We start from the raw sequence: 72,089 nt of genomic DNA, 5'->3' as shown, positions 1-72,089 counted from the left end.
AAAATTTGCGAAAGCAAATTTACAGATCTAACATTGTTGGGTTGATGTTTAGACGAGTTGTATATACATTATGTACACAGCCATGTATCACCATCATTGATGGCGATCCGATGGATACATCTGTAGTAGGGTTGTCACTGACTCAGACGTACTTATGAATATAATTATTTTCTGTGACTGTATCTTACATTAATTTGTAGGATCCTTTACTATAGATAATTTAGCTGATCTGTAACAATAACATCTTCATGCCTTATATATCATGTACTGTAGTACGCCGCTAGATTAAAACTGACGTGGAAAGGTAACACATGCCCACCGAAAGCTCTTTTTTTGAGAGCCCAGGTGGTCGTGTGGTCTAGCGGGACGGCTGCAGCGCAGGCGATTTGGTGTCACGATATCACAGTAGCATGGGTTCGAGTCCCGGCGAGGGAAGAACCAAAAATTTGCGAAAGCAAATTTACAGATCTAACATTGTTGGGTTGATGTTTAGACGAGTTATATATATATATATATATATATTTATTGACTAAATTCGGAAACGACTTTTGATTTTACAATTCTTTACCAAGTTAAACAATATGACAATTGTTTTCTCTTCGTTAAATGTTGGAGCTTGGTATTTGCTACTTCTTCACAAACAACAAACAAACTACAAATGTACTATACAAACCAAATTCGAAAACACGCTTAAATAACCCGTTATTCTGTTTTATTTTCAACATCTATCAGATAGTAATAATATATATATACAACTCGTCTAAACATCACCCAACAATGTTAGATCTGTAAATTTGCTTTCGCAATTTTTGGTTCTTCCCTCGCCGGGATCGAACCCATGCTACTGTGATATATATAAAGTTCATATTCAGAGTTATGATTGTAAAATTATAGAGAAGTAATGTATTAAAGATAAATGATGTACTAATGATGAACAATGTATTATTGACATATAATATATAAACTTACAAAATTATAAATATACTATCTGAAGATACCCTGGTCTTAAGGTACTAACATACAGTGATCTTTACTGAAATAGCTGTATCAGTGAAGAAATATGTTAACAGCATGTGATATATTGTTGTAGAATACAAAAAATGTACTATAAAGTGCAAATACTTTGCAGATGAAAGCAGGAAGTGTAGCTATCTATCAACTCTTATTAAACTTGTTTATTTAAGTATATAATACATTATTACAACCCTTACCTAAAGCATTCGAGGATATTTTTATAACAGTGTGAATCAATAGTACATGATGGTAGGATAACTTTTCGAATGGCATCAACAGAACCAAATTAATTTTACCAGAAACAAATACAGATTCGGAACAGAAATTAATGAAGAAAGTGTGTATTGGCCACCGTTTGGTTTCATGACTTCTGTGTAATATTAACTAAAAGAGGGAATAGAAACTAAAAATAAAGGATTTTCGTCATTGACGAAGGGGCAGAACTCCACAAATGTAAAAGTGACAGCACCCAGATTCAAATTTAATCTGAGTTTTGTCGTAGTTAACAAAAACAACTTTGAACCTCAAACTTCCACATGTTTGATTTATTACACTTTATAATAAGCTGTTGACTCCTTGTGTAAACTCACAAATGTCAAACACAAGAGCAGTACAAATGCAATTGCTGTCGATATTTTTGTCATTTATGTTTGTTTTTATCTTTATATAAAATATATATGGTACAGAGAACATCGAACTATAATTCAGAACAGACTGTTACTTTTGCAATATTTTACCATGATAGGAATATGACAGTTGATTTAAGTTTGTTCAATGGGTATGTATGGATAATTGTTATCAACTTTGAAAGACATGCGTAGTGAACTTTTTCTATAACTGATATTCAATAACTACTAGACATAAATAACATAAAACTACAGCGCTAGAACATGTGTATTAGAAAAAAATGAAGATCGACAAAAATCATTTAAATGTTAAAAGAAGAATTCCTTTTAAACTTGACTTTGTAAATTTAAAGAGCTTATATTATCATTATATCAGTAAAATAATTCAACCGATGCGCTTTGAAGGACATTAATGTTAAGACAGAGTATCAAATGTCTATCTTAAGTAAACAACAGTGGGTTGCTATGTTATCCACCTTAAAATAGAATGCAAAAAAGAAGTGATTGACAAAAGATGTTATTCAGTCATTTAAACTTCTGAGGACAGTTATAAGGACGAATCCTTTAAAAAGAAAACCTCATATAAAGTATCGGTGAAATATTACATATTTATCTTTACTACATAGTACCTTTGCATTTTATATGTCGATATTAATTCTACAAAAAAATAGTGACTTCAAAAAATAAAATTAGAAATACAACGTGAGTTAAACCAAATAAAAAAAGAATGACGTACATAACAAAGAAAAAACACCAGTTAAAAAACAAGACAAATAAACCAATTTTGGCATAAAAAAAGATAAAACCAAAGTTGCAGCCATTTAAACATTGTTCTGCCATCAATCAAAGGTATAGTTGTTTCATCATTTGCATAAAAAAACATTATCGAGTACCGTAACATCCTTCCTAATTCTTTAAAGTCAATTGATGATTATCAAACTTTTAACAGCTAGTTTGATATTACATCATGAAATACGTTAAAATGTGAATATCTTCTTATAAATAAAAAAAGAGAGGCGAAAGATACCATATCAATATTCAAACATGTAAGGTAAATTTATACAGAAAATGCCAGAGCAAACCGACAAAACGACCAACAACAGCAAACAAAAAAAATGTAGAAGACTATAAACTGAGCACAGGATTATGCTAGCGACAACTGAAACCAATCCGGGACAGCCCTGACGACGACAAATCATCATTACGAAATAACAAAACCAAATCATGTAATGAAACAACTACATTGCGTTAAGTCACATACACATCAAGTAATGGTAAAACCACATTGACTTATGACACAACCATATTGAATAATGGTGAAACCACATCGAGTAATGACCAAACCATATTGAGTAATGACAAAACTATATCAAGTCAATACGAAATCATATCGTGTAATATCGAAATATCATTAAGTAATGACTATTCCATATTGAGTTATATTAAAACATCATTACGTAATGTCAAAACCATATCAAATAAAGACAAACTATTATTAAGTAATGATAAAACAACATAAAGTAATGTCAGAGAGCCACATAAGACAGCTGTGGCGTTCCATACATGTGTATTAGAAAAAAATGAAGATCGACAAAAATCATTTAAATGTTAAAAAGAAGAATTCCCTTTAAACTTGACTTTGTAAATTTAAAGAGCTTATACTATCGTTATATCAGTAAAATAATTCAACCGATGTGCTTTGAAGGACATTAATGTTAAGACAGAGTATCAAATGTCTCTCTTAAATAAACAACAGTGGGTTGCTATGTTATCCACCTTAAAATAGTATGCACAAAAGAAGTGATTGACAAAAGAGGTTATTCAGTCTTTTAAACTTCTGAGGACAGTTATAAGGATAAATCTTTTAAAAAGAAAACCTAATATAAAGTATCGGTGAAATATTACATATTTATCTTTACTACATTGTACCTTTGCATTGTATATGTCGATATAAATTCTACAAAGAAATAGTGACTTCAAAAAATAAAATTAGAAATAAAATGTGAGTTAAACCAAATAAAAAAAGAATGACGTACATAACAAAGAAAAAAACACCAGTAAAAAAACAAGACAAATAAACCAAACTTTGGCATAAAAAAAGATACAACCAAAGTTGCAGCCATTTAAACATTGTTCTGCAATCAATCAAAGGTATAGTTGTTTCATCATTTGCATAAAAAAAACATAATCGAGTACCCTTCCTAATTCTTTAAAGTCAATTGATGATTATCAAACTTTTAACAGCTAGTTTGATATTACATCATGAAATACGTTAAAATGAGAATGTCTTCTTATAAATAAAAAAAGAGAGGCGAAAGATACCATATCAATATTCAAATATGTAAGGTAAAATTAAACTGAAATGCCATAGCAAACCGACAAAACGACAAACAACAGCAAACAAAACAAATGTAGAAGACTATAAACTGAGCACAGGATTAGCGACAACTGAAACCAATCCGTCGTCACCTACTGACAAGATGTTCCATAACAGTCAACAAACTCTTGATAGCGTCCGTTAATATTATAAACGGAGGATTTCAACTCTGGAAAGTCTTGGTTTAAAAGCTGTAGGCAGTAACCTTATACATAAATTAAAACAAAGAAAAATTATCAGTCAAAAAAAGGAAGACCAACATCCGCAGTTTTAGGCAATGCCATAGATACCACACAATTGTAAGACACATCCGTAACTACGAAAGGAGAGAGCTGCACAGACAACAAGCCGATTTACAGAAACAACACAGCTGAACAGACAACAAACCAAACTACAGAAACGAGACAGCTGCACAGGCAACAAGCCAAACTACAGAAACGAGACAGCTGAACAGATAACAGGCCAAACTACAGAGACGAGACAGCTGAACAGACAACAAGCCATACTACAGAAACGACACAGCTGAACAGACAACAAGCCAAAGAAAGTTAAGATATATCAAGATATTAATGAATGTCAACGATGACGAACTAGATCAAGGTCATGTACTGGTTATATATCAATTATCTTTCACCCTACTGTTAAGCTGGAAATATAAACAACTACGTACAAAACGATGATGTACATCATTCATTATGTTGATTAATATAGAACTAAAAGATACACATGATAAAGTACAAATATAAACGTTTAATGAAGACATTGTCGTAGCTTAATGTTTAAGTAACTTACCAATGTCTGCAATGAATAAATATTCACTTCGGAAATAAATTTACTAAGATATTATTTTCCAAAAATAAAGTTATCTTCCTCGCGACGCTTTTAAATGCACAGTGACAACAAAGAAATTATTCTGTCACTCAAACATTGATACACTTCAGTAAATCTAAATACCTAAACAGTTTACGATATTTAAATCACACACGAATCAGGTGGTATATGATATTTGTGATATTTATATATAGAATGATTTTACATAGATAGAAATAAATTATACACCTGTATCGACTGCAATACTTTATTTCTTCAACTCGACACAGTTCAATTTATGATTTTGAAAGAGAGGTGTTTTGTGTTGTGCACAATTAAGAAAATGTATCTGTCAATTTCACGAGATTCGTTGGTAAAATATATTTCACGTTAATGAATTTTACACTATAGGCAGGGAAACCTTATCTTTCCTTTTCAATGATTGCGGAAACGATGTGCAATTCTATTCTCGTTTTATGTACATTCATCATTAATGGCCATCATTTCCATGACATCATAATATCACATTAAGAGGAAAAGAAGAACAATTGACGTCACCAATATGTTTTTTTTTAATTGCAGATCTAAGATCGAAAAAACTAATATATGTGATTTGTCATAAAAATTATCAACATTCCAGGAAAAGTATTACTTTGACATTTGGCAAATTGAACTTAAGAAAATAGCTGACAAAAAAAAACTAATGTGAGTACAGAGAAACAGTAGTACTCAATACATTGTGCTTTCAAATTTTTGAAATTTTCGTCCCTCGAGCCTCCTTAAATACCGTTACCTTATCCCGTCGTCGTTAACCATTAGTAGTATATATCAATTTGGTTAGTACTTGTTAGTTTATTGTATCTGTAATATATACATTTCTAAATTATAGTTTATCCAAATAATACTTTTAAATTATAGTATATCTAAATAATACATTATCAATATAGAATTATCCATTTATTTGAGAGAAAAAAATAAATGAATAAATAAATAATATGTATATCTTTTATATTAAAAATTAAGAACAAATGAAGAAATGGAATCAAAAGGAAAATATTCAAAAAGAAAACACATGTAGATGTGAGAATTGTTCAAACACATGTTCCCATTAACAACTGTAAAGACCTTAAAACAATTTGTTGACGTCGTATGATTCTTAGATTTTTTAATGAACTCATTTCGGGGCCTTTTATAGCTTACTATGCGATATGGGCTTTGATCATTGTTGAAGGCCGTACGGTGACCTGCAGTTGGTAATTTATGTGTCATGTTAGTCTCTTGTGGACAGTTGTCTCATTGGCAATCATACCACATCTTTTTTTTTATATTAACCATGCTGATGACAGTTCATTTTCTTTCAAAAATCTTATACCGAAGAAAAGATTGGCAAAACAGATGTTTTTCTTGCATAAATGATTTGCCATAGCATAAACTGTGATTACAGAATAAAACATTGTGACAATTGATTTGCATTTTTGCTCTTTTAACATTCGACATTGATGTCCTGGATCTCAAAAAGACATGCATTATATAGATTTGAACATTTTTTTCTTTTCAGGTGGGAGTTATCACAAATTTTAATTTTTCATGAAAAATTATGAAATTCAACACTCAAATCTTGAAAAAAATGTTTTTGGGTTGTTCTAAAAAATGAATAAGGTTTTTGATTCAAGATTATTTGACCTGAATGAAAGCCCCATCCCTCTTTTAGCCACACAAACGCAAAGATGAATTATGTGGTCCAAAAGAGACATTTGGTCACATTTGAAAACTGCCTACAAGACACCTATTTTAGTAAAGCATATTTGATTTGCAGTTTTAACTAATGATCCAAGTGAACACAATTAATTAAACATTTCATCAAAATAAATCAAAATTAAAATGGGGGATTATTCAGGATATTTCAACTTAGTTGCACCCACAGGGTTTAGTTTGGCCATAATAAAAAGTATATAACAGCAATTGAAAGTCATAAACAGTGCAAAATAAGTCTGGTCACATATAAGGTAAAATTTAAACTGTTGAGATATATTCAAACAGTTTTATGACTGTCAAGAATGTGTCAAGATGTATTCAGACATTATTTAGAAAGTCAAGAATATGTCAAGACACACTCACACACTAAAAGGAATGTCAAGAATATGTCAAGACTGATCGAGAACAATTTAAGACAGTCAAGAATTGGTCGAGACTAATTCAGACTCTTATCAGATGATACAGGAAGTGTAGAGAAATTTGTAGACAATGTTCAAAAAGTTAGATTCAAAACAAACCGGACATATAATATAGTTAATTGCTACCTTAGTTTGCTATTAATAAGTATTGAAATATACATTGTTATTAAATATAATATCAGTATTTAGTTCAAATATCATCTTAAAGCAATCCTTATTCTATCTTATTCATTTAAATGTGACGTCATTTTTCATTTTTTGATGATCTGTTTTACAATTTCAAATGTGACGTCATTTTTTTGTCATTTTTTACAACACTTGGCGTTGAGGTTTAAATTTATTCGGATGTGCTGCATTTCGTCAGGTCATGAAGTGTATTTCGGTTGTTTCCTGTAATTAGTTAATACTTCAGTTTTATCATATATCTTTTGTATAATCATTTTATCAAATTTACTGTTTGCAAAAGTATAAATTATTCTAAATAATAGGGATGGTCTGGTACCTAACAGAAAACCCTGGCCGTTTTTGGCACAACTTTTTTGAATTTTTAGTCCTCGATGCTGTTCAACTTTCTACTTGTTTCGGCTTTCAAACTTTTGTATCTGGGCGTCACTAGTAAGTCTTGTGTGGACAAAATGCTCTTCTATCGTATTAAAAGTTTAAACGTGTTGCCTTTTGTTAGCTATTATTCGTGTGTTTCTTTGTCAATTATGTTCTCTTATTTATTTATATTGTAGTCCTGTAATGTTGTGTTGTAATTTTAATGTTATATTTCACATGGCCATAACAGAGGGAGGTTTGGCATGCCACAAAACTAGGTTCAACCCACCATTTTTTCCTTTAAGAATGTCCTGTACCAGGTCAGGAATATGGTCATTGTTATATAATAGTTCGTTTCTGTATGTGTTACATTTCAACGTTGTGTTTCCGTTGTGTCGTTTGTTTTCTCTTATTTTCGAGTGTGAACTCACATTACTATAAGACGTGTCAGGGTACTTATCTATCCCAAATTCATGTATTTGGTTTTGATGTTATATTTGTTGTTCTCATAGAATTTTGTCTAATGCTTAGTCCGTTTCTGTGTGTTACATTTTAATGTTGTGTCTTTGTTCTCCTCTTATATTTAATGCGTTTCCCTCAGTTTTAGTTTGTTACTCCGATTTTGTTTTTTGTCCATGGATTTATGAGTTTTGAACAGAGGTATACTACTGTTGCCTTTATTCATTACTGTCAAGACACTTGTCAAGAAAAATCAAGAACCTTACTAGACGGATTCATATTACATTGTATGTCAAGAATTTTAAAAAATATTCAGACAAATTAAGAATGTCGAGTAAAAATTCATGCAAAATCAGACAAAAACCGGTCTTTTTAGACTTTTTGACTTTGTAGTGTATTTCGTTGTCAAGCAAAATCTTCTTTTACATCATATGCTATTATTATAATAATTAAGTATTTCACTGGTTGTACTGGATTTTAATGTTGGTAAGCCAATGATTTTTACTGGTTTAAAATCCTGGTAAGCCATTGATTGCACTGTTTATATCAAGGCAACTCTCTGGCTTTACTGGCTTTTCATCCAGATAACTATGGTTATTAGGGTTTCAATTCCAGACACGTCATTACGTGATACTTGGTATGTATGAACTATACAAATTAATTCATATTAGGAATTTACTGGTTGTACTGGTTTTCTACTTCCTGCAAGTTGGTTGTGATTCATAATATTATTTCAAACATAGCCTTGGTAATACTTGTTCCATGACAGGCAGTTCGTTGATTGTAGTTGTTCCTCTACGAACAGGCCATGGAATACACTTGTTCCATGGTAGGCAGGTCAGACAGGTCATTGATTGAAGTTGTTCCATTACAGACAGACTATTGGATACACATGTTCCATGCCAGACAGGTCATTGATTTAAGTTATTCCATAACAGACAGGCCATGGTAACACGTGTTCCATTACAGACAAGCTATTGGTTACACTTGTTCCATCGTAGGCAGGTCATGACAATTTAGTTCAGTTCAGTTCAAAGTCTATGGCAGTCAGGTCATTGATTGTAGTTGTTCTGTTACAGACAGGCCATTGGTTACACTTGGTTCATGGCAGTCATGTCATTGATTGTAGTTGTTCTGCTACAGACAGGCAATTGGTTACACTTGTTGCATGGCAGACAGGTCATTGATTGAATCGTTCCGTGACGGACATGCCATTGGTTAAACTTGTTACATGGTAGACAGGTCAATATTTGTGAATGTTCTATTACTGAGCGATCATTGATTTTACTTGTCCCATGGCAGTTCATTGATTAAAAATTGTTCCACTATAGACACGCTATTTGTTACGCTTGTTCCGTGCCAGACAGGTCATTTAGCCTAGTTTTTTAATGGGGTTCATGTTGCTTATCCTTTAGTTTTTTATGTTGTGAGTATTATTGTTTGTCTGTTCAATAATTCATTTTGAGCCTTGGCGTTGTCAGTTTTTTTTTCTATTTATGATTTTGACTGTCCCTTTTGTATCTTTCGTCTCTCTTTTGTAAATGTTCCTCACAGACATGCAATTGGTTACACTTTTTACACGGCAGGCATTTATTGATTGAAGTTGGTCCATTACAAAGAGGCTATTGGTTTCGTTTTTTCCATGACAGGCATTGATTGTATTTGTTCCATTTCAGACAGACCATTGGTTACACTGGTTCCACTATAGACAATATAGGACAAATATAACGGAAATGTTTCATACACAGGAACATCTATACCGTTTCCAAATGACTAAGAAGTTCAAACGTATGATTCACCAACATAAAGCTACACACAATCACAATATCTAATTTTTAAAATTCCAACTACTCGAAACTATCCAGAACCAGAAAGGGGAATCGAATAAACAATTTAAAGATTCCAGTAAAATTATCGAAATTTCTTGGATTAAACGACTGCCGACAGCATATTCCCTGGGTCTAAATGACAAAGAATTGGGATCATATTTAAAACTTCTTCTATTGATTTAATGAATATTGTTGAATTAGGGAATAGAATAATAGGTATCGTGGTAAACGTATCATTCGAAATTAGCAAATTAAGCATCGTATGAATTATACACTTGATTTATCTATATTTAAAACCAATGGTAGGCAACAGTTGTTATGATAGATTGATAATTGGTGTTTTGTATCAAGTTTAATGTACACTTATGGCTTTGTTGTGGTGGTCATGTTTTATAGGTAGAGGAAATCGAAATGCCCGGGGAAAACCACAGACATTCGATAGCTAAACCGGCTATTCTTGTCAATTAAAATCGAGTGACCCGCACGAACTGGGTTCGAACTCACAACATTAGTATTGACTGGTTAGTGAATACAGTAGCAGAACTACTTAGACCATTTTGCCACCGAGGACCCTTCAATTGTTATGCATAATGGGTCAAAAACCAATAAGTAAATAACATGATATTATCTTGGAGTGTGAAACAATCTTTGTTCAGGCCACTAGATGAATAATCGCGTATAATTTCAGCTTTTTGTCGCCATAGGCGTATCGATAAACCTGAAGATCATAAACGGCATTTTCTTAAAATTAATTATATTAACAGAGGTATTGATTTCATCAACTTATCGGGTATATCTAATGACACAACCATTCAAACGTTATACCTATCTATTTTAACACAGAACCACCTATTATTTCGTATGCATACAAACGAAAAAAGAGCAACAGTTTATTCATTTTAATTATACATCAGTAACATCAGCCGTCATTCAAGACCGAGAAAAAAAAACTGTCCTCTTTCTATAAATAGATGGGAAAACTCAGGTCATAAATAAAGGCAACAGTAGTATACCGCTGTTCAAAACTCATAAATCCATGGACAAAAACAAAATCGGGGTAACAAACTAAAACTGAGGGAACTACTAGGCGATCATTTTCATTATACACAAGTTCTTTATTACATTACACTAATGACATTGTAGTATGTTCAATTAATTTTGGTCAGCTTCAACGAATGACAATCTTACTAGGTAGAAACAATGAAGAAAGAATAATTAATACATTTTAACTAGATTGTCGCCTACTGTAACAAACAAAACAAAAAGAAAACAAATTTGAAATGTTTTATAATGAAAAATGATCCACGAGAGTTTACCGTCACACGTTTTCGTGAAAGACTCCATATGGTTCAATATGTGTGCATATAACAGTAAAAACTGTTTTGATAATTGATATAAGATAAATAATAATTGTTTTCAAATTGGATATTTTTAACTAACTGGTTACTCCAGTAATCTTTTGACCTACATTTTTTTATTTACAAGTTAGGATATACCTTTTGTAAAAAATAATTTAAATATTATTTTTATGTTCAAATAAAGTTTACTCTGAGGATTAATGGGATAAGCTTATCTTATCACTTCCTTCTTCGTGTGACTTGTAGTAAAACAAAATTTATAACCATTCAAACGGGAAACCGAGGGTCTAATCTATATAAAAAATAAGAAACGAGAAACACTCATGAACCGCACCAACAAAGCCATATAGGTCTGAAACAACCAGTAACTTCTATGATTGCATTTTGCTTGAATAATGACCACGCTTTGAATGTGAATGACTTGCACTTTTACGTTACGTTTACTCAATGTTAAGTTAAACATGATCATTAACTTTGATCAGCTAACAATTGTCTAAACAATTCTTTTATGAAATGTATGTTTTTACGCATCTTTACAAATAGTTTAATTATGTTTACTAAAGATGTTGTCCAAATCTGATTTTATACAAAGTGTGGTCATGCTAATTGATTAAGTTAACATTCGAATGAATTTTTTATTATTTTCTTAATTATGTGTTATAATATTTTTTCATTTGTCTTTGTAGATTATTACAAACCTGCTCGTGCATTTTTCATTGCTATTCAACGCAAAATAATTATCTAAGAAACCTGGGACGATCTCATTTCACAAAAGATTTCTATTGTCTACTTATTGTACCTCAAACTTATTTACCCGATGTAGGTCTTTAAGTTGAGGTTCAATTTACTTAAAGTTATTCGGGCATGACTAATTAGATACGCCCTCTTAAAATTAGGGGGTCCGAAATAGGATCGGGAAAAAACACCCAGCAAAATACCTTAATTAACAATTTAAGAATTTGGTTCAAGGTGCTTTTGGTTGCCTAAATATCTCCGATCAATAATCAGGCGGTATTTTGTAAATAACCAGTCCCGAACCGGGAGATGTTGGCTGCAATAGGAATTTATTTATAAAAAAAAGTCCATATCTCATTTACTTATAGTGGCCGTTATTGATTGTAAATTCATGACGTTTTGTTTATGGCGTTCGTCTACCGTGGAGAAAAAAGTGGGGAGGAGGGCTAATAGCTTAACTTACGAGTTCTATCATTATGGTTCAAATCTATTCTATTACGGCATACGTTTTACCTCTAGCGAATGCTCTGCCTGATTTTAAAAAGAGCCACTCTAAATTTGTAAGCATTTGATTCAGATCGATCCACTTTGAATTTAGTCGTGAATATGCATGACATGTTTTCCACTGGACACAAAGGAGCAATAGATTAATCAGCTTCATTTAGTGTATCACCATTTGTCCTCAGTTGATTATAGTCTCAAACAGTTTTCCAATTTTTATATATTTCATTATTATTTACATTTGAATTTTTAAGCGTAAATCTTAGCATTTCTTCCGTCATTTTTCTCTTTCCATTTAATCTTTTTTTTAACATTAAAAAAAAACGTTGTCGTAGTACACATCAGGGGTTACATTGTATAACTTCCAGCAAAACTAATAGGGGAGGAACTAGAACAGAAAAAGATTCATCATTGAGTGGCAATAACTCATATATTGAAGCGTACAATGACGGCTGTCTTGTCTAGGTGACAACATTTGCTGTTTCAAGTTTATTTATATCTCAGACTTGTATAATAGTTGTCATAAAAGCCAAAAAAAAAATGATAAAAAAAGTTGACAACAATTTATAAAAGTTTCAACTTATTTTGGGCGGTTCATTTTTTTTTATATTGTCTGGTTGATCGGTTTTGTTAAAAAAAATCATTTACTATTGTTCTAGCAATAGTTATCAAAGGTACAAGGATTATAATTAAGTACGTCAGACGCGCGTTTCGTCTACATCAGACTCATCAGTGACGCTCATATCAAAATATTTATAAAGCCAAACAAGAAAAAAGTTGAAGAGCATTGCAGATCCAAAAGTCCAAAAGTTGTGCCAAATACTGCTAAGGTAATCTATGCCTGGGATAAGAAAATCCTTAGTTTTTCGGTAAATTCAAAGTTTTGAAAACAGGAAATTTATAAAATTGACCACATTAATGATATTCATGTCAACACCGAAGTGTTGACTACTGGGCTGGTGATACCCTCGGGGACGAAACGTCCACCAGCAGTGGCATCGACCCAGTGGTGTAAATAGTTATCAAAGGTACCAGGATTATAATTTAGTACGCCAGACGCGCGTTTCGTCTACATCAGACTCATCAGTGACGCTCATATCAAAATATTTATAAAGCCAAACAAGAAAAAAATTGAAGAGCATTGAGGATCCAAAAGTCCAAAAAGTTGTGCCAAATACTGCTAAGGTAATCTATGCCTGGGATAAGAAAATCCTTAGTTTTTCGGTAAATTCAAAGTTTTGAAAACAGGAAATTTATAAAATTGACCACATTAATGATATTCATGTCAACACCGAAGTGTTGAAAGTCACAAAAAATGTTGTTAAAATCAGCCATGCGACTTATTTGAAAAGATTAAGCTTACCTTTCTTGATGTTTACACATTTCAATCATTCAACTCGTGCGTGGATCGTCTTTCCCTCTAATGTTTCAGGTAAAGATAGTGTGAAATTTTCACTGCACCAGACATCGGATATACATTCCTATTATATTTTGATCGGACAAAGCTCCGTATTTATATAACCAATAAGCCAAACGAACGCACCCATTTAGCAAGGGTATACGGTGGGACGGGTGAGGTCCAGAGATGTCAATATTTCTATACCCAAGCGAATCATTTGGTTTTGAAAAAAAAGAGATAAAGGTATACATTAATGCGACAGCAACCCAAAGACACAGATAAATAAAAATATTGAGAGTCAACATTCGGGCTTTTTTTTAAAGAAAGATGCGTATACAGAATAATAAGCTCAAAACCGACCCATGACCAAATAATAGTTATACGGAGTTAATTCAATAATATTTTCCGTCAAATTATATATATATTCGAAAAGGCACATTTGATTTAATATTATTTACCGTCAAAGATATCCCAACAATCACAAGTGTTTGGTAAAAAAATTTCACCTGCCATATTTTAATTTTGATCGGTGAAAATTTAAGAAGTTGTAATATAAACCAGTAAAAGAAAAACGCTTCACTGTATAATAAAACGGTAAAATAAATAATGATAATTGATGACGACCAGCGGCAAATAAAATTAATATTCAGGAAGATTAGATGTAAATATAATAAGAGTATTAACCCCGTTTTTTACCAGACTCACGACTGACAAGCTGAGTCGTTTTTTTTTATCGTGTAAGTTCACAAGATATTAGTTCACAGGAAGGAAAGTCGACCCGGACACATTTCCGACTCTGAGCCGGCCAGTCTTTAACGTCTTTGTTTGATCCGTTCGGGATTCGAACAAATGACCTCCCGCTCTCGAGGCGAACGCCCCCACTCGAGACCAACCAGGAGAGCGGTAGTGATCGGTATTACAGAATATCATACCAAAAACTAAAGTACAATACACAATACAGTTTCACAGATTTCTTACAGTTACTAAAGCGAGCTAAAAGTATCTAACCTAAATTGGATGCGTGAAATGATATTGTAAACTACACGTAAACATGGATGATCGGCTTCAGGGTAGATTTTAAGGATCAACGCTCTCGGTAAATTAAAAACTCTTACACCTATTATTCGATTGGTCCGAATATTGCCAGCTGTTTCAAGTCTTAACTTCTGTCCTTATTCAATATACTTTCATTTTCCAGTGGTATTTTAAAGTTTCACGTACAACCTCACTGTCGACCTCCTATTGTACGACCGACCTTTTGTATTTAAAATGTATGTGTTATAGTCATGAACAGGCATGAAGTATTTGCTACTGGACGTAAAGCAAACAACAATCAATCAACTTAATTGATTTCTCTGTACTAGTACTTAGCACACAAAGACAAGATCTACAATTTCCATTTAAATTTCTATGTATTTTTTTTTCGGGATGGGGGTTATATTTATTTTATCACATAACTAACTGCTTATTTAAAAGTTTTAAATATTTTTTTACTATGGTTCTTTTCTTCTGTTTTTTAAAATACGATTTATAACATATGATTTTTTTTTGTCAGGCAAGGATAAAACTAAGAAAGATTAAAGTTTTTTCAGGTGTTTTTGCTTCATTTAGACATGAAAAGGTAATAACGGACGACTAGGAGTGCATTTCTTTCTAACACAAACGATGCAAACGGCTAAGCGCGCACATGTTTTGATCATTTCTTTCAAACATACGTTTGCAAAGTTTACATAAACTTTGACAAACTATGCAAACGTTAAAGTGCGTCTGCAGTTTGTAGTTTGTCGTTTGTTAGTACGAACGCTACATTTGTTTCTTACTTCAACCTGATTAAACGAAGTATTTGTAAAAAGTCTGTTTACCAACAACAATTGAATGCATTATTGAAAGTTCAAACAGGGTCAGTAAAGACTTATTAAACGATGCATTTGCTTTTCTACTTTTGTAGAGTTTAGAAAACAACAACAAACGCGACACGACGTTAACAAAATTTTGGTTAGAAAGAAATTCGGCCCTAGTTTAATACGGTTTTTTTCGTTGAAGTTTGCATGCATATTTTTTTTTTTTAAACACAAATAAAGCAAGAACAATTAATTAATTGGACTGAATAGACAAAACTAATTAGTTTGCATTCTCATGTAACGTAATGTAGGAAAATTACCAAATCAGAAACAAAAGGAACATTTACCGGATGAATATTGTGAAGGACATTATGCATCTAGGTCTGTCCGATTAGATCTTCTGAAACAAGTTGTTTAAAAAGCTAATTATTGGAAGAGTTTACTTACTGTTTTCTAAGGTCTGATCTTTACGAACCTATTTCATGATAACTGACAGATCAAACACATCAAGTATATAAAGCATGAAGTTGTTGGGCATAATATTCATTGGTCAGTTATAAATGAGGTCTGTATGGGTTTTGATTGCCTGATTTATTAAATGAAAAATCGTTATTTTGAAAAGTTGGATAAAAACATATAAATGTACCGCCTAATTTTGTAAAACTATCTTATTTAGATGCTAATTTTTTTTATCATAAATAAATATTATATGATGTAATGCCATTTAATCGGTCCGTTTGCATTTCGATTAGGTAACTGTTAATTGTATATATCAGTTTGAGTACTGTTTAACTATCATTTAAGTTGAACATACTTAGACTCGTCGAGTTCAGGGGAATTACGTTTCTGCAAGTGCTTTTTATGTACTTTTCTTTTATTTTTGACGGTTTGTAAGTCAGTAAAAATTCAATGATTAAGTAAAAATTGACATTAAAAGACCTCCTCACAAAAAGGGCTGTTCAAATCCCCTCGCACTTCGGGCTCCGGGATCTGAAAACCCCTGTTTGTTCGGATGTCTTTTAATATCAATATTTACTTATCATTGAACTTTTACTATTACTTACTTTTATTATTTAGTCTTTTCTCAATATATAGTAATGTCCATTTAACGTAGCTCTGTGCTTTTAATCCCTTCATTGTGTTGTTTGTATCCGTGTCTGTCGTTTTTGTCAAGGCACTTCACAGATTTGAATTACATACCCAAGATCACCCTATATGTAAATATGACCAGATATTTTTAAAACATTCTATAGAACTGAAAACGGTGGACCCTTATTATGCATATTAATGACCTTGTGATATTAAGAATTTTCATATTGTTATGTTGTGTCACATGTTGTAAAAATATAGTGAGTTGGCTATTCGAATTGAATTGATTATGTGCTTTGTCTATATGTTATTGTGTTTTGCTTTGTTGACGTATTTTTTTCTTTTTTTAGTTTTCAAGATTATAACACAAAGATGACTGTTGTACCCCTACTTTTGACATTTTTATCTATTGTGTCTGTTTGTTTTATTCGTCCATCGTATTCAAAACAATGGAATTGTGTGCGACTTTCATATAGGTATGAGGTTAATCAAGCTATAAATAATTTTGAAAAATATCAGGAAAATGAAAGTTTTTAACCATTTTGATATGTTTGAGCTTTTGGTATTGTCATCTGCTTTGGATCTTTTCATGTTGATTTTTTTTTTATAAGTTTACTTTTTACTGTCAGGAATATTGCAATTAATATCAAATAGTCCGTTTATATGAATACTTGTTCTTGTTGCAGGTCAGTGTTTCTGATGTTCCATGGTTTAGTCTTTGAGTGGATGTGTTTTCCGCAATTTTATTTAGTAACACGGATTCTTTTTCACCTCATATATTGATGACTAATCAACAGCGGAAATATTTATTAGAGTTGATGACCTTCTTTCGTTTCGTCATCGTGCACTAGTGGAACATTACATGAGAACTATTTGTTTTGTCACTGTCTGTTTATTTTCTTAATTTACTGTTTGAGTCATTACATCAATGGACAAGGGATTTAATATTACATTTCTCCGATATATAGTTTAGTCAGTATGATTTGTGATGTAGCTTTTCCCGGTTTTTTTAAACCAGTTAATCGATTCCATTACTTGTTGACAACATAACATTCCTAAAAAATTCTATATTCTTATAAAGGAATCGAAGTTAACAACATGTACACTGATGTAAGCAACTTTCTTCACCTAAAAAAGATAACGTTAAAAATTGACAGTAATTTACAGGCAAGCAAGAACATATAACCTCATATAACCAACGGCAGACCAATGAAGAACTGACACTAAACAAACACAAGACGATAAAAAATATCAGCAACAGGTAAGGAAAAAATACACTGAGTAAGTATAAGATACATTGTTTTCTGCTTTCTTTATTTTAAGGCTGCTGTTGTTCCCTTAGTATCCTCACCGACTACTGTAATAATATCATCATGAATATAAATCAATGTCCGACTACTCTTTTCTTTCTTCTCTCTTCATATTTATAAAGCTCATTTGCTATGTCTTTCAAACTTTATCATTCATAACTGCACACCCATGTGCCATTTGCTAGGATAACATCATTGCATGCACGAAGAAAACAATGTGATTTTATGGTAACTATTTTTGTATCCATGTAACTTATTTATTCAATTAAAGTTGAGGTTAACATGTACACACGGAAGGGTTTAAATCCCATATTTTTCGATAATTGGGGTAATTGCATTGGAAGCTTGAATTTACAGGTTGATGTTGTAGCGTTATAACTTTCGCGAGCGATGTATTTTCGCGACTTTTGTATTATGACGTAAATATTTTACGGAAACCTTTGTGATTGTCAACAGATATTGCTCAGGTGTATTATTTTCATCTAATAAAAAAGTTGTCGAAGTGCTTTATCAAAAGATCTGTGATGTCAGTTTTCTTACGAAAAAATTGATAAAATAGGTCAATAAGAATAATCAACAAAACACTTCAGGAAACTCCTAAAACAATTTAGAAATTTCAATAACGACGTAGTATGAAGTCAAGAAACAATTGTGACCAATGAATTCTACCAAGTATGCAAACTTTTTGGAAAACGGTCTGTATTTTGTTGCTGCTGGTGTGTTGATGAAGGCAAAAAAAAAAGCCATTTATGAGTAAACTAATATTGAAGAATAAAAAAAATCAACCACTTTCATCGGAATTTTTTTTTTATTCTCTAAGAATTATCTGTCAAAGGTTTATAATAATCCATGTCTGAACTGTTCTCTTTGATTCAATCAGTCTGCGATTTAATAAAGTTTACTGCACTAGATACAGTCGTCGTTTTCGATTATTCCTCCATGGCCTTACTTTGTTATGATTGCTTATATGTAGGTTGAGCTGCATAAGGTACTTACTCAGCAATACGTTTTAGGAAGGAGCCGCTATATCAACTATGTCAATAGGAGATTTTATTTCACAAATGCAACGGCATCATCATTGTTTGGTGGTAATGAATTATTTACCAGATTTGTAATAACATTAGCAACACAACGGGTGTCACATGTAGAGCAGGATCTTATTACCCCTTCCGGAGCACCTGAGATCACCCCCAGTTTTTCCCGGGGTTCGTGCTGCTAAGTCTTTAGTTTTATATGTTTTGTCTTCTGTACTATTATTTGTCTTTTTATTTTCAGCCATAACGTTGTCAGTTTGTTTTCGATCTATAAGTTTCACTATCCCTCTGGTATCTTTCGTCCTTCTTTCATACCATATACATACATGTAAGAACAATTGACTGTTCCCTTAACATTTTAAAGGAAAAGAACGGGATATAACTTCTTTTAAATGAAGATTAAATATCCTTATTCTATTCAATGCAGTCCTATTGACTTTAAATAGACCACTAAAAACTATCCATAATTTTATTACAGATTGCATCTGTTGGTCCTTTTGCTCAACAATTAACATAGCATCTTGCCTCCGATGGCTGTTGTATGTTATATATATTAGGTTTATTGCCACTAATGATCACGCGTTTTTATCTTTTTGAATTACAGATTGCCTCTAGTGGTTTGCTTTAGTTGTTGTGTTTTTTTTTATTTCAATCAACGAGTTCTTTTTTTTTATCTTTTGGTCCTCGATGCTGTCCGACTTTGTGCTTGTTTCGGCTTTCAAACGTTTTTATCTGGGCGTCACTGGTGGATCTTGTGTGGATAAAATGCACTTCTGACGTATTAAAAAATTATCAACTTGTTGCCTTTTGTTGGCTGTTGTTCGTGTGTTTCTTTGTCAATTGTATTCTCCAATTTATTTATTTTGTAGTCCTGTGGTGTTGAGTTGTCATTTTAATGTTATATTTCACATGGCTATGAAAGGGGAGGTTTGGCATGCCACAAAACCAGGTTCAACCCGCCATTTTTTTCTTTAAAAATGTCCTGTACCAAGTCAGGAATATGGTCATTGTTATATTATAGTTCGTTTCTGTGTGTGTTACATTTTAACGTTGTGTCGTTGTTCTCCTCTTATATTTAATGCGTTTCCCTCAGTTTTAGTTTGTTACCTCGATTTTGTTTTTTGTCCATGGATTTATGAGTTTGAACAGCGGTATACTACTGTTGCCTTTATTCTTCAGTATTAATAATTTGAATGTGCCTCTGGTGTTGGTTGTTATCAACCCTTACAGTTAATTCATTCCCAGAAATGACCCGAAAACACAACTAGATCAATCATCCAAGAAATGAGTTCAAGGTCAGGTGACTTCAGTCCGAGAGACAAGTAGACCTAGCAAGGATTCCATTTACCAAATATTATATTACTCACAAGTGAGAGCTCTTCATGACATGACAATATTGTAAGCAGTCCATACACCATGAAGGATAAAGGACATATGACGGACATACACATTGCATCCATATAAAAGGCATGATGAAATCTAGTCTTCTTCCTTTTAACTTATAAAAAGATGTATACAAAAAGTTTGGGCTGGGGCTGCCGCTGCCGTATTAGTATTATAAGATTTTCATCACCAGCGATATAAAACATCTTAATATAAAATATATATGCAAACATGTACGTATTTCAAAATGGTTTATTCAGTATAACATTCTTTTATACATAATCACAATATATATGAACATTTGATGAATGATGAGCATGTTATACAATGTCGTTCCTACTGTCAGGGTCAACTGCATTGTTCACAGCAAACACACCTCATATAAAAAAAGGTAATTTGGTATAAATGCCAATGGTACAAGAAAGGTACAATTATATAGAAATTTCAAAATGGATTTAAGCAGCTATAGGTTCAGCTAACAAAAATAAGAATACAAATATCTTTACGTAAGCAGCTATAAGCATTGACCTTTCAAAATGAAACAAAATTCAAACTGAAATGACGAACCTTCTTAACTACAAAACAATGAACAAAAAAATCAAATATGATAGATTTCAACAAATAGCAACCACTAAAAAAATATACTGGCTTGGGACTATAATGTCTGTGTGAGCACTCAACCCTTCTTATCTTATATATAGTCAGCGGCCAAACAGCACAACATAAGAACGATGAAGCTGAGAATGAAAATGGGGGACTTGTCAAAGTTTATATATCAGTTAACTACAGAAAATTATAAACAAATCAAACTTGTTCGTCTAATGCCATTTCTTGATCCTGACGATAAGTATAACTAAGTGTAATAACATTCCAGGAAGGTTTAAACCAAATTTTGACAAATACATAGGGATTCTTCCACTGCATCGAGTGCAATACGATATTTATCCACTCGAGACAGTTAAATATTTAAAATTTAACTGTCGAGAGTGGATAAATATCGTATTGCACGAGATTTGGTGGTGGAATATGTGTCTCTAATGATTTAAGACGGTATGCAGACAATCTAAATCCTTCTTTTCGAACAGCCCGCAAAAGATGTATTCTTTCTATGTGACGTCATCAGGCATGGTCGCCTTTTTTCATGACGTCACAAAAGGAGTTTCAGAGGAAAGCAAGAAAATTTGACGTCAAAATCTAGTTTTGACCGATGAACAACTGAGATCAAACGAACCACACGTTGATTAAATAAAAATAATCAACAGGTCAGGAAAAGGGTAAATCGAGTAAGAATTAGAAAAAAATTCATTCCAGACATATGATAAATGCAAAGGACAACAATAATTTCTCTCCTAACCATATTGAAGCTTTTACAAATTCTATGAATATGACATACATATTGATGTCTAACAAATTGTAATCCAGTCTAAACGTAACCTGAGGTAAGTGTAAATAGCTATTTGCTCTTTATATACGTTAAAACTGTTGCATGACCGCCAAGTTATGAAAAATAATACAATTGTTTCGTAAGACGGGTCACATCTGTTATGCATTCTTCGTTTTATGTTTGCTTTGAAACATATATGGGGATAGGAGTCAATATACTGGTTTCCGAAACTTCGGAAAGACAAAAACAGGTTAATTTCTGAGAAACAGCCTATTTATGCCCTCACTTGTATTTAAAAATTGTCAGTAAAAAGATGTCAGACGAAGGTCATTAGTCCTTCATTTTTTATTTGATACCTTAATTACTAAAATACATTCTCAATTTTATATTCTACATAGTTTGATATCTACACCTACGAGTAGGAACTAATTTGTTTTTAATATGTACACGTACTACAGTCTCATAGGGGGTCACCACGCGACGGCGTTAAACCAATCACAACGTAAAATTTACCCTCGGTGGGAAAAAGTTTGATATCTTCATCAATGAGTAGGAACTATTTTGTTTTTAATATGTACAAGTACTACTTTCTACTATGTTCTTTTTAATATGTACTAGTACATGTAGTACTTCTTTCTATTATGTTCTTTTTGTGTGCCCTAGTTGGTGGTGGAACATCTTACAGAGTCTACCCTTATCATTTACCAAATATAACATTATTTCCTGTCAAATTGTATAGTATTTATGTCGATGCCGATAAAGGTTGCATAAATTGTTATATCAATTAAGATGTCTTCATTGTGTTAGTCAGGCTAAATTAGGACATAATGTGTTTGATTTTAGACAGGTTTATTTTCTTACTATTCCTCCATTGTTGTGTTCTTCAAATCATTGTTGAGGCGTAATCGTTTGACTGCAAAGTATTCCGCTCACAGCGGTGCTAGAGGCCATCTTAAAACTTGCAGAGAGGTCAGTTTTTGTTACTTCCACAGTGTGACATTGAGGGGGTTGTTTTTTGCTGTGCACATATTGATTTTGTGTCATGGATGGATATACCCTTTCTTATCTATCGTATACACTGACCAAAGAAATACGGAATAGTAAAAAATTTTGCTCGGAATATATTTTGTTTTCTATTAGAAAAAGTAATGGTCCAAGTTTTGTAAAATTCCATGCTACATTAAAAAAGTTATAGATGTCTGAAAAACTCTAGCAGTAGACCGCAACTCATAATGTTAACTGCAAAGAATGGCATCTATCAGTAAAATACTGTTATGATATTGTAATTATTGTATTGTTTTATGTTGGCCTGATTTGTGTTGTGTGGCCTGATAGTTGTTTACAGAATAATCTTAGAACTGTGCAGTTTAGAAATCACTGGCACAATCACAGAATGATTGGAACTTTCCATTTGACTTACATAATGATTCCAGAATGATCCTAATAAAAGATGTGTTATATAAACTTCTACATTTTACTAGAAACTTCCGTTTTAACTTTCTAGGACGTTCCATTGTAGAGTGTTCTAAAATTTTCCGTAACAACTATATATATACAAACACCAAAGTTACTCTCACACTCACACTTAGACTAAGACATCGATAGAAATTAATATGCATAGCATTTGGATTGACACTTTTATTCTATAAACAACATCATACTGGATTGTGACCGTAGTAGTGAATGTACTATTCAGATTGGATTCCGAAAGATAGCCGGATACAGATAAAGATAAAAGATTGGACTCATATTTTGACAGTTAAGTTGACAGTAATATTTGTGTAATACTTCTTGTAAACTTTTGTATAATTAATATTGTTAAATTTTATTATTGATTTGTGTCTTTTGTTGGCTACAATTTAAAGGTAATATCTGGCCGTAACAATACGGAAAAGAAAGAAAACAACATCACTAATAGATATTGCATTTTACAGTTTTATATTGTCTCTTGATCAGGAAAATACTTAATGAAGGTTTGAACATGAGATTAATGTGTTAAACAACTACACCACAGAATGAACCTAAATACATACATACACAATTCATTTTTACACAACTGGTAGGAATACTTGTAATTCATATATGGCAACAGAAAACATATACTTAAGACTGTACATATACAAATTTCATTATAACACATTCATATCTGATTAAAAAAAAATAATGTAGAATATATATTTACACAATTCACTATAACATGTATAACGCAACTTGTAGAAAACACTTTTTTCAAATGGTGGTTATTTATAACTCTTATAAAAAAAACATGTGCACTCGTATCAAAAAATTGAAAAAGACACCAAAATGAGCCTGTTTAATTCTTATATGTTATCTAAATACAGGTTATAAGTCAAAGTACCGGTAAACTTAAAAGAATGAAAAAAGAGAACAAAAAATAGGGGTAAAAGTTACCAGAGTGACAGTCCAACTCATAGATCGAAAATAAACTTAATATTGACTACTGAACCATGCAAATGAGGCCAAAATAAGATGAACTATGACAGACTGACAAGTTCCGCGTTCAATCAATCTGTGCATTACATATCGTTGACCTTTTGCTTACAGTATCTAAACCATGATACCTTAACAGTGATCAATTCATCATGGAAACTAGGTCACGGTATGATATTACAAGCCAGACAGGCATATACACCCTATACATGTTATAAAATGATTTCATACACCTAGTAAAGTTGTCTTTTGCTTATATTTAAGTAAAAACATTTTTTTCTTTAATCACTGCACAATGAAAGTTAGGTCAAGTTCAGATGATACCTGCCGATATAACTTAATATACTCATTATATTATTCCATACATCAAACTATAGTAGACATATTACTTATAGTATATGATGGACTTGACCACAATAACTTAACCTTGTTCACTCATCCATGAAATAAGGTTGAGGTCCGATGAAAACAGTCTGACAGGCAACAGGACTTTGCAAAGTACTCACATACTAAATTAGTTATCCTATTACTTATGATTATAGAGAGAAATTAACATAACAAAAAATCAAAAAAAAATATTTTTAAGTAGTCACTGAACCATGTAATGAGGTAAAGGACAATGGACATTTGTCAGACGGAAACTTCATAACATCAGGCATTTATATACAAAGTATGGTGTATCAATATCTTCTTATTTCTTAGATATGAATCATTTAAATAGTTATTCGCTAACACTATGTCCCGCTTTCTGCAACAGAAGTCGTAGGCGCGAACAAAATTGTATCAGGTGGTTATAGCCATCATATATTATAATTAAAGGTTGCCCTTAGTGTTTCGGTTGTTCATCAATAAGTATTAAAAAACTGTCTCAGGTACTAGCAGTCCTCATCTATAAGAATTAATGAATGCATCTGTTGGTCAAAATCTTATTATAATGGAAAAACATATTTCCTCTAATTGACGGATTTTTTTCAATCATAATTTAAATATGCCTCTGGTGATGGCGTTCTTCGTCTGTTCATACAAAAGATTGTCTCTGATGTTCGTGGTCTGCAACTCATCAGAACCAAATGATAATCATAACAAAGAAATTACGGGACGAGTGCCATATACGGTGCAGGGAATGATTACCCTTCCAGACCACCTGATAACACTCCCGTTTTTTAAAGGAGTTCGTACTGTTTCTTATTTGTTATATATAACTGTTGATGTAAATGTCCCTTGGTAGTGTGAGTCTTTGTTTACTCCTTGGTTGTGATTGTTATTGTCTATGGAAACTTCCAATAACATCATTTCTGTCAAGTTTGTTGAAATTGGAAAATATGTTCTAGGATATAATGGAAAATGCGTTCCCCCAATGTTGTCATGTTTGCTATCCAATACTTATCATGAACATTTACAAAGAGTATTTAAATGATAAATTTCCGGCTATTTTTCCATGTAAATGACAAAAATAAATCAGTTGTCTTACTATAAAAAGACAACCGAAACTAATTGAAAACATTGGCTGTTATTTTTGTTTCAGAAAAATAGGATGCAGTCTAATTAAATAAAATTTCCTAAGATTAAAATTAACTTTTTTCCTTTGATTTCATTATGAAATTTCTCCTACTTTTTGTGTTTTCTTCCGCCACACTTTATACCCCTTTGTGTATTTCTAACTTTTAAAGTTTAGAAACATTTGTTTCTTTCATGAATTTGATTGATTTAATATAAAAAGAATAAGATGTGATAAGATTATCAATAAGATATCTCTACAATACAGGTCAAATGACGTAACAGTTAGCATATATTGGTTAACAAACGTTCTTCAACAAGGAGCAATATATAGGCTGACAAGAACAATTTAAATCACGTTTATAAAACTACATAACTACCGGCCAGATGTATGTTCAAAACAATAAAAAAAAAATGTTATACAGGAAAACGGTTCGATTTTGTTTTGATTTAGGGTCTTCTTACTAGCAACAGACATATACCGAATATGACAGAATCAAACGTGTAAACGGAATAATGATAAATAAAGATATCTCTACCATAAACAAAAACATATTACTGTAAAATACAAGGGCACATAAATCAGATCACTAAGACACGTTATATTGCATCCACACACCGCAGGATACACACTCTGCAATCAATATAAATATGTAAGTCAAATGTATTTGTTGTTTCTTAAGGTATCATAAATAAGCATCTAACAGGGCAGGCAACAAGCCCTACAATAAACATAGAATTTAAGTCAAACTAATTTGTAATCCCTATATCATACACTAGCATCTTTGCAGTGCAGTCAACAAACCCTGATATCAATATAAAAAATAAGACAACTGAAGTTGTTGGTTCTTTAAGTATCACCATGCAACCACAAAGCACAGGCAATAAACTCTGTAATCAATATAAAAAGTCAAATAAACTTGTTGTTTCTTTAGGTATCATAAATAAACATCCACACAGGGCAGGCAACAATGCCTGCAATAAATATAGAATTGCAGTCAAACGAATGTGTTGTTCATTTAGGTATCATACATATGCATCTACACAGCGTACTAGGTAAAAAAAAACTGATATCAAGATACAAATTAAGTTAAATGAATGTGTTGGTTTCTTTAGGTATCTTACATATACATCCACACAGCGCAGGTAACATACCCTGAAATCAAGATAAAAATTAATTTAAATGAATAAGTTGTTTCTTTAGGTATCTTACATATACATCCACACAACGCAGGTAACAAACTCTGAAATCAAGATAAAAATTAAGTTAAATGCATGTGTTGTTACTATAGGATCTTACATATGCATCCACACAACGTAGGTAACAGACCCTTACATCAAGATAAAAATAATTTAAATGAATAAGTTGTTTCTTTAGGTATCTTACATATACATCCACACAGCGCAGGTAACAAACCCTGAAATCAAGATAAAAATTAAGTTAAATGAATATGTTGTTTCTTTAGGTATCTTACATATACATCCACACAGCGCAGGTAACAGACCCTTAAATCAAGATAAAAATTAAGTTAAATGAATGTGTTGTTTCTTTAGGTATCTTACATATACATCCACACAGCGCAGGTAACGGACCCTTACATCAAGATAAAAATTAAGTTAAATGAATGTGTTGTTTCTTTAGGTATCTTAAATATACATCCACACAGCGCAGGTAACAGACCCTTACATCAAGATAAAAATTAATTCAAATGAATAAGTTGTTTCTTTAGGCATCTTACATATACATCCACACAACGTAGGTAGCACAACCTAAAATCAATATAAAGTTGTAAATCTAGTTCATGTATTGTCTTTTTAAGCTATCATACATACTACTAATTGTTTTCATTTAAATCAACAGAATACTACTTGACTTTATATCATCATAATGTTATGTTGCATTATATATTCTTAGATAATCTACAACATATCACAAAATGTTAAAACCAGTACCGAATAGTTTACAAACTTAGATTAATATCAAATTATCTATGAGAAAAAAAAAGATAACATATAAAGTAGTTATGATAAATACAATTTAAATCAGTCGATAATAATTTGTTACCCTAATATCTGTACAAAAAATTAACATAAAATATAGATAAATATTTACATAGTTTTATCAGTTAAAAAGCAAAAACCACACAATTTTAGAAAACAATAAGATATTGAGTTGTTAATATATATGGATTTACATAGACTCAAGTGAGAATGATTTTTTTTTTCATCTTCTGCCAAACATATTCTTCCCTGTTATGTGGTTGCTAAGCATGATACGTTGTTGATATTGAAAACGAGATCACACGTGTCAATGGTGTGATACTAGCAAGATTTCTTGAATTCCGTCTCAGGAATTTTATGCTGTCTCTGAAAAACATAGACATATCTAATCACAGACATTGAAAAAAAAAAAAATCTTTTATTATATATTTCATAACGAAGGCCGATTTGTTATCACTATGAGATATTCAGTTTCAATATTATGAGTCTGTTACAAGTTTTATATTTAGATTAAATACTGGTCGTTGAGATCAAATTAGGTCTCATTCTTATAATAATAAAATTTAATCCATTTCTTGTCAACAATCTCTTCATTCTTAATAAAAAATACCAGCATGGTGTCGTATGTCATTTTGCAGCATCACACTTTAAAACCTCACATTTGTTTAATTTTCCCTTCGGAATGTTATAAAAATTAAAAAATGGATTAGATTTTAATGTGAAAAATGTAAGTAATTTGTAAATTATTGAAGAAATCACACATTCGTTTTTTATAAACTTTAAGGTAATATAAATCGTTTTGACTTTGAACGTTAGCAGTGACCATATAAAAACAGATTGAACTATCGTAATATTGTTTCATGATGATGGATTATCCAAGCAAATAGAGGTATTTATCATATCACATATCACTGATTCGTATCACACTTGGTACAGTGTTAACAATAACCATATTAAAGAGAATGTAATTGTTTCTATAAGGAATGGGATGATATAAAGTCAATCGTGTTAATCAACCTTTATTTTGTGTCAAGTGTATGGTTGACTGGTGTTGGTCTTTTTGAAGGTTTTTTAGTGTTGCTATTGTCTTTTTAATTTTCTTAAACAGCTCTTTGACAACAAATTTTTAGTAGAATTAAAAATATATATCTTCACCAAAAAAAAATATAAAGCACCAAATATCAAATCAATAGTAATTTCTGTTTTTCAAATCATTTTATACACAGGTTATTTATAATATCTTAGTATACACAGAAATATCTTCAGATCTTAAGATACAGGATCTAAGTAATATACAGCACAAAATATCAAATCAATAGTAATTTCTGTTTTTCAAATTAGTATACACAGAAAGATCTTCAGATTTTAAGATATAGGATCTATGTACGTATAACCTACTTCCAGTTTATTTGTAGCAACTATGAATGGTTGATATATTTCTGCTTGTAACCAATGTGCTTTCTATTTCATCTGCCAGTTCAGTAGTAACAGAGTCTTCTCGTAAAGCTTTTAGAAATTCAATAAATCCCTTTTCACTCCCATGCAATAGAATGTCCATTAGTTTTCTGTTCTTTTGTATTTGTGCTGGACAGGCATTTATCATTTGACTATCAGCTATTGTCAATATATCACATGATATTAAATGATCTACTATTTTTTCATGATTTATACAGTGAACGATATTTGAATAGTTCTTCTGTAGACGAACTCTATAAACAGGAACAGTCCAGTCGGACAATCCTACAATTTATTGATTAGAAGTTTTTATTATCACTTTAAATACATGTGTTATAAGAATAAACAACGAGAATTTCACGGGATATCTTAGAGCATGACCGCAGAAGTCGTAAATTATTTTGGAAAATTCGAGTAGAAAAGTTTGAGGGAAATCATCCAGGTTAACATTGTAATTATATCAACGACAAAACGAAAATCCAAACCAAGAATACAAACCCCTAACATTAACAACGGTGTCACAAGAATTGTAGGGTCAGCCTATATGAGACTATCATTGCCACATTTATTTTGTGGGTTTTTGCATTGTTTTTTTTTGCATATGTTATGTTAAAAAAAAACTGTTGCTTTTTTTTTCTTTTGCGCCATGGATTATCTCTAGTCTACCATCACCTTAATGATTGATTGTACCTTCGGTACTTTCACTTTAACAAACAAATATAAAATCGTTTTTTAATTTGAAATGTAACAAGAACATCAATGCAATACAAAGACTGCTATTTGTGTATTTTCATATAAAAGACAGCTCATACCTTTATTTTGAGGTTCTAATGCTTCACTTGAGACTTCTACCTGTGAATTATATTTTAATTCATCTGCTAAATCTGTGTATCCACTTTTCCGGAGTGCATCAACGAACACGGTATAAGTGGACTCTCCCCTTTTATTTACTATTTCAAGCAATGCTTTATTCTGATCATCTTGTCTAACGTGCTGCTCAATGCTGCGTCTATCATCAGATGATATCACTAAATGTGACATCATATAATCTAAAGTCTGGCTGATATCTATGTCCTGTATGATTCTCTCTGTATTAGGAAATATAGATTATATTTGATTATATTGTTATTAGTATCAGAATTAAAATGATTTAAAATTTTGTATTTTTTTCAACTTGGTCTGATATCATTATTCAGATAACCACTGAAACACGAGTCCAATCACAACAAAATTTAAAAAAAAAACCACGTGCTGTTATCACTTTAAAGCAGAAGCCTTTACACAAAATGCCTGTGAATTATCGCCGTTTAATCTTTACATGCTATGCTGCACCTAACTGTAGGTTTATATAAAACCAAATTTCCCTTATGGAGTTGTAACATTTGTTTGATCATTATTTTCAAATGTGTCATTAATAATGATAATAATAATAATAATAATAACTCTTTATTTAAAAAGGGTTATACAGTTAGCTATAACACTTATTTGTGAATTTTGTTAAAAATAATGGCGGTAACAAAATACTAGAGACTAATTATATGATTGTGACCAGTATCTCACATGACAGTAGATTTTAAGTGGTACATTATTGGAAGGAATGTAAGTTTACGCGAACAGATAGCTGACTCTTAAATGTAATAATAGTTCATGTAAAAAAGTGATATCAGACTAATGGATTATTATTTAGACTGTCCGTACCTTCCGCTTGTTCCGGTAATCCTACTCCATATGTTATGTATGGTAAAACACTACTTAATTCAAGGCGTTGGAGAGCTTTGAATAAAACTTCATATGTAGCTTCTGGAAGTTTCCTCCAATGGTTCAGGACCGCCTCTGTTTGGCTACGAAGATTTGTAACATGGTTTCTTTCAATCTGTTGCATCTCAACCACTTTAAGTCCAAGTTCTATTCCAAGCTGATAAGTTTGATTACCTATATGATCTGGCAGTTGTTGTACACTTGAACCTAATGGTCTAAGATGCAACATGTCTCTTGGTTTGTCTAAAATATGTTCATTCAAAAAAATATACCTCTTTTTTATTTCAAAATAAAATAGTACTGCCTTCCCGTGATTTTGTAATGGTCTGCATAATACATAGTAATAGTTTATTTAAGGAATGACTGTAATATTTTTTCTGTCATTTCTTATAATTTAATTCTAAATTCCATTTTAAACCGTAGAAAACCATGAAAAAACGTTGATGACGTCACGGTTACATGACTAAATTATGTCTATGGGCTCATAACAAAATAACGTCAGCCAATCAGAAGACGCGTTACATCCAAAATTAAATTATAAACAATTGATCTTAGTTTAACATTGATGTTAATAGTTCATCTTTTCCGTATGCTATCTATGTAAATTAGTAACACTTTTGATTTAATAGTAATAAATTCACAGTCTTTCATTTTATCTAGTATTCCTTTCAACACAATACATGTAATAAGTGAACAAACACAAACATTGCCACAATTGTATTTGAAGGGCAGTAGCTCAAGTAACAAGCTTATAAGTTTTGAAATGCTTATCAGAACCTTTCAAAAATGTAGGTCCCCAATACTTGTCATTTGTCTGTTTCTTTTTATATTTTTGAATTTAATTCAAGCGTCAATGAAGGTCTTTAGTACAGAAAAGGCATGTCTACTTATTCCTTGTATCTTTGATGAGTTTTACCTTTCTTCATTGGCTAGAGGTGTGGGGGAGGGTTTAGGTCTCATGAACGTGTTAAGCCCCGCCGCATTTTTTGTGCCTGTGCCAAGTCAGGAGCCTCAGGCCTTTGTTAGTCTTGTATTATTTTTAATTTTAGTTTCTCGAGTACAATTTGGAGTTTAGTATTGCGTTCATTATCTCTGAACTAGTATAAATATTTTTTAAGGAGACAGCTAAAGGACACCTCCAGGTGCGGGTATTTTTGCTGCATTGAAGACCTGTTGGTGACCTTCTGCTGTTGTCTGTTCTATGGTAGGGTTGTTTTCTCTTTGATATTCCATTTCCATTCTCAATTTTATTGTTCTGAATTATTTCTAAACGATTTAAGGATTAGTAATGTTCACTTACCGAATTCTTTTTGAACTTCTCTTGAAATCTAAGATAAGAAACTTCAATTTAAGAAACATTCTTGAAATAACTTTCACAAACATTGGTAAGATATTATCTCTTTATATACTGTATGTATATTTCTTTCCTGTCAAATGTATACTGTTTAGTACATGAATTATCAATGCGTTTTTCAAATACATATACAATCATATGTCTGATTCTCTCTTTCTAATATAACCATGGCGTTGTTAGTTTATTTTCAATCTATGAGTTTGACTGTCTGTGGTATCTTTTGCCCTTCTTGTGCCGTCTCGAATGGTTCAACCCACCATTTTTTATCTTAAAATGCCATGTACAAAGTCAGGAAAATGACTATTATAGTTCATTTTGTGTTTGTGTTACATGTTAATGTTGTGTTTCTGTTGTGTCGTAGTTCTTCTCTTATATTTAATGTGTTTCCCTCAGCTTTAGTTTGTTACCCAGATGTGTTTGTTTTCTCAATCGATTGATGAATTTCGAACAGCGGTATACTACTGTTGCCTTTATTTTTCCTAATCATGGTTGATTTTATAATTAAACATTGGAGGAAAGGTTTCACTATAGGAATCTCATTATCAATGACATGTATAATCTATGAAAAAAGAACAAGATCATTTCAACCCTGTCGGACAAACTTACACCAATAACAGTTTATATAAACAAAACATATTTGACATGTGACTCATCAATTGATTTAAACAAATTAACTGAACAAACAATTATGTTGACCAATTCATCTAGCAATCTGGTTTATGTCATGTATATGGTTCACTATTAAAAATTATATAAGAAAGAATTAACTTACTATGAAAACTCAATATTGACAAACGAATAATAACATTGAGGATAATATAACAACCTAAGTCAACGTCGTAATGGACAATTTAGACTACAAGGACAACACAGCCAAAATATATTTGATATCTTGTTTCAGTATCTTATTTCAAACTTAATTAAAGTCAAGTTTTCTGTTAGACATGAAGGTCTTACCGCGAACATGTACACTTAACATAGTTATCCCCTCATTAATGATAAGGGTTACTTCTCCCAATCAGTTAATATATCAAGTAATGGAGATCGAGGATATTGATCATATAACATAAAACATCGGTAAGCAATACAAGAGGTTGCACATGCTTACCTGGCATAATTTGTGGATGTCCATATCTTCTTTTTTCAAACTATTCTGAAGCTGTTTAAATGTAGCATTTTGTGTACTCTTTTTCCAGTCATAAAGAGCATTCATTTTGACATCAAAAACCAATCTGTTGCTTGATTCCTTAATATTATCCCAAGAACTAACTGGATTTTTTTCCTTTAGGTGGATAAACATTTTCCTTGTTTCTTCAATTGTCATTTCAGCTGCTAAGCGTCCCAAGTGTCTATCATTTGGATTATTATCTAGCCATGCCATATCTAGACCTGTAATATATTGTAACTTACATAACTGTAAATTACAACTTTGCATTATAAAATGCTAAAACAAAATCTCATTTATCTTATTTGTATTTAAATATCTGCTAAATTTTACCAGTATATAAACATAATTTTCATGCTTGAACTAATCTAACCGAGCACTTGAAAGATACTGAGCAGACGTGTTAAGGAAAGAGATGTTGAAAGAAAATGAGCGACCCAGCAACCAAACGAAACAAATAACCAGACGAAATACAGTGATTGATATATAGCTTCAACAATAGAAATAAATGTAAGACATATGTTTATGCCCCTTAGATTCAACAAATATAGTTGCATATCAATTTAAGAAAAAAATTCTTAAACTATCTGCCAAAGCCACCAGGCTCCCAAAATAGCAATGCATATGTCATACAAAGATAAAATTGTTAAATTCAAGTTCAAATTTAGAAACTAATCACTGAATTTGAACTTTGCTTGGTAATCACTTTTCTGACTTCCATCCAACAAGGTTTGCACTTCTACACACTGCATACAAACAAGAGACATGTATTTGATTTAACCTTGAAAGGAACTAAACCCGTGGCTACCCACGTTTTCGGTGAAAAACTTATTCATTCTAATTCTAAATATAAACGGCAGGTCTGACAATGTAAAACAATTAAGATTTAATCAACATTTAATCTTTCATCTCACGTAGTCAAAACACACTTAGTGATTCATATTATTTGGCATGTGTTAATGGTTTACTGCTTGATTCTTTAATATTCAGCAACTTATTTGCTTTTAATTTGTCAGTAGGTATGTAATCATTGGGGGTTACTGTTTTATTGTTTTTAAACAAGTTATCCGGTTTTTTTTTGTTCATATTTGTTAACATATTTTTTTTGGATGCCTCATTGTTTTTCTCAAACCTTTTTCATATTTAAAAAACCCACGAAGACATTTAGAATAATATGTTATAAAGTGTTATACTAGCAAATCAAACTAATAATGGTAATATTAAGAAATATCTTACCCGGACAATCTTCCTGGCATCTGTCAGCCTTCATAGGTAACTGTAAGATAAGTTAATATATATATTAACATATAAATTAAGATATATTTATACTAAATATGATGGAGGTATGCAACACATATTGATGATTTAGTCTTGGAAAAACAAAGGTTTGTGTTACATCCGAAATGGGCTGTTAACTACCAACCAGTAACTGCGATATTTCTTTTATCAGCATTTCGCGTCAATTTTCAATTGTATCTATAGAGTCCACACTAGGCATTCAGCGTTGTCTTACTAATTATTTTTTTAATGGGCGGAGGGGTGTGTGGTCTTAAAAAATATGAACCTTATATGTTTTGTAGTATAAATCAGACCGCTTGCTTCCACCTTTTATCGTCAAGGCCTTTTCATATAGTTTTTCTACGGCATTAATATCAATTATCTACTTCTTTTTATGCTGTATAGTAAGCTTATAACATGTACCTTATAGTATGCTTACATTTGTAGACGATGGTGTAAATGTATTTTGATCAATCAAATCATAAAGAAATACACATACTAATTTTCACGAGGAGACTACATTATTCATGTAACGTCATCAATATTACTTTCAACATCAAACAAATCCGAAACAGTCATTTGATATAAACAGCTTGTAGTGGTCAATGTGTAAGAAACGAAGACTGCTACTCCTCATGCTAGGTTTGACCTTAGGTTGATTTGGATTTATATTTATGTATAATTTGGTAATAAAGCCCATCGACTGTGTTGGTCCTGAAACACCCTCGGCTTTCAAATATTCAGCATTGAACTTTCCTTATTAAGATTAAATCAGTTAAGCGATGCGGACACATAAAATTAAAAAAGTGATGTTTTTGTATTGGTTCTTTTAAAGACTAAATAATACCTTATTCATGTTATTAAGCCGTTAATAGTAAATCAGTCTATTTTCATACTTATCCACTACGATAAAATCAGAATTTTTCAAACAATTCTATTGCAGTCAATTAAGATCTGTTCAGTCTACATTAAGATTTTTTTTAAATAGTTTTATCTACCTGTACACATCAACAGCATATTGAATTGTTAAAAAATTCCACTGAACTTTACTGAATTAAGGTGGTACCTAACACTACAGGGGGGATAACTCTGTAAAATCAGCTAAACGTTCAAATTACGTTGTGATGAAAAGGGAATATTAAGCTTCTCAATGATCAAAATAAGTGTTTGTGAAACTGCTATATAACCAGTGTAATTCTTTCTGATAAAACGGTTGGTTCAAATCTTTTGAAATTTTTATATTTTTGTCAAAGGGTCAAAGTAAATACTGTGTCAAACTTTTATGAAAATTAAACGAGCCAAATTAATTTTCGTTAAAGTGTTGGGTACCACCTTAACTTCAAGAGAATTATCTGAAAAGTACTGAGTGACCAGAAGGATAAGTACTGAGTGATCGGAAGGAAAAGTACTGAGTGATCGGAAGGATAAGTACTGAGTGATCGGAAGGAAAAGTACTGAGTGATCGAAAGGAAAAGTACTGAGTGATCGGAAGGAAAAGTACTGAGTGATCGGAAGGAAAAGTACTGAGTGATCGGAATGATAATTACTGAGTGATCGGAAGGATAAGTACTGAGTGATCGAAGAGAAAAGTACTGAGTGATCGGAAGGATAAGTACTGAGTGATCGGAAGGAAAAGTACTGAGTGATCGGAAGGATCAGTACTGAGTGATCGAAAGGAAAAGTACTGAGTGATATCGGAAGGAAAAGTACTGAGTGATCGGAAGGAAAAGTACTGAGTGATCGAAAGGAAAAGTACTGAGTGATTGGAAGGAAAAGTACTGAGTGATCGGAAGGAAAATTACTGAGTGATCGGAAGGATAAGTACTGAGTGACCAGAAGGAAAAGTACTGAGTGATCGGAAGGATAAGTACTGAGTGATCGGAAGGATAAGTACGGAGTGATCGGAAGGATAAGTACTGAGTGATCGGAAGGAAAAGTACTGAGTGATCGGAAGGTAAAGTACTGAAAGATCGGAAGGAAAAGTACTGAGTGATAGGAAGGAAAATTACTGAGTGATCGGAAGGATAAGTACTGAGTGATCGGAAGGAAAAGTACTGAAAGATCGGAAGGAAAAGTACTGAGTGATAGGAAGGAAAATTACTGAGTGATCGGAAGGATAAGTACTGAGAGATCGAAGGGAAAAGTACTGAGTGATCGGAAGGAAAAGTACTGAGTGATCGGAAGGAAAAGTATTGAGTGATCGGAAGGATAAGTCTGAACATAAAATGATAGATTGTAGACATCTGCCAAAATTTCAATGGCTAATATCCTGAAAACAAGTGCATTGACCCATATTATTTTTAGTAATCCTCTATCAATATATACTTTTCATATGACTATAAATCAAATGACCTGTCAAGTTTAAATTCATTTACAAGTGAACTGACTTTTCATCTAACAGCAAAAAGTCTATAAAAGAGAGATACCTTGTCTGCAAACCATTTGGACACAATATTAGTCTTGTGTATTCTATTGTGATCATGGCATGTCCATTCTTCCTTAGACATGTTCGATCTCAACGTGTGGTCAAAAAAGCAAAGACCTGACCCACAAACTATTCCAATTTGAATGGTGAATGGCAAATCTCTAGTACAATCAGAATCATCTGAAACTGAGAAATAGAAATTGGAAATGTTTGTGATGGCATGTGTGAGGCATTCCTGAGCTGTTGATGCTATTGTATGTACAATGGAAACTTGGCTTTCTTTGTGAGAAAGAGAAACTATGATTCTGTTTCCCTGAATGTCAATTCTCATATCGTGTTCATTATCAATTGTAACATCAGCACTGTCTGTGAAGATCATCAAGCGACTGGATTTAGTGCTGACTCGAAGCTTCCACATTGATATGAAAGTCGCAATGAATCGGTAAAGGATAGCAGGTGGTACAACTTCCTCCTTAAACCTATAAGCCAGATGTATGCTTCTGTCAAAATCTATCTGTTGGCTGTCTTCTCTTTTGGTGCTTATCATGCATGGAACTAAGAAAAATTCAGATTCATTTTCATCGTCTTTTTGTCTACAAATTATGTCCAGATGAACTAACATTTCTACCATATAATCTTTATGCTCTGAGATCTCCTTGAAACAGTCTTGTTTCCATATTTCATGTAAATCCTTTTTCAACAATTTTCCACTCTCTTTGAGGTCTCCTAATATTTCAATGAGATGTTCTGGCCAAAACTGTTCGTCAGTAACGATGGAACGTAGCACGTCTACCAAAAATACTGGATCAATGATAACATGATCTCTCAAGCAAGCTTCATTGAAGTAGATCAGTTTTCCCAGGGCATGGTTAACCTTCAGGAACTTTTGTAGCTGATCTGGGGTTAATGCATGTTTTTCATTCTGCTGGTTAAGGTCATTCAGTTCACCAATGGATAGTACTTTCTTTTTCTCCTCTACTTTTTTGGCTAATTGAAGTTCAAGGGGTACAAACTTTGTTGGCATAGGTTCTCCACAACAAGGATGGTCTAATGCAACTTCCACCAACTGCTTCTTCAATGTGTCTAATTCTTTGTCCTCTTTGTTTCTTGCATCCACAAAAATAAGTGGTTGATATTGAAGATGTTGTTTCCCTCCATGATTTTCGAAGAGTTTTTCGATTGAGTCTTCTAAAATTCGTCTCTGTTCCTCAATATCACCCTAAAATATAAACAGATTAAAACGTTATATGTACAATCCTCCTTCATTATTTTCTTTACAGGATAATCTAAAATTTTCGTCTCCTTGAATTTAATCTCACTTTACCATTGGATATATTAATACAATAAGACTTTTGACGATTGCTTAAAATGAAAATGTTAACGGTAATAGTTAAAAAAAATAATATTTAATTGTTTAGAGAATTCCATAGGAGATAACAATTGACCATTTAAACTGTCACATGGGTACTTACTGATGTTGTTAAGTGGGGGGAAAGCCATAAAAATCCATTCCGACTACATTACATATTTCTAGCAACAGTGGTCATGATTATTGATGGATCAAATTTCAGATTCACTTTGGTGTATACAGAATGTTCAGGGTAGTTTTGTGTGTAGTTTGTAACACAGTGATGACTGCTGTACCAATATTTTGACTATTTTATTTAATATTTCTGTTTTGTTCACGCATCGTTGTAAATATAACGGAATTTGATGAGACTGTTGTATAAGTGAGAGGTTTAGTGCTATAAAACCAGGTTCTATTTACCATTTTCTACACTTGAAACTGCCTGTACCAAGTCAAGATTTGACAGTTGTCGTCCATTCGTTTGATGTATTTTGTCATTGGATTTTTCCATGTGACTAGGGACTTTCCGATTGATTTTTTCTAGGAGTTATGTATTTTTGTGATTTTTCTTTTTTCAGAGATCTTGAATACAACTAAAATGTGTCAACAACTTTTTAATTTTTTATTGAGATTAATTAAGTGTAGAACAATTAGAAAATACATTAAAAAAAAGTAGCAGGTACACAACTACAATTCTTCGAGGTTTAATAGATTATCTTTGTTAACAACAATAGGAGCTGATACATGTAGCACAAATCTAGTTCATCATCAATATTTTTTGTTGAAAATAACTAATTTCTAAGGTAAGAGAATGAGAGGAAAAATCTTCGAACAATTTTGTAATAGAAGTGCATCACTTATTTGCAATCTTTCTGTGAAAATTCAATAATTAAGGCTGAAAACTTTCAGAGTATATTATATTTAAATATGTACCATCTAGTAAATCAGACGGATGATCAAAATACCACAAAATATTTCATTGTGACAAGTTCATTTCTCCAACATATTTCAATCTTTTCTGTAGTTTTGGAAATATAGGGGGAAAACCAACGGGTGGGTTCTTTACACCACATTCAATTGCGACTCTGTCTTACATAGCAAAGTAGTAAAGCTACAAAGCTCTTTAAATTATGTCATTACTTACTTTTACTTGATCTTTGTGTGTTGCAACAAATTTGATTTTTGGGTATCCTCCATTTTCAGTCAAGGTCTTACAATATGTAAGGACTGAATTAACCCAATGGACAAGATAGACTGCAACGAACACAAATGTTAATATGTTTGAAAGTGTAAAATTGTCTTTCAATAATTAATGATCAATAAGCATTTATAAGTAAATGAAAATAATTGATTCCCACAATTGTAACATGTGTTAGCAGCATTGTTGAATTTAATACAAAAACAAGTTGTAGATCATTTCAGTAGTTAGATTAACTATTCCTTTAGGAAAAATATTTTGTATTCCTGCTGACATAGCTTCAAACAATACTGTGTTATTTACATGAATCATAAACTGAATTAAGCAACAACAGAATGTAGGGATAACATGTAGGCATAATCATTCTTATACATATCAGCATTCACGACGAGGTGATTTTAGAACATCACAAATCGATCTTCCGCTTCCACTCCTTGTGTTTAGATTTAAAAAAAACCAGAACAATGGAATTCTTCCCTCTTTATACTGGATAAAAAAAATCGATTTAAAAAAAATAATAATCAGTTCATCTAGATGTTAAATTAACCAATACTAGATCTTGTATTGCTGACCCTGTTGCTGTATAAATCTTTGCAGAAGAGCCTATTGTTTGTTATATTGAGATCTTAAATATTCAAAGAGAGCTAAGGCGATCAACAGTTAACCTATATTGAAATACTATAAAACATATCTTATTTGAATGTAAATAGACAGATTGTTTTGACTATCTATAAATGGTACCATACCTGCTGTATTCCGTTGATTTTTACAGCCCGGTAAGTCTATGTAGTCAGGTATTTCTTCGTTAATACCTTTACTTCCATTGAATATCAATACAAAAGTGCCTCTGCTAGATATGAAGAGTTGGTGTGTCAAGTGATATATCTTTTGACCGCCAAAGTCCCATAAATCTATGGGGACAATTACCATTTCGTAATTGCCTTTATTACATTCAGATCGGATTAGTTGAATAATCTCCTCCTCTGAAATGTCCTTGGCAGTCAATTTATCTTTAGTGTCTCCCTCTATCCCAGCACTATCATCTCTAGTAGCTCCATGCATCAGAGCATTTTCATCATTTGAAGATTTAAGATTTGCAACATTTTGACCTGAAAACAACATATATGTTGATTTGTGTATGTAAGAATTGATAATTAAAACAAGATAGTCGTATATTTTGTTAAAATAAAACGTGTGTTTCCTTAATCACATATATTATGCGTATAATTGATAAAAAAACGAATATTTAAAAAGAATAATTGTCAAATGTTAGACAGGGGAATACAATATAGTCATTCCTTGGACTTATCCATTCTACATGTACTAGGCAGTAAAAAATTGTTAAAATTGGTCATGCATTTTGTTGTGAGGGGTGTAATTAGATGCAACCACGTCCGGAGAGGATATGTGTCGCAAAAAATAAATGGTGACATCTATGTTCTGGCAAAACGGTAAGTCAAATAAACTTGATGAATGGTCAGCAGTTCGCTATTTGTTATGACTCAGAATAAATGTTGTATAAAAACTTTTTTTCTATAATAGTAAAACATACATTTTGTAAAACATAAAGATACATAGTTAGATAAAGCATATTAATGAATCTTTACAATTAAATTTCTGATGAAATCAACATAAGTTTATTTAGATTTATTCAGACTCAAAATAGACTAAATTGATAATAGGGACATTAAGGCCATACTTTAAATACATAGTTCGATACGGCATATCAAAGAACTTTATGAATTATTCTTTTGTTTAATTTGAACAATGGTTAATTAAGACTCCGATTCGGGCCGATTTGAAAACCGGTTCTTAACTTTAAAATCTAAATACATGTTAAAATTCAGCTTAAAAAATCGTTAACTTCATTTGTTTTTCTATATCAAAACAAGTCTTATGTCGGATACTCTAGACCTCAATGAGGATCAACTTAAAAAAGGGTCCACAATAAAAAAAAATATGAATAGCATATTAAAGATACAAAAGAATTCAAGTTTTTGAATTAAACCCCTACTAATATCGGTAAAGAAAAAAGCAATTTATGCAAAGTACAAAAAAGAATCGTTTAGTCCCTTTTAGTAAAAAAAATGATTAGGGCCTTAACCCCAAAAGACATTCGCAGCTTTCCATTTTCAGTACGGAGCATTGTGGTTTTAATTTCTAGAGACCCATAGACCTATACTCAATATGTTGTCAGGAACCATGGGAATCAAAGTCTTTCTGGTCACTACTTCCTACACAGTTTGCCCATTATCTCAACAATAATACCTAACCTTCCTTTGTTTGTTGACACCTTTAGCTATAATTTCATAGAGAGCCATAGACTTATACACAAGCTATTGTCCAGAAACATTTAAATCGTAGTTTTTGGTCCTTTTTATAAATTGTAACAGTTTGGGCCATAACCACCAAAATCAATCCCGTATAATTTCACAGATATCAAAGGATTTATACTCAAGTTCTGAAACACAAAAAAATACTTTCTGTTGGACTCCTCATTCATAAACAGTGGTAAAATTTCATAAAAGTCCATAGACTTATACACAAATAATTGTCCGGGAACATTTAAATCCTACTTTTTGGTCCTTTTTAACAGTTTGGGCCATAAAAACCAAAATCAATCCAAATCGTCATTTTGAAGTATAAGACCTTGTCGTATAATTTCACAAATATCCAAACATTTATACCTAAATCGTGAAACATAAAAGAAAACTACTTTTTGTTGGACTTCTCATTCCTAAACGGTGGTACCATTTCAGAGAGATCCATAGTCTTATACACAAATAATTGTCCGGCGACATATACATCCCATTTTTTTGTCCTTTTTAAACAGTTTGGACCGTAACCATCAAAATCAATCTCAACCTCCTTTTTGAAGAATGGAACCTTGTGGTCAAACGTCACAACTTTTCACTGTTTAATGACGTTCTTCGTTAATATAAATTGTGAAATGGACAAGGTTTGGCACAACACTCATTTTGACACTGACAAGAAAGACCAGACGTCCACTCAATATGGCATGATTTATATTCACACATAATACTAACATCAAATACCTTTTAATACTTTCTGTTTTCGACTTGAGAGACCGCCGAAGAAAGCTTTCAACCTTGATTTCAGTTTGAGTACACCAAGAGTATTGACATTAGACTTGACATCACTTCGATCTGGCATTTCCTCTTTACGTTTTGCAGCCCCTGGACTGGACGTAACTTGACCTGAACTAGATGATATAGAACCTTTGTTTTGGATTTCCTCCCTGTGTTTAGCATCAATAGAATCTGCCATATCCTCGTTAAATTTTTCAATACCTGGTATTGCCATTTCTTTACTCCTTAGCAAACTTTGCACGGTTGCATTCAATATAGTCCCTGAAATATGTTATCTGATTCATCATACAAAAGTTTGTTTCCAAGACATTTTTTTATCACTGCAAAACATAAATTCACATCTACTAAGGAAAAACTCTTAGATTGCTACGTATGGTTAAGCAAGAAATAGCATGGTGATATATAATCACATTGCAAAAGTAGTCGATAACAACTGATTACTGATTACGATTACCCCTGCCCTCATGACAGGCAGCCAACAAAATGTAAAACATTTCAAACAAGTAACCTAAGGGTCTTTTTAAAAGGTTGAACTAGAAATTGAACTTTGAGTGTTGCTTGCTTAACATTCAGTAACATATTTCATGAATTTTCGGGACTAGAACAAGTTAACAATAAATAAAATAGGCAGAACCAATAAAGGAGCCCGTCCAGGATAAAGGTCGGTGAAATGTGTGCTGCCACTGGAAAACCATGGTATAATGGATAGGCATCTGATTAAACCTCACCATTTTAAATGGTTGTATACATCCCATACAACCAAACAGATGACTCTCTTTCAGCAGAGTTTTGCCGTTCGGAAAAAGACCTATGGTGACAATATTTCTATTCACCAAAGGGGATTATTGTATAGAAGGACAATCTTAAAAATGTATTTGAAGTAATTTCTGCATTTTAACTCAGGAGTAACTGAAACATTTGTTTGCATCTTAAAACCCACCAAAGTACCAGCTAAGGCTAACAGATAACCTATAGACGCACAAGTATAGTATTTGAATAGTAAAAGAATGTTAAAATATTAGCCGATTGCTGCCTAATGACAAAGAAATTTATAGTCTTGAAAAGGAAACCAACTGGACGTTACAAAATGTCGGTATGATAAATCGTCGTCACAAGGCTTATCGGCCAATAATATGCATGTTTTCCATTTAAATGTGTCCATTTACAATTTCCAATTAGGTATGTAAAATAATACACAGGCAGACTGTAAAAGGTTGTATGAAGAACAGACAAGATTTTTTTCAGAAAATAAAACATAATAATTTCACTGTCAGGCAATTTTTGAAAAATTGTGTTATCTGAGTTGTGCAGAATTTTTGACTTATTCATATTTGCCTTCAAGGTATAGATTTCTATATATGTACTTCCTTAAATAGTGTCGAGTAAGGCGTATGAAACTATGTGCATAAACAGACAATTGTATATGCCTATCAGTGATTTTCGAAAGTTTTACAATGTTTTATTATGGTACCCCAAAGCTAGTCATATTCAGTATGTTTACGAAGAATCAAACATAATAATGGTGGGCTTCCCACGGATTTACCACCAAAGGTCAAAGGAGTAAGCAGAGACCAATATAATAGACGGAAATCAACGAAAAAACAATTGATTAAGTTTAAAACTGAAAGTGTAACTCGAGATATATATTAACCTCACAATATATAATTCGAACTTTGACCTAAAATATGGGTTCAATCTCTTACTCAAATTTAAACACATTACTCTGAGATGCATTTCCTAAGTCAATTTCTCTTGTATATATTCTTAAAGTTTACATACCCTTTTCCAAGAAAATCCAACAACGTTCCTTTATATTCATTCCAGCTCTGCCGAGATAAATCCATATACCATCTGTTGACTCTCGATGTTCTGGAGCCTCATCTCCCACTAGAATTTTGGCTAAACATGTCTTGCCTACACCAAATGGACCGGTAAGAAAAACACGGTTCCAGTAACATTTGTATGATCCGCTGCTTAACAGACCTTGAAATTCCATATCCGAAAAAATCTTTATTTCTGCATAAGGTCCTGCATGTATAAAACCGAAATTAATATAAGTTATGAAATTCATATAATTATCCTTTTTATTGTTATTTTGATGAAAAATATACAAGCAATATCAACAGGAAGTAACACGTAATCCAATACATATTCTTTAACTTTTATTCATTTAAGTACAAGAGTGAACATATTGAAATGTCTCGCCTGCATTACTGGCCATTGCTTTTGTGTTGAGTCTTAAAGATAAAGGTTTTATTGAATGTATCACATAAACCTATCATCTGTGATTATGAGTTCAAGGTCAGATACATCCTTGCAGACGGACATATACACATTACAATATTTTGAAGACCAAATATAGTAGATCAATTGCTTGTCGTAATTAAAAAAAACAAGACCAAAAAACAAACACTTAACATTGAACAATGACCCTAAAATTGGGTCAAGTTCAGATTGTACCTACAATACAAACATGTATACTTTACAGTAATCCAATGCAACAAAAATAACTGGCCTTATAATTGAAGTATTTGACTTGACTAAGACTTCTTTTTTTCTAAATTGGCTTGAGGTATAGGGGAGAGTTCAGTTCTAAAAAAATTATGTTTAATACCGCCTGTCTAAAGTCAGTAGATTCTGGCTGTTGTGAGTCTTGTTGTATGATTTTTAATTTTATCAGTTCAATGATATATTTTGGAGTTTAGTATGATGTCCAATATAACTGAACTAGTACGCATTTTTGTTAAGGGACCAGCTGAAGCACACATCAGGGTACGGGGTTTTCACGCTGTGTTGAAGACCCATTGGTGGCTTTTGGCTGCTTTTTTGCCTTTTGGTCGAGTTGTTCTTTCTTTGACACAAAAAAAAATATGCAAAAACTTAAAGGGAAATTAGCTGACTTATTCATTTACACCGATTTTACTCAAATTCTTATATCTTATTTATTAAATACTAAACCTTATATCCAAATTACATTTGTACAATGAGTCATAAAAAAACCATAATAATACAATGACTCGATAAGGAACATATCCGATATCATTTGTGAAACGGTTATTCCATAACGGTCAACCAACTCGTGATGGCGTTCGTAAAATTTACGAAATTTATTGAAACTGAGCTTTTCTATGCGAATTGATTTGTGTTTATTCATTCTACTATGGCTAGAGTTGTAGGGGTGAGATCTCACAAAACATGTTTTTTTCGCTGCATTTTTAACCTGTCCCGAGTCAAAACCCTTTGGCCTTTGTTAATCTTTTTTTTTTTATTTTATTTTTAGTTAATTTATATGTTTTAGTGTTTAGTGTGAGGTCCATTATCACTGAACTAGTACACGTTTTTTAATGTTCTATATGAGGTCCACCCCGGTGCGGGATTTTTGAGATGCGTTGAAGACTTAGTGGTGGCCTTCAGCTGTTATCTGTTCGAGTTGTTGTCTTTTTGACACATTCCTCATTTTCATTTTCAATCATAAGAAAATATAATTATCGTTTTCCAGTATAAAAATATATTTGTGGGTCGAATTAGACAAGGAAAATGGTTCACTAATGTTTAACTTCCAATGTTGACATTCTTTTACTCTTAATTCATGATTATAACTTATACGTAAAACTAATTCTAGCTAATTAATTACAATATTTAAATTTTTATATGCATAGATTCGGGGACTGTATATTCATGCAAGTATAAATTTCCTTGATTGATTTAAATAACACTATTAGCCTTAAATAACATTTCAAATAACATATTTATATTAGATATGTAGAGCATACCCCTTAATAATATAACGTTTTGAAAGAAAAATGCAGATCAATATAGAATTTAACGTCTATTTCTATTTTACATTTTACAAAAGCAATTTAGCTGCAAAAATCATTATGTGATTTTCATGAATAAGAGGATTAGATTTATTTTGTTAAACACAACTACTGTGGGATTGAAGTAAAATGTCAGTTATTTCCATGATTAAAGTTGATAATTCTAAGATTATACTTGGAGTTACCAAGATAAAGGTTGATAGTTCCAAGATTAAAGTTGATAGTTTCACGATTAAAGTCGACAATTTGAAAAAAAAAATATAAAAAAGGATGAACCTTACATGCTTCCGTAGCATAGACACATATTTTGGTACAAGTCTATTATTGAAACCTATAACTCTTATGATACTTGAATAAGTATGATGCTATCTTTTTTTATATAGATACAGTACGTATCATTTGATCATATACAAATCTGAATGGGTTTAAATCAGTGGGCTGCTGTCTCATTCATTGTTGTATTCCACACATACCACTTAATCAAATTGAAATCTTACCTTTGACTAAATGTGTTTTATCTATTTGCTTTAGGGTTCCTGTGATCATTTCGGGGTCTTCCTTTGCCATGACAGTCTACAACACAGCAGATTACATATTCTGGTGATGAATAGCGTATTATTGATTTAATTTCAATACATGTTTTTATAAATCTTTAAGCTAATTTCTTATAGTACCCCTATATTTCTTTGAACAATTGGCATTTTATAACTTTCACTTACTTTTCATACGCTCCTCCTCCTACATAATTAGGATGCTGAGGCACAAATTAAACACTCGATGACCCCGAAATTTGCTGATCCAGAACAATTAACACCCGCTTCGTCCTGGGTTAACCGATTCTTATTTTCCTTGTTTTGTTTTTATTATCAGTAAACTATTTTATTGTATGACTTATGTCATGTTAATGTTATAAGTATATACTAGTTATTTTAGTAATGAATAGCATGTTATAAATTTAACTGGAGAAAAAAAAAGATGCTTAACTGTTTTCTATACATTTATAGTGTAATATTCAACATGTGCAAGTCGATACTGTTGCTGCTGGACTATTATTTCCAATGGAATATAATCAACTCAGTGGTTCGGTAATGACATAGTTCATAACAAACATTATTTTGTTTTTAAATCTTCCGTCAATAAATTCTGAAATGTTAAAGATACTACAGCTTGTACTTCCTAAGACAAGTTCACCTTGTACGGATTTTTGCCATTTAGTCTTCAATTGCGACATTCAATGATTGTCAAGTATTAATCAACAAAACTCATTTTGAAGCATACAACATCACATTATATTATAACTGAGTTTTTTAACTCATGGTTTTTTTTTCTTCAAAAATTTGGACAATTATAACTTCCTACACAGTGGGGTTAGTTCGTAGTTATTTCACATCAAGAAGACACACTATATACTTGAATTCACTGAGATATAAGCCAACAAAGTTCAACTTGTCAAATTTTATGAATGCAACTATTATTTTTGCCATGAAAGATAACATTGTTCGATATTCTAAAATCAATTTTCATTTTGATGTATAGTTCTATAAACATGATCAGGTCATTACAAGACTGAATTAAATGGATACCTGATGGTAAATAAGCATGAACAAAGTAAAACAAAATATCATTAAAAAGGCTCATTGATAACGAAAATACATGGTTTTTTTCAGATCTTTTGCTAGTCAAGTACATCAATTAGGTCCAAAGTAGGTCAACCAGAATGGAACTGATACGAATTCTGCAACTTGTGCGCCGATTTGTATACTGTTAAGGTCTGTACCGTCTTCAATAATGAGCAAAACTCAAATCATATTGAAAACTACAACAACTGAATAACAGATCCCTGACTTAATGATACATACAGAAACTGGCATGGTAAACATGAGTGTGGGCACTCAAACGTCCCCTATCCTCATCTCATGGTATACCGGCACAACAAATAAACCAACAGTTTAAAATATCATCAATGAGGGCAAACAATTTGAGGCGAATACAAAATAAAGATATTTATGTTCATGGTTCATTATATTTAGGACACATGATTTTTTTCACTGAAGATAAAAACATTGACTTCATTTGGAAACAAGTTATGTTCATGCAGTGCTTACAGGAACCAGTTATTATATTTAAAAAGTGTAACAAGAATATCGAACTCAAGTATAAATTCAAACAATTCCTGTTTTTTAATGGGAAACATTTTTTTCTAATTATCCCCTCTTTTTCAAGAAATGTAGATTCATATAATTTATTAACACATATCTATTTTATAAAGCAACAACTAAAGCGTATACAAGTAGTATGTGCACTTTTGTAGTATACAACAGGAAACTATTTTACGTTTGATCGAATGTTGAAAATTCGATACTACTGTACTTAAAACAAAGTTTGAGAGAGAATTGAAAAGTTGACAGTGTGTGTGTTCATATGCAAACACAAATACAAAAATACATTGGAGACGTTTCTTAAAATTTTCAAATGATACCTTTATTTAAAAGACTTTTTTTTTCATTTATCTTGAATTTAGGAGCAAAAGTGTACTTATATATATAAAAAAATAAAAAAAATAAAAAATAAAAAAAAACCTACCTTTATACCATACAAAATTTTTAATCATCTATCCAAAATAGTATGCATTTTCTACTTCAAATGTCATACACCGATCATATTTTTCCCCAAGGAATATACAATTAATGTATAATAAATTACATAAACACCATGAAAGTCATGTATTAGTTTGCAGCAGAAAATTAAAATATTTTTTGAAGATGATACTATTAGTAAATAGTTATCAAAGGTATCAGTATTATAATTTAATACGACAGACGCGCATTTCGTCTACATAATATTCATCAGTGACGGTAAGATCAAAATAAATAAACAGCCAAATAATTACAAATTTGAAGAGCTTTGAGGAGCCAAAATTCCAAGAAGTTGTACCAAATACGGTTAAGGTTACCTATGCCTTAGTTTTTCTAAAAATTAAAAGTTGGTAAACAGGAAATTTATAAAAATGACTACATAATTAATATTCATGTCACATTATACCTGAACCAAGCCAGGAATATGACAGTTGTTATCGTTGCGTGTGATGTGTTGGAGCTTATGATTTTTCAATTTGATTAGGAAATTTTGTTTTTGAATTTTCCGCGGAGTTTTTTGTGGTTTACTTTTTGTAAATCTGCAAATAAACTTAAATATGATAATCTGGAGATGTGTAAAACAGATACATAATCATGATAATATGGCTTTGCATATTAGTCGTCGAACGCAGAGTTATCATTTTCACAAAAGATATTAATGATCTTAAACAAAAAGTTTATTTAACATTAATTTCCCTGAACCATGGCCTAGAAGGCAGTGCCGCACAATATTCACCAAACTATTATATACTGATAGCCATGCAACTTCACACATACTAGTAACTAGTAATATAATCGATCTATCACCAGTAATTTTTGTCAATTTAACTCTACAAGAAAACTTAACGTTTAAAATGGCTAATAAATTGAAAGTCTCTAGATCATGGCTTAGGGGACAGATGCTCAAAATAGTCATCAAACGGATATGCTGTAATGGTAATACAACTTCGAAATAACGTTGATCTATCAAAAGTTCTTCCTGTTTATTTTTCCTTTGTTAAAATAACTTAAAAATAAAACATTACATTGAAAATAACTACTTAAGTCAAAGTCACTGGACCATGGCCTCTGGGGAATGACCTAAAAATTGTCTTTAAACTGATATCATAAGTGATATGGTTCACTACTGACCCCCTACGGATTCGTATAGGGTTATTGAAAAACTAAAGAGCGTAAGGCTGAAAGCCGAATCTTTTACGGATTTTTTTTCTCGGTGTATGGGTCAATGGTGAACTGTATAACGTATCTATTGAACATGGGATCTTTCCTGGGGTGTTATGTAGAAAAAGAAACAATGAAATACAAAAGCAGTTATATACGGTGTGACCATTATCTTTAACATATATCTTTATCATTAACTTTATTAGTGTGACGTCAAGTCGTGAACCAACCAGGAATTTTACTAACCCCTACGATTCCCTAGTGTCATCATTTGATTGCGTTAAACCCATCACAACCATATGATTTACACGCGGTGCGATAAGAAATGATAGAAAGGAATCTTGATGTAAATTATATCAATGACCTGTCACAAGGAGTTTCTTTCAAACTAAAGCAGAAGATTTTTCAATTGATGATGCCATCATCAGCCATATCCGGAAAACATTCCCTTTCTCGTTTTCAGAGGCGTTCGTCGTAGACCAAAACCAACTTTACAAGAATCCACATAACCGTTTGCCTTCTCTGTGATAACTGCTGTCAATATTAAGAAGTAATTGTAACTGCCAAAAACGTAGGTCCAATTTTTAGATAAATACACCAAAGAAAACTTTTGTTTTCTTGGTTTCAATGAAGCTTTTGATCAAGATTCTTAAAGGGAAACTTCGCAAAAAAATCAAAAATTGATATTATGTTCATTCTGTATAAAAATGCTCAAATTCATAGATATTAAAGTTTTATTTCGCTAAATAAGCGATCACCATCGATTTTAAATTTAGAGTATCAATTATCTGCGTTCGGCCATTTTGTCTTCTTTCCCGATTAATAACAACGATATGTCTATAAACCACAAAGGAACAAAACTACAGTAACCGATGTAGTCGTAATTGCGTGTCGATATCCTGTCAATCGTACGGTTGTTTTATTCGACTAACTAACTTGATATGGAAAATATTCTTATTTTTTTAAATTACCATGGTCTGTTGTTTTTAAACTGTTGATATTGGAATTAGGTAAAAAGTCAAAGTTGAAATCATAAAAAAGTGTTCCGTGAAAATTGTTTTCGAAAACCTAATTTGTTCATAATTATTATAATATATAAGTAATAAACTTTTTTCAAATAAATTCTGATCTTCCCTCATCTGATCACCAGCATGGCTAAAGGTATTACTTCCAAAGGTATTGTGGGGGTTGTGAGGTGACACGTCCAGGTATTCAAGCGATTTCCTGTCGGGCTTGCAAGTTCATGCATCGTTTCCCTTCTGCAGGTATTGATCAGTGTACACGGCCGATAACTTATAACTTTCCATTTTGAACTATCAGATGTATAATATACAACTCTGTCTTACTTGTCATTACTAAACTCATACGCTTGTTTATAAATAACATTTCTGGTGTACAGAATATTATTCATAAAAATATAAATAAGATAAAAAAGAAGATTTGATGAAATTGGACTCTATTTAAATATTTTTTCCAAGGGTGGATTTGGGAAAATGTAATATATACTCATTGTCAATAGTGAAGGACAGATTGGAACATACCAGAAATATTCATTTAAAAAAATGTACGCACTTGTCGACGATTCGTTTATACGACTGGGTTGAAAGTTACGGAACTATAGCGCAATTTAAAATATATACATGTATACATTGAACATAAGAAAAAACATATATTTTGAATAAATATTGGGGTAAAAGATTTGTAAATAGACTAGTCCACGTATGCCAACAGTATGTAATCATCGAATGTCATTAGACTAGTGTATACCAGAAGAAGAGGAAGAAGAAGAAGAAGAAGAAGAAGAAGAAGAAGAAGAAGAAGAAGAAGAAGAAGAAGAAGAAGAAGAAGAAGAAGAAGAAGAAGAAGAAGAAGAAGAAGTAATTTGATTTAAATACAGGTCGATGTATACTTTGCTTTGGTTCATCGAAGTTGTGGACATAGTAAAATCAAAGATTGATATTTCAATAAGATTGTTCACGAACAAAGGAAGGAATTCGTCATCACAAGTGTTATATATGCCACTGGACGACCACTGATTATCCCCAAGGGATGTGAATATTTTGCTGGGAAACTATTGAGTATCAAAGTTTCAAATTAATTTCGGGATTTATTTTCTTTCTTGGTATTCAATAACAGAAAAAAGAATAATTTACTTGTCCGCTAAATAGGGGTATTCTTGTCAGATAAAAGACTTTTAGTTATATTTAAAAAATAGGGAAATATGACATTAAATTGGTTCTGTCTTTTTTTAAACATCGTTAACAAGATGTGTGTCTAAGGTGAATGCCACAAGAACCCTGTAATACTAGTACGAGAGTATAGCATGGAAACATTCCTTCTCAATAATATGGTTGTATCGGAAAGCTTTTCATACAGATTGACAACTCGTGGTCCGATATGCATGTAATATTTGCCACATGACACCCATAGTTCTTTCTACCATCATCATCTTATTCTTTGATATTGCTGTAAACATCGATGGTTCACAACCAAACAAAATGGGAGTAATGTACCTTCAGAGCTTCTCCGTGTTATACACTTGTGAAACTTAATATATAGACGAAATTTCTGTATTGAAATGAATCTACATCTCACAAACAGGATTTTCAAATAACGATTTTGAGTAACCACCTTACAAACCAATATAAACGTATGGCAAGATATAACCATGAAGGAATTTAGTTTTTGTCAGACGCAAGAACTCATCACTATCATAAACGTATACGTATAAATGCATGCAGTTTCAAATATCAAGAACAAGCGGTCGATGTCGATAGTCCGTTTTCTAACTGTTCAGAGTTAGACATGTCACTTGTTCATTCTTGGAAGCCTTCATATTCCCCGTCCAACGATGGGAACTCTTTCTGGTTGTGTTGACTATAAATGCTTGTATGTTAATTCTGTCGTTCAACTGTACAAGTTGTTGCATTTCCTCTCCTTTCCCAACAAACAAACCAACGAAACGCTACTAGTCTGCTTTCTCTGGAGCTCATCCTCAATGGCGCTTATACGTCAGGAAACTTACATGTATACTAATAATGATTGTTTCAAGAACAACGATGTATGGACGAACTATTCTTAATTCGTCAATATCAGTTATGCATGACTAACATATAAGTTTTATTACAACTACTGTATTACTTATTTGGATTAATGACGGCTAATATGTTCAACATTGCACAAAAATTATCATAAAATTTTAAAAAAAAATGTACAAAAATCCTCAAAAAAATAATGCCTTAGCTTAGATAATTGGTATTCCTTTCACAAAAAGTTCGTGTAAATGATTGTCAAATGAATTTAATTATGTAAGAATGGAATGTTAAAAAGAAACTAAAAAAAAAATCATGCATGTTGTATGTTGTATTTTTTTTTCAATTAAAAACTTTAAAATTGCGATAGTTTTATGAGCATTTAAACACAGCCAGATTTGAATACAAATTAAGAAATTCCGGTAAAGTCAATGATATCAAACAGATGTGAAATGGTATATCAAATTGGGTAATATTGCATTTAGTTTTGATTAAAGATTAAAACTACTATTTTTTACTTCATATTTGAATCTTTACGCCAATTGCCGCTAAGAAAGTAATAAAAAATTGTTTCCTTTTATTTTTATACACTTTCGGAATTACGAATCTGAATTTTATTTTCAATTAATTTACACAATTTAATTATTGTATCTTTATTCTCTTCATGTATTAAATCTTAGTGTATTAAATACAGCATACTCTTTCTAATCCGTTCTGTCAAGTTATCCTTTCCAAATAACAACATTCATACCTGTGTACGCTTCAACTCACATCTGCGGCTAAATAGCTACAAGGTAAACGAATTGACCTCATGCCGAGAAATATACAGTGACCTTTACAAAATAATATACACACTCTGCTCACATATTAGTTGCATTGAAATGATTATCAAAACAATAACGGTAAATAGAACTGAAATATTTTCAGTTCAATATCAGTAAAAATGTTCAATAAATATTTTATGAAAAAAATCTCAACAATAATTAATGAAATTTATTCGAAAACATTTACTAGAGATAATTTTATAGGAGTTTAATTCAATCAATACAAAACGGTATATGCATATTCATTTTCGTTCATTCTTATATTGTGGTTAATAACTACGACCATTCGTCAGCTGTGCGCTTTTAATTACGTATATTGTCGATAAGCTATAAGAGTTAAACAGATTTTATTTTTTCCCAGAATTCAACACATCGGGCTAAAACGTCACGACCCACTCGATAATTCAACCAAAAAAGTTACAAATACTTGATTTTCCCCGTTATTAGAAGGAATATAAATTTAAAACTTTGCAAATGTGTTTTTTATGTTAAGATGAACATAATTAGATAATAAGTAAAAAATCGCGGAATTTCCCTTTAACTTTCCATTGACATTTGACTTATTCTTTTATCTCTGAAAAACTAAATTTCAAATTGTATGTAAATGATTTAGCAGTTATACCACAGTAATTTTTCCTTTAATGTATAAAATTCTAAAATCAAAATGAAAATGTACACTTTCTTATTTTTTTCTTATCCAACATAACATGTACCTTGAGGTAATCCATTATTTTTTTCTTCCTCTTTTTTATCTCTGGAGAATCCTGACTGTCCTCTGCTGCAGCCAGCATATATGGAGTCTCACCCTAAACGACAATATTTCGTACCTATAAAGTTATGTCTTCTTTCAACTTTCAGGTAATATTTAGACAGCTCTTTACATTTGTTTGTTTATATAATTCATTACAATATTTTAAGAGTGTCGTTTTAAATTTGTTCAATGTCTACTTTTTTAGGATAACATAGGGTAAGAGACAAACCAGAAATAATGATGTGTAGACATCGGTGTTGCTTGATTATGTGCATGTATATAATTGGTTTAACTGTCACCGTAACATGTTATAGCAGTATTAATACATCAACTGCTATGTCTGATAACTGTCATTTGTGTTGAAAGATGATTTTTGCGTATTGAGTGTCTTTAAGCATTACCTGATAACTGTCACCTGTTTGATTTGTTACTTGCAACGATATGAGCTGAATGCATATGTGTCTTGTTTCGGTACTGGCTAAATACTGGCTTTTGTGTATTTATCTTTTGGTATAAGTAATTGATTACTTTAATTCTTGTGATTGCTTATTTGCATTGGTGTAGGCTGAATGTTGGTGTTTGTGTATTAAGTGTCTTTTGGTAGTACATGATTGATGTCATATGTTTGTTTGGTGGCTGATATCGATAGGGCTGCATTTTGATTTTTGTGTAGTACCTGATTTATTGTCATGCATTTGAAAACTTGCTTTGTATCAGTGATGATTTATTGTTAGTGTTTGGGATGTAAGCGAAGGGGTTGTGTATTGGTGGCTGTCATTGTGATAAGTTGGTATGTGCATAAGCTGATTATGATTTTGTTTTAGGGTAAGACGACTTATAAACAATACATAGAAAGGTGTAGACGATTTTTTTTGTCTATGACTATCAGTCTTATAGTATTATTCTAGTTGTTAATAATCATAAGAAATATCTTTGGTTTTTATTTCAATAACAATTCACAAAATTCAGTATTCCAAATTAAACAACATCAACTACACATTTATTTTTTCAAAACAGTTTTAAACTTAACACTTAATATATAAACTTAACACTGAATATATAGTGTTAAAGGTTACCTCGGGTGTTATAATATAGTAAATAATGCCAAATGTTACCGTAGATGCTATGACCAGTGAACTGATTCCTCCTTCTTCTATTAACCATTTGGTGACATGTAAATGTCCATACTTAGCAGCCGCGTGTAATGCTGTGTATCCGGTCTATAATATCAAAATTGAGTCTATAAATTTAAAGTGATATTCTAGACATTATTGCGTTATTAATATCAACAAAATAAAATATATGTTATAATGTCCCTAAAATTTGCAATATCAGCATATAAAAATATGTAATATCAACATATAAACTGAATGTCGTAAACTGCAAATTAAAGTGTTATCAACATAAACCAAAATATTTTTCATATCAGAATCCGTTGTAAAAAAAACTCAACACCATGTGCTATTGTGAGATATGTCATGTCATGTTACAAAAATATTAAGTTGTTAAAATGATGCATAAACTATTTATATCAATGAATTTAGAAAGACTTGTACGATTATTATCAGCTGACCAAACATGTTAACACAACGTGTTATCAGACTTTATCAAGATAACACTTTGAAACCTGATTCATAGATTTAGTGCTAGTAAAATGATATTTCATCCTATACATTTCACAAATTGTGTCTTGTATCAAACCTGTCTGATTAAATCATTCAATATCAACAGAAGTAGGATCAAACAGACAATATATCTTTCATTACCTTTGATCTGGAATGTTCTTGATATTCAATCCTATACATTTCACAAATTGTGTCTTGTATCAAACCTGTCTGATTAAATCTTTCAATATCAACAGAAGTAAGATCAAACAGACAATATATCTTTCATTACCGTTGATCTGGAATGTATATTACATCCAACGCTGGCCAGGTAACATATAATATCCAGATATCCTCTTAATGCAGCACATACAAATGGTGTGTCGCCATACTGTTATGGAAAAATAGAATAAACATCAAAACTTGTATAAAAAACTGGACAATGTTGTGTTATAAATATAAATACACTATGAACGATTGATATACATGTATATCACATAAGTCAGTGATCTAAACTGAATGAAATGACCAGTCACACTTGTATTTATATAATCATCAAGAGTGTGTAAATTATTATATCACCTTTATTTGACGGGTTAATTTAACAGTGCTAGAATGACGGATATAACTATTGTTGGTGGTTAAATTGAAGGTGTCATTATCAGTGGTGTAAGAATGATGGATATTACCATTGATGTTGGATCAATTGAAGGCATAATTATCAATTGTGTGAAAATGACGGATATTACCATTATTGGTGAATGATTTACAGGCGTCATTGTCACTGGTGTCAAAATGACGGATATTACAATTATTGGTTGGTGAATTGAAGGCGTCATTATCAGTGGTGTGAGAATGACGGATATTACCATTGTTGGTGGATGAATTGAAGGCGTCTTTCTCAATGGGGTGAGATCGATGGATATTACCATTATTTGTGGGTTAATTGAAAGCGTCATTATCAATGGTTTAAGAATGATGGATATTATCATTATTGGTGGGTGAATTGAAGGAATTGAAGGCTTCATTATCGGGGGGGGGGGGGGGGGGGAGAATATCAGATTATTACATGTCATTTTTCATATCGCATGTATTATCAGCCCTAGGTTCAATATCAGCCCAAGAGCCGCATGGCTCGAGAGATGATATTGACCGAGGGATGATAATACATGCGATATGAAAAATGTTATGATCTTTTTATGATATGCTTCAACAATGAAGAAAAATATATGGACGAATCGACAAAACAAATCAACAATATACCTAAAGAACACTGTTTGGAAAAGTCAACTTTTTTTAAAGTCATTTTCTAAACTATGTTTTAAACTTTTAATGAATAGTTTTTTTTATAATTTTTTTTGTTGTTTTATATCATTTTACACAATACACTTTCCAGTATCCAAATAATTGTTTTGTACACTACTTTGTAATGTTTTTCACTGAAAACGTAGCATTGAGGTGTATTTTCCGGAATTTGCAGAGTGTCAACGGAATGCCATGCGATAACGTTACGGTAAGGCATGTGATAACACTCGAAGCATGTGATAACATTTTCATATCAGCCCGCTAAGATTTTTCGTTAATTTAATGCTATTATCATACAGTAAAAATCATATGTTATTTAGTCTAAGTATAGGATAATGATGGATATTACCATTATTGGTGGTTGACTTGATGGCTTCATTATCAATGGTATGAAAATGACAGATATCACCATTATTGGTTGATGAATTGAATGCGTCATTATCAGGGGCGTGAGAATGATGGATATTACCATTATTGGTGGGTGAATTGATGGCTTCATGAAAATGACAGATATTACCATTATAGGTTAGTGAGTTGAATGCGTTATTATTAGGGATGTGAGCAAAACGAATATTACCATTTGTGGTGGATGAATTGAATGCGTCATTATCAGTGGTGTGAGAATTATGAATATTACTTTTATAGTGGTGTCAATTGAAGGCATCATTAATTGTTGTGTGAGAATGATGGATGGAACCATTGTTGGTGGGTGAATTGAAGGCGGCATTATAAGTGGTAAAAAAGTGACGGATATTACCATTGTTGGTGGATGAATTGAAGGCGCCATTATCAGTGGTAAGACAATGACGGATATTATCATTGTTTGTGGGTGAGAATGACGTATATAACCATTATTGTAGTGTGAATTGAATGCTTCATTATCAACGGTAAGAGAAGGAAGGATATTACCATTGATGGATGGTGAATTGAAGGCGTCATTGTCAATGGTATAGGAATGACGTATATTACCATAATATATCGGTGAATTGTAGGCGTCATTATCAGTGGTAAGAGAATGACGTATATAACCTATGTTGGTGGGGGAATTGAAGGCGTTATTATCAATGGTGTGAGAATAACGGATATAATAATTTTTGGTGGATGAATTGAAGGCGTCATTATCAGTGGTGTGGTAATCACGGATATAACCATTATTGTAGTGTAAATTGAAGCGTCCTTATGAGTGGTGTGAGCATGATGGATATTACCATTATTGGTAGATGAATTGAAGGCGTCATTATCAGTAGTGCGATAATGATGGATATTATTAATATTAACTGGTGAATTGAAGGCGTCATTATCATTGTTGTGGGAATGACGGATATAACCATTGTTGTAGTGTGAATTGAAGGCGTCATTATCATTGTTGTGGGAATGACGGATATAACCATTGTTGTAGTGTGAATTGAAGGCTTCATTATCATTGTTGTGGGAATGACGGATATAACCATTATTGGTAGATGAATTGAAGGCGTCATTATCAGTGGTGTGGGAATCACGGATATAACCATTATTGTAATGTGAATTGAAGGCGTCCTTATGAGTGGTGTGAGAATGACGGATGTTACCATTATTCGTCGGTGAATTGTAGGCGTCATTATCAGTGGCATGAAGATGATGGATATTATTAATATTAGCGGGTGAATTAAAGGCGTCATTGTCAGTGGTGTGGTAATGACGGATATTACCATTATTGGTGGATCAAGTAATGGAATCCTCATCAGTAGTGTGTATTAGTGGTTTCACCTTTAATGGTGAATGAATTTAAATTTTATTATCAGTGGTAATTTAATTACGGGTGTCATCAACAGTGGTGTGTGAATTAGAATCACCATTTGTTTGTAAATGAATTTAAAAAGTTGTGTTAGAATATGGAATTTCACCATTATTGATAGATGAATTGACCGAATAGGCATGAGAGGTTCATTATGTGATAGAGGGATATTATATGTTTTATGAATGAATTGAAACAGTCATTATCAGTTGTCTGTGAATTATGGATAACACCATTTTTGATGGATGGATGGCTAAGGGATATCAGCATTTAGGTGGATGAATGTAAGGAGTCAATTTAGGATGTTACTTATATTTGAGAATGAACTGCAGGATTTATCTTCAGTGGCGTGTGAATAAGGGAAACCAATATATTTGATTGATTAATTGAATACGTCAGCACCAGTTGTGTAAGGATTAGCGATATCACCATTCTTGATGGATGAATTGGGGGTGTCACCATAAGTTGTTATCTGAATAAAGAATATCACTTATATTGGTTGATCGTTTTAAAGTGTCTCCATCTCAATGGTGTGTTAGTTCTAGGTGTCAAAATAAGTGTTTTGTTACTAGTCTTTCATTGGACTTTACTTTCACTGGTATGTAAAGTTAAAAGTGTTCAGTGTTCACTATAAGTGGTATGTGAAATTATTTGCTGATATTACTAAAAGTGTCAAATCTATGATGATACCATCTGTATTGTGTAAATTTGAGGTATCAACATAAGTGGTGATATATATTAAGTGTATCAACATCAGCAGCAGACACATTTTGGTTGCTGTCGTCAGTGTTCTATACATATAGGGTATCGCCTTCAGTGATGATAAGATTAATTGTTTTACCATCAGTCCTGTGTCATTTTAGGGTTTTGATCTCCAGTGGTGTATGAATCAAAGCCAACAACATCAGTATAGTGTATATTTAATGTGTCATCATATTTTGAGGTTTGATTTAATCAGTCATCATCAGTGGTGTTATTTTTGGGTTTTGCTCTCCAGTGGTGTATGAATAAATGCCAAAAAACATCAATGTAGTGTAAAATTGCTGTGTCATCATCATTAAAGGTTTAATTAAATCAGTCATTATCAGGAGTGTTAACATTTAAAAATGTTATAATCACTGGTGCATGAATTTAGGGCGTCATCTTTTTGATTTGCTTATATAGGCTGGTCTCATAAGTGATGTTAAAATTTAAGATATAACTATCAATGGTGTGTGCAGTTAGGTGACATAATCAGTGGTTTGCAATTCCACATGTGACCATCAATAGTGTGACCGTACAATGTAAGTGCTTTGCGATTGTACAATGTCATCGTCAATGTCGTGGTGTGCGAATTTATCGTACCACTATCAATCATGTGACCACTAGGGGTTTGCAGCAAAATCACCATGTCATTATGAATAGTGTGACCGTACAATGTAAGTGCTTTGCAATAGTACAATGTCAGCGTCAATGTCGTGATCATCAGTGGTTTCCTATGACATTAGTGGTTTTCGAATAACCCTATCATCATCCATGTTGTGCCTATCAATTGCAATATTTTACCATTTTACCATGTTAGAATCAATTGTGTTGTTATGAGTAGTTTGAGAATTAACCATATCATCATCATATGTATTCTAATTTAAGGCGTCATCATTATGTTTTAAGATTGTCACCATCATAAGTGCATGAATTGAGGACGTCGTCATAATTACTTCACGATTTTCTACACCCTTTATCATGGTAATATGATTGCTGTGTGAACTAATGGATCCTGATTATCTAAGGTGTCTGATTATTAGGTGTCACCATCAGTGACTTTTAATGGAGGATGTCACCATCGTTGGAGTGTAATTTGGAACGGTTTAATCACCAGAGGTGTGTGCATTTTAAGGATGTCTTTAAATAGCAGTGATGTGTGTATTTAGAGGGTGTCATCATCAGTGGTTAGTGAATTAAAAGGGTGTTACAGTTAGTGGTGTGTGAATTTAAAGGGATTCATCATCAGTGGTATGTAAGTTTAGGGTTCCACCATCAGTGGCATGTGAATTTTAGGTGTCAGCGTCAGTGCTTTGCGTACGACTTTTTGTCGTCATCATCACTAATTCCTGATTTTAGAGTGTCACCATAGGAAGGTGCAAATTCAGGTTTCCTGATTTAGGATAATTCATATATTCTACAAAACATCAATTAAATACAACTCTATAACTATGATCAAATGATTATGTAAAATGTTTTTTTTTTAATGTACAAATCATTTGTAACAAGATAAGTGAATTGAAATTTCTCTTTATATAATTCTATAGAGTATCAATCATGATCAAAATATTTTTCTAAACTGTATCTGTATGATTAATAGCATTATCTCCATGTAAAATCAGAGGTTAACATAATAATATTTTTGTTAGAAAAACCAAAAATTCATCTTTATCATGTTTACTATCTCAATTAGTTTGGCGATGAAAATGTACGCACTATTTATTTTAATATAACAAGTATGTGTTGTCCATTAAACATGTCTGATTAACAACCTGATTTTTTAATGATTCAATATCAAAAGAAAAATGATCAGACTGAGGAGCTATTATCTATAATCACCTTGTCACGTGCTTCCTTTTCACAGCCGACTTTTACAAGATAACGGACTATATCTAGGTGTCCACTGTAAACAGCACGCAATAATGGTGTTACTCCATTCTGTAATAAAACAGACATACAAACTCTTGTCATTAAGTGAACAATTGTGTGTATAAATATAAATGATATATGCGTTGTGTACAAATTTTTATGTTGTACAAATTATGAATTTCAAATATGTTTGTACAAGTTATCAATATTTTATGAAACGCTAAACACAAATGAATTATTTAAGCACACAGTCCTTTGTTTTGCATATTTCTATCATATTAGTTAGAATACATGATACAGTCTGATACTGAGCATTGACATGTAAATTCACAAACATCACCTGACTATATTCATCCTTATTTGATTTTTGATTTAAGATGTAAAAATCAGTGTTATAATCAGTGCATCAAAAACAGGATGTTTATCAATGGTTTATGCATTGTAAGACAACATCATTAATGGTGTTTGAATTCAGGGGGTCTTTATCGGTAGTTTGCTAATTTGGAGTATCACCATTAATGGTGTATGAATTGAGGGTGTCATCTTCAGTGGTGTTTGAAGCAGGGTTATCACCATTTTACAAAAATCAATTGAAGATGTCATTATAAGTGGGTAGTGAATAAGAAATGTTACCATTATAACTGGATCAATTGAATGCGTCATCATCAGTTGTTCAAATTTTATGAGTAAAAGTTAGTGTTGTGTGAATTTATTGAGCTTCACTTTCAATGGTTTAGGAATTTAAAAATGTTTTACTATTAGTGGTGTGTGTATTAAGGGTGTCACCATTACTAGTATGTGAAATCATTGGATGTCATTTTTGATTTGTTAAATATAGGGTTACATCAGTATTGTGTAAATACAAGTTGTGCTTGAATATATAATGTCAACATCAGTGGTGTGTAATAAATATTTAATTGAATCAACAGTGGTTGGGTGTTTACAGTGTCACATTCAGTGTTGATTGATTGTATATCGTAACAATCACTGGTAGTACATATTAAGGTTGTAAACATGAATTGTGTCTACATTTTGGTTGTTGTCGTCAGTGGTATGTGAATATATGTGTCCTTCGGCAGCCGCTTTCAATAATAGTGTCATTCCATACTATAACATCAATATAAAATAGACATTAAAACTTGTGTCAAAAACTGAACAATGTCATGTTATAAATATGAATGAAATAAAAAAAAAATGACATGTATCACTAGTCGAACCTGAAAAAAATTACCAGTCACATTTGTATTTATATTCTACATAAACAACAGATAAACATCAAGTTTTATCGTCAGATATCTGAACTATGATCAGAACTTTCATATTAAAAAAATATTTGCTAAGAAAAGTATATTATATCTATATTAATGGATGAAGTAAGTCAAAGCGAGTGAAATGAAATCTCACTTTACATTAATTTATTTATTATAGTTTATGAAATTGAGATGTTTACAGTCAATCTGTAGGATATATATCAACTGTTCAAAAGTGTTCTAATCAACTCCAGGACAAAATCAGAGGTTAACATAATGAGGTTTTCTAAGTTTACCTTAGCAAGTCATTTCGTACCTTGACTATTTCGTACCTCTGCCATTTCGTACCTAAAATTACCATTTCGTACCCAACATTTACCATTTCGTTCCCAGGATAAAAAACATTTCGTACCCTGTGGGCGAAATGAATCTTCCATTTCGTACCTCGTGGACTAAGTACATGATTATTTCTTCGTATCATATATTTGTAGACGTTCTCATTTGTTTAAGATATAAAACATTTTGAGATTATTTTTTTTAATAGAACATAAATAAAATGCATCCAGCCGAAGACAATGTATGAAGACCGATGATTGGTTTAATTAAGAGCACTTGCAAACTTACATAGTCTTAACAAAACTGTGTGTTTATTGGGTTTATCCTTAATTAATTTTTCAACAAAAAAAAGATGAGGTTAATTAACTAACAAAAGAATAATTATCTGCAACTGTTTTTATAGTTATTAACATTTGTTAACATTTTATACATCTTAATACAGATTTTAGCACAACTTGTTTTCATCAGCTTTCGTAGATTTACAAACTAATTTGTTGTCCTTTTGAACACTCTCAATGTAATGATATTAAGAGTTTTTTTGTCCGTTTAACCTGTCTAGATTCATGTTGATCAATGTAATGTGGAGTGTGATTAAACTAAGAAAATATATATCATCACCTTGTTTCTAATTTCTGTGGCAAATCCAACTTCGGAGAAATAACGGAGGATCTATAGTGGTGTGTTTCCATAGTGTAAAATTAACATGAAACATACATAAAAACTTGTGTCATAAAGTGACAAATTTTGTGTTATAAATATAATTGAGGGTACCATCATGAATGGCGTTTGAATTGAGGGCTTCGTCATCTGTGGTGTGTTAAAATAGGGATACCACTACTTTTGGTGAATTAGTTGGGTGTAATCATTAGAGATGTTTAAATAAAAGACATCAATATTATTGATAGATGAATATAATATTTTAACATCAACAGTTTTTAAGTTTAAGTTTCATTTTGTAAAGTCAACACGAGTCATATTTAAGCTTATGTCATAAAGTAAACAAAGTTATGTTATACATATAAATTAAGGGTGTCATCATCAGTGGTAAACTAGGAATACCATCTTTATGGATGGATGAATTGAAGGCGTCAGCATAGTAGCTGTGTGAATAAAGGACATCAGCATTATTGGTAGATGAATTGAAATTTTCATCCTGGAGCGGGAATCGAACCAGGAACCTTTGTGTTAGTAGTCTGATCATTGTGGATAAATGAAAAGTGTAATCGTCAGTGGTGTTTGAATTGGATATATCACCATTATGAATTTAAGATGTCATCTTTAGTGGTGTTTGAACTTTGGATGTCATAATCAGTGGTTTGTGAAGCAGGGATATCACCATTTCCAGTGTTTAATTAGAAAAAGTCATCATGGCTTGTCTGAGACTTATGGATAACACCATTACAAGTGGATGAGTTAAAGGAATTTTTATCAGTGGTATTTGAATTAGTGATGCCACTAGTTAAGGAATATAAATTCTCACCATCAGTGATGTTTTAATTTAAGATGGCCTCATCATTTAATTGTGATTCTGAACGGTTTCATTATTAGTGGTGTGTGAATTTTATGGGTTTTTGTCACTATCGGTGGTGTGTGAAATTTATGGGTGTTTGTCATCATCAGTGGTGTGTATATTCAGAATGCTGCATTCAGTGGTGAATTTAAAAGGTGTCAACGTCAGTGGTGTGTGGATTAAAGGCATTTCACGATCAGTGATTGGCAAATTCAGGGAGTCACCGTCAGGGGTGAGTGAGTTTAGGCTGTCAGCATCAATGGTGTGTGAATTTAGGCTTTCAACATTAATGGTTGTTTAATTGAGGTTGTGATCATCATTCATGTGTGAATCAGTGTGTTTGAATTAACGATTTTGGGCGAAATTATTACTAATTCCTGATTTTAGGGTTTCACCATAAGTATGTGCAAATTAAGGATGTCCGAAGGTAGAATGTGTGAACCTATTTGGATTAAACATCAGTTGTCTTAACATTAGGGATAACATCTTTTTGATAGATAAATTTAAGGCGTCATCATCAGTAGTAAAGTAATAAGTGATAACACCATTAATAGTAGATGAATTAAAACATTTGTCATCAGTGATGTTGTATTAGTGATATCATAAGTATTGTTAGATAAATTGAAGACGTCATCATCAAAATTATGAACATTAGGATATCACCATTATAAGTGGATCAATATAAGGCGTCATCCTACGTGATGATGGATAAGGAATATCAGCATTTTGGTTGATGGATTGACTGAGTCATTATCAGTGGTGTGAGAATTAGTAATATAACAAATTTTAGTGAATGAATTGAATAAGTCATCGTTAATTGTATGTGAATGTTGGATATTTCCACTAATCAAGAATAAATTGAAGGAGTTACTATTATTGGTGTGTGAATAAGGGATACCACAATAATGGATTGATAAATTAAAGGCGTTATCATCAGTTGTTTGAGAATTAGGGATATCACTGTATTGATTTATGAATTGGTGTCTCTGTCTCATTGGTGACTTAATTTGGAGTGTCAAAATAGATGTATAGTGATTTTATTGGACTTCACTTTCACTGGTATGTGAATTTAAGAGTGTTTCACAAACAGTGGTGTTTGAATTTTAGGGTGTAACCATCAGTGGTATAAGAAAATATTGTGTGTCAGTATTAAAAGGGTTGAATTTAAGGATAAACCATCAGTATTGTGTAAATTTAGGGTATCAACATTAGTAATGCTTGAATTTATCATGTCAACACTATTGTGTTTAAACTCTGTTGGTAGTCCTCAGTGATTAAATGTGTGTATAATGTCACGATCAGTGGTGTTTAAGTGTGACAACATCAGCAGTGCCCACATTTTGGTTGCTGTCGTCAGTGGTATATAACTATAGTGTGTCACCTTCAGCGATGATTGGATTTAGGATCCGAATTAACCATGTCATCATCCATATTATGACAATCAGTGTTCTGCCATTTAAATACGCCATCATGAATAGTGTGAACATCAGTTGTATGCAAATTTACCATGTCATCATCAATGGTGTGACCATCAGTGTTTTGCTTTTAAACCAAGAAACCATAAATTGTGTGACCATCACTGTTTTGCGAATTATCCATGCCATCATCAATTATGCGACCATTACTGGTCTGCGAATTAACAATGTCATCATCAATGTTACGACGATCAGTAGTTTGTGAATTTACAATGTCATCATCAATGATGTGATCATCAGTATTTTGCTGTTTAACCACGCCATCATCAATGGTGTGACAATCACTGGTTTCATCATTCAAAAATAGAATCAGTTGAAAGGTTTCATCTGCAGTGCTGTGTGAATTTAAAGCATGTTACCATCAGTAATATGTAAATTTCAAGGGCTTTACCATCAGTGGTTTGTACAATTAGGGTTTCAACATTATTAGTTTGGTAATTTATTATGAAACTATCACTTGTTTATGAAAATTAGGGCGTCATTGTCACTGATTCGTGATTTCAGGGTGTCACCATAAGAAGGTGTAAATTGAGGATGTCAGAATCGGGCATGTGTTGTTGTGTGTGCATTTGAAGGGTTTAACCATCAGTGGTGTGTGAATTAAGGGTGTCACCAACATTGATGTACGAATTTGAAAGGTTTCAACATCAAATGTGTAGCATGTCATCATTAGTGGTGTTTGAATTTAAAGAGTTTCACCATTAGCTGTGTGTAAACATTTGAGGGTGTCAGAATCAGGCATGTGTAGTTGTGTGTGAATTAATGGTGTAAATATCAATGGTGTGTAAATTTAGCATGTCACCATCAGTGGTGTGTGAATTAAGGATGTCACCACCAATGATGTACAATTTAAAAAGTTCCAACATCAGATGTGTGTTAATCTTATGTAAAGTATTTATTACGATCTGTTGATGAATTGAAGGAGTCGTTATCAGTGGTCTGTGAATTATGGATATCACCATTATTGGTTGACGCTGTCATCAGTGGTAGATTAATAAGTGATATTACCATTATGGGTGAATGAATTGAAAGATTTGTCATTAGTGATGTATATATTAGAGATATCACCATTTTATTTGGATGAATTGTAGACGTCAACATCAGTTGTGAAACAATTCGGATATCCCCATTATAAAAAGATTTATTGAAGGCGTCATCATCAGTGGTGATAGATAAGCGATATAACCATTTTTGGTGGATTAATTAAAGAAGTCATAATCAGTTGTGTGAAAATTATGGATATTACCATAATTGGTTGATGAATTAAGGCGGTACCTAACACTACAGGGAACTAACTCTGTAAAATCAGCTAAACGTTTGAATTACGTTATGTAGGTAAGGGAATATTAAGCTTCCCGATGATCAAAACTAGTGTTTGTCAAACTGCTATATAACCAGTGTAATTTTTCTGACAAAACGGTTGGTTCAAACTTTTTGATATTTTGATATTTTTGTTAAAGGGTCAAAGTAATACTTTCACAAAATTTTTTGAAAATTAAACGAGCCAAATCAATTTTAGTAAAAGTGTTGGGTACCACCTTAAAGGCTTCAAAATAAGTTTGGTGAGAATTAGGATTATCACCATTATTGACGGATGCATAGATAGGCTGTCATCATTAGTGGGGTGATAATAAAGGATATTACTATTATTGCTGGATGAATTAAATGTATCATCGTCAGTTTGTATGTAAATGAAGATTATGATCATCTTCATTGGCGGATAAATTGACGGTGTCTCCATCTCCAGTATGTGCTAATTTTAAATGGTTCGTAATTTTATTGGGCTTCACTTTCACTGGTAAGTGAATTTAAAAGTGTTTCACTAGCAGTGGTGTGTAATTATAAGTGGTGCTTGAATTTGAGATGGTTAAGTGTCGCAATCAGTGGTGATTGATTTAAGAGCGTCCGAATCACTGGTGTAATATATGTAGGTTGTTAACATCAGTGTTGTCTACATTGTTGTTGCTGTCGTCAGTGGTATGTGAATATTGGGTGTCACTTTCTGTGATGATTGGATTAAACGTTTAGTGCGTCAACATCACTGATTTATGATTTCAAGTTGTCAACATCAGTAGTGTATGAATATAGGGCATCATCGTAGTTAATTCCGGGTGTTAAGGTGTTTACATCAGTGATGCGGTAATTCAAGATGTGATAATAAGTGGTGTGTGAATTTAATGTCTAATCATTATATTTGTTAATTTTTGGTCATAACTATGAGCAGTAATTTTATACATCTTTGTTACTATCAGCGGTGTGTGAATTTATTGGTCTTGGGTGTATTAGATGTAAGAATATCAGGAGCCACTATCAAGGTCTTTGAATTTGTTTTGTCACAGCCAGTGGTGTGTCTTTATCATTGATGTTTTCATTTAAGATGTCACCATCCTTAGAGTGTGAATTGTAAGGATGTCACCATCCTTAAAGTGTGAATTATAAGGATGTCAGCGTTGGAAGTGTGAGAATTTAAAGGGCTTCCCCTTCAGTGGTCTGTTAATTAATGGTGTCACCATCATTGGTTGGTGAATTTAGGGCGTCACCATCAGTTGTGTATAACTTTATGAAGAAACCATCACTGGTGCACGAACTTTGGGCGTCATCATCACTGATGAATGATTGTAGGTGTCACCATAAGTAGATGCGAATTTAGGATGTCAGGATTTAGAATGTGTGATCTTATATATGCTTTCATTATTTATACATTTACGATAAATGCAGTTCGTTGATCCAGACAATTACTTTTTTTTAATGTATAAAACATTTGTATGAAGGATGCAGAAGGACAATACAAGTAAAATGAAATCCCGTTGTATATAATTTTATACAAAAAATATTTTTGATTAAATTTTTTTATTGTTATATCTTAGTTAATAATAACATCTACTCCAGGTAAAATCAGAGGTTGCCACTAAAAATTGTTAGAAAAACAAAAATTAACCTTTATCATGTTTATTATCCGATTATCTGTTTGACAATAAACAAATGATAACCATTTATTTTAATTCTAACAAGTATGTGTTGTCCATTAAACCTGTCTGAATAACAACCTGATTTTTTAATGATTCAACAGAAATATGATCAGAATGAGGAGCCAATATCTATAATCACCTTGTCACTTCCTTCTTTTTCACAGCCGACTTCTACAAGATAACGGACTATATCTAGGTGCCCACCGTAATACAATAATGCTGTGATTCCGTGCTGTAATAAAACAGATAAAGGAACTTTTGTTATTAAGTAAACAATTGTGTGTAATAAATATAAATGATAAATACGTTGTGGACAAACTGTAATGATGTACAAGTTATAACTAGTACTTTTTTGGTAAAAGTTTTCAGCTGTCTTTTATGAACTGTTTAACACAAAGGAATAATTCAAGCCCACAGTTCTTTGTTTCGCATATTTCTATCTTATTGATTTTGCTTGTTTACCTGAGAAAACCTGAGATATTGAGCACTGAGATGATTGATACAAAAAACATCCCTTTATTATATTCATCCTTATTGAAGTTTTGATTTAAGGTGTTACCATCGGTGTCATAATCAGTCCATCAACGGTTTTTAATTGTAAGGCAACATCGTGGGTGGTGTTTCAATTCAGGATGTTTTTGTCAGTAATGTATGAATTCGGGATATCACCATTTTTGGTGGATGAATTAAGGGATTCATTATCGGTGGTGTTTGTGTCGAGGGTATAATCTTCAGTGGTGTTTGTAGCAAGGTTATCAACATTTTTGACTAATGAATTGATGACGTCATCATAAGAGGTGTTTAAATTGAGGATGTAATCATCAGTGGTGTGTGAAGCAGGATTTTCCTTTTTTTTTTTGGCTAATGAGTTGAAGAGGTTATTGTCAGTGGGGTGTGAATAAGGGATATCACCATTATTAGTGCACCAATTGAATGTGTCATCATCAGTTGTTGTGTAAATAAATAAAAGGATCAACAGTAGTGTTGAGTGACTTTATATGGCGCCATTTTCAGTTGTTTGTGAATTTAGTAGTGTTTCGCTATCAGTTGTGTGTGTACTAAGGGTGTCATCATTACTAGTATGTGAAATTATTGGATGTCATTATTTAAAGTGTTAAATATAGGGTGAAATCAGTATTGTATGAATTTAAGGTATCAACATTAGTGGTGCTTGATTATATAATGTCAACATCAATGGTGTGTAATATTTGATTGAATCGTCAGTGGTTGAGTGTTGATGGTGTCACGTTCAGTGGTGATTGATTTTAGACCTACAGAATCACTGGTATTATACATTAAGGGTGTTAATATAAAGGGCGCATCAATGTAAATATAACGGAATTTGATGAGACTGTCATCAAAGTGAGAGGGTAAGCGCTATAAAACCAGGTTTAATCCACCATTTTCTACATTTGAAAATGCCTGTACCAAGTCAGGAATATGACAGTTCTTGTCCATTCGTTTTTTATGCGTTTTGTTATTTGATTTTGCCATGTGATTATTGACTTTCCGATTTGATTTTCCTCTAAGTTCAGTATTTTTGTGATTTTTTTTTTTTAAACCATGAATTGTGCCTACATTTTGGTTGTTGTCGTCAGTGGTATGTGAATGTTTAATGTTGATTGGATTTAGCGTGTTACTATCAGTCGTCTGATATTTCAGGGTTTCACCTTCCAGAGGTGTATGTATTAGTGATACTAACATCAGTGGTGAGTTATTTTTAATGATTCATCATCCATGCGATCAGGTGAGTAAAGTGTCACCACCTTTGGTGTTTGAATTTAAAGGGGTTCACCGTTAGCAGAGTGCACGGTTGGAGGGTTTTATCATCAGTGGTGTGTGAATTTGCAGGGTTTCTCTATCAGTGGTGTGTGAATTGAAATAGTGACTCCATAAGTGGTGTGATCAGTTGAAAGGTTTCATCTGCAGTGCTGTGTGAATTTAAAGCATGTCACCACCAGTTATATATCAGTTTATAGGGTTTCGACGTCAGTGGTTTGTACAATTAGGGTTTCAACATTAGTGGTTTGGCAATTTATGACGACACCAGCACTTTTGTATGAAAATTAAGGCGTCATTTTCACTGATTTGTGATTTCAGGGTGTCACCATAAGAAGGTGAAAATTGAGGA

The 72,089-nt window shown here is 32.2% G+C and overlaps 1 protein-coding gene across 1 annotated transcript; it reads right to left on the bottom strand.

The window, feature by feature from the left end:
• Positions 1–20,713: 20,713 nt before the first annotated feature.
• Positions 20,714–55,175, bottom strand: LOC143059191 (uncharacterized). The gene is made up of 14 exons (XM_076232682.1): positions 55,088–55,175; positions 47,219–47,294; positions 44,683–44,931; positions 42,850–43,164; positions 40,540–40,902; positions 39,740–39,849; positions 37,249–38,466; positions 34,781–34,820; positions 33,488–33,768; positions 32,326–32,353; positions 30,966–31,268; positions 30,080–30,355; positions 29,211–29,552; positions 20,714–28,178 (listed from the first exon to the last, which is right to left on the bottom strand). Exons 1-13 carry the CDS (start codon positions 55,163–55,165, stop codon positions 29,218–29,220), a joined length of 3,672 nt encoding a protein of 1,223 aa, XP_076088797.1. The 5' UTR covers positions 55,166–55,175; the 3' UTR covers positions 20,714–28,178; positions 29,211–29,217.
• Between the last annotated feature and the right edge of the window lie 16,914 nt (positions 55,176–72,089).

The sequence above is a fragment of the Mytilus galloprovincialis genome, chromosome 14, assembly GCF_965363235.1.
Source record: "Mytilus galloprovincialis chromosome 14, xbMytGall1.hap1.1, whole genome shotgun sequence".
Taxonomy (NCBI): Eukaryota; Metazoa; Mollusca; class Bivalvia; order Mytilida; family Mytilidae; genus Mytilus; species Mytilus galloprovincialis.
The sequence above is the reverse complement of the archived record's forward strand: the minus strand, read 5'-3'. Positions and strand labels throughout refer to the sequence as shown.

What these genes read in the sequence shown, in the direction of transcription:
- LOC143059191 (XM_076232682.1), bottom strand. Translation starts at nt 55,165, where the DNA reads ATGCTGGCTGCAGCAGAGGACAGTCAGGATTCTCCAGAGATAAAAAAG. An exon ending in AAAACAGAAAGTATTAAAAG is followed by an intron (nt 40,903 to 42,849) that starts GTATTTGATGTT and finishes TGTTGTTTTCAG; the next exon opens with GTCAAAATGTTGCAAATCTT. An exon ending in ATGCCAGGAAGATTGTCCGG is followed by an intron (nt 33,769 to 34,780) that starts GTAAGATATTTC and finishes AATATATTACAG; the next exon opens with GTCTAGATATGGCATGGCTA.